Source organism: Silene latifolia, chromosome X (assembly GCF_048544455.1).
Source record: "Silene latifolia isolate original U9 population chromosome X, ASM4854445v1, whole genome shotgun sequence".
NCBI lineage: Eukaryota > Viridiplantae > Streptophyta > Magnoliopsida > Caryophyllales > Caryophyllaceae > Silene > Silene latifolia.
In genome coordinates, this window is record NC_133537.1 from 259,430,716 (window position 1) to 259,502,804 (window position 72,089).

At 38.0% G+C, this 72,089-nt stretch overlaps 2 protein-coding genes and 1 non-coding gene across 8 annotated transcripts; 1 reads left to right on the forward strand and 2 right to left on the reverse strand.

The window, feature by feature from the left end:
- Positions 1 to 15,225: 15,225 nt before the first annotated feature.
- Positions 15,226 to 16,270, reverse strand: LOC141620004 (uncharacterized). Its single transcript, XM_074436990.1, has 4 exons — positions 16,041 to 16,270; positions 15,808 to 15,939; positions 15,479 to 15,575; positions 15,226 to 15,398 (listed from the first exon to the last, which is right to left on the reverse strand). The coding sequence occupies exons 1-4, from the start codon at positions 16,188 to 16,190 to the stop codon at positions 15,226 to 15,228; spliced, it is 552 nt and encodes a 183-aa protein (XP_074293091.1). The 5' UTR covers positions 16,191 to 16,270.
- A 7,609-nt stretch (positions 16,271 to 23,879) lies between these two features.
- LOC141623933 (uncharacterized) lies at positions 23,880 to 36,923 on the reverse strand. 6 transcript variants are annotated; one of them, XM_074440089.1, is made up of 9 exons: positions 36,718 to 36,923; positions 36,592 to 36,638; positions 26,440 to 26,669; positions 25,791 to 26,098; positions 25,619 to 25,696; positions 25,340 to 25,474; positions 24,629 to 24,754; positions 24,432 to 24,535; positions 23,880 to 24,081 (listed from the first exon to the last, which is right to left on the reverse strand). In XM_074440089.1, exons 6-9 carry the CDS (start codon positions 25,396 to 25,398, stop codon positions 23,987 to 23,989), a joined length of 384 nt encoding a protein of 127 aa, XP_074296190.1. In that variant the 5' UTR covers positions 25,399 to 25,474; positions 25,619 to 25,696; positions 25,791 to 26,098; positions 26,440 to 26,669; positions 36,592 to 36,638; positions 36,718 to 36,923; the 3' UTR covers positions 23,880 to 23,986. The 6 variants fall into 6 exon arrangements, 5 of the variants coding, with proteins under 5 accessions (XP_074296190.1, XP_074296194.1, XP_074296193.1 ...); XM_074440093.1 differs by having other exon boundaries at positions 23,880 to 24,086; XM_074440092.1 differs by having other exon boundaries at positions 24,654 to 24,758.
- A 15,078-nt stretch (positions 36,924 to 52,001) lies between these two features.
- On the forward strand, positions 52,002 to 52,108 carry LOC141624574 (small nucleolar RNA R71). The gene has a single exon (XR_012534379.1). It is a non-coding gene; the product is annotated as a small nucleolar RNA R71 (small nucleolar RNA).
- The last annotated feature ends 19,981 nt before the right edge of the window (positions 52,109 to 72,089 follow it).

Sequence of the window (72,089 nt, forward strand, 5' to 3'; positions counted from 1 at the left end):
ACTGAAGTTATACAAATAAGGACTAAAGTTATAAAAAAAACTGACTAAAGTTATACGAATATGGACTAAAGTAATACAAATAAAGACTAAAGTTACACAAAAATGGACTAAAGTTATACAAAAATGGACCAAAGATATACAAATACATTAGGAATGTGTTGAACTTCTACTCAATGAATGTATAACTCTAGTAACGATATGAATAACTTCTACTCAACGAATGTATAACTCCAGTAGAAGTGTGTATAATTTCAATGACTTTAGTCAATTTTTGTATATCTTTAGTCCATTTTTGTATAACCTTAGCCCATTTTTGTATAACTTTACTCCTTATTTAAATAACTTTAGCCCATTTTTGTATAACTTTAGTCCATTTTTGTATAACTTTAGTCCATTTTCGATGAATTAATTGGAATTTATATAAGTTCCTTTTGTATGACTTTAGTCTATATTTGTATAACTTTAGTCCATTTTTGTATAACTTTAGTCATTTTTGGTATAACTTTAGTCCATTTTTGTATAACTTTAGTCCATTTTTGTATAACTTTAGTCCATATTTGTATAACTTTAGCCCATTTTTAAATAACTTTAGTCAGTTTTTGTATAATTTTAGTCCTTATTTATATAACTTTAGTCAGTTTTTTTATAACTTTAGTCCTTATTTGTATAACTTTTATCCTTATTTGTATAACTTTAGTACTTATTTGTATAACTTCAGTCCAAATTTGTGTAATTTTAGTCCAAAATTGTATAACTTTATTCCATAAGAGTATAACTTCAGTCATTTTTTGTATAACTTTAGTCCAAATTTGTATAACTTTAGTTCAAAATTGTATAACTTTAGAACTATAAATTCAAATTTGAAACAACACATAAGAAGATGATATTAAAAAAGCCAATAAGTCAAAAAAGTACAATAAAAAAACTTCAATAACAATAATAAAAAATTAACCAATAATTAAAAAAAAAACAAATAACAAAAAAAAACCAAAACCAAACCAACAAAACAAACTTGAATGGTTGTATAACTTCAATTTATACAATGTATAACTTTAGATGTTAATAGTGTAACTTTAATGTAAAAAGTATGTAACTTTAGTCGTAAATAGTATAACTTTAATGTTTTAAGGGTATAACTTTAGTCGTAAATAGTATAACTTTAATGTTTTAAGGGTATAACTTTAATAGACAAGATGTATAACTTTAGTTCAAAATTTGTGTAACTTCAATATATACAATGTATAACTTTTAGACATTAACAGTATAACTCTATTTTGATTATTGTATAACTTTAGCCCAAAATATGAAACTTAAAAAAAAACTTGAAAAATAACAAATAACCAAATACCAATAATAAAAACCAAATAACAATAATAACAATAATAAAACAAAAAACCAAATAACAATCACAAAAAAACAACACCCTCAAATCCTAAAGCAAATCTAAAATCTAAAAAAAAAACAAAAAAACAATACCAAACGAAAATTAAAAAGACGGTTTTTTAAACAAACCACCGTCCTCACCACACTCCACCTCCACCATAAAATAAACAAGACCAAATCTTTAAAAAAAAAAACAAAAAAAAACAAAAAAAAAAAACAAAACGAAAACATGTACTCAGTAGAAAGAACTCAAATATGAATGTTGCACAACGACATTCATATTGCACAACGACACAACATCCCGTCATTTAACAAAATAAAATGACATCCTATCATTTAACAATATATAAAAAAAAATCAAAGCTGAAAAAATAAAATCTAAAAATAAAGAACTCAAATATGAATGTTGCACAACGACACAACATCCCGTCATTTAACAAAATCAAATCAAATCAACGACACAATAAAATTAAATAAATCAAATCTGAAATTAATAAAAATAAAGAACTCAAATCCGCCAAACCCGGAGCACTTAGTTTTTCGAAAATGAGGTTCGCTGTTGGTGGTGATGTGGTTGGCTTTTTGAAAGAGGGACGACTTTTTTTATTGTAGATCTAGGTATTTTAAAGGAGGAAGGAAGGATGACGGCTGGTGGTTGTCGAAGTGGTGGAGAGGAGGTTGTTGTTATTAATGTGTGGGGTCAGCGACGGGAAGAGCGCAATGAGGTTCGCTGGTGGTGGCGGTTCAATGGAGGGAGACGAAGGATCTGGTGGTGTTGGGTGGTGTTGGTTCTCGGTGGTGGTGGTGGGTCTGGTGGTCTGGTGAGGTGGAGGTGGCGGCAGGGTGGTGTATGGCGGCCGAGAAGGAAGGAGGGAAAGGGAGGCAGTGTCGGGATGAGGGTGGTTTTTTGGTTTTTTATTTGTTGGGAATTTTAGGGAAAATGGGTTTTTTGTTTTGGGATTTTTTGTTGGGAATTTCAGAGAAAATGGGATTTAGTGAGAGAGTGGAAGGGTGGGATAATGAGAGGAGAGATTAGGAGAGGGTAAAGTTTAATGAGTTGGAATGATTAAGGGAGGTAATTAGAGGAGATTAATTTGTGACCTTTCATTTAGATGCAATCTCATCCATCCATCTCATACATCTAATGGTCCATATGAGGACTTAGGGACTCATTATATATGAGGACTTACGAGAACTCGCTCTATATATATATATATATATATATATATATATATATATATATATATATATATATATATATATATATATATATATATATACACACACATACATATATATATAAATATATATATATATATATATATATGTATGTATATATATATATTTATATATATATGTATGTATATATATATATTTATATATATATGTATTTATATATATATGTATATGTATATATATATGTATGTATATATATATGTATATATATATATATTTATGTATATATATATGTATGTATATATGTATGTATATATATATATGTATGTATGTATTCGGGGTCCTATGAGAACCATCAAGATAATGAGAACTGTGAGAACCACTCACAACCCTTAGATCAAACTTATAATTGACGGTGAGATGAACAGTAAAACAAACTTTCTTATTTTGTTAACGACGCACCTCCAAACTCTCAATTGTCATTCATTTTACGAAATTGACTTTCTCTCTCATCTTTTTTTTTGTGTCTTCGACTATCACATCATTCGACGCATTGTAGCTCCTTCTTTCTCTACGTTCGATCATCACAAAAACTCCAATCAAACTCTTCGACGATCATAATCGGATCCTGGTAATTCGACGAGGTAAACTTTCGATATTTATGATTAATTTCTACGAAATTAGGGTTTATGTCTTTTTCTCTTTGTAGTTCTTTTATTTGTCGATTAAATTAGATGAATTTAGGGCTTGATCAATGTGTTAAATGATGAATTATGTTTGTGAAATTAGGGATTTCGTGAATTAGATTGGGGAAATTGAGAAATTAGGGTTGGGGAAGCTGAGAAATTACATAAATTTGTTGAAATAATGAAATTAGGGATTGCATTTTCCAGATGTTTCCGTAATTAAACAATAATCAAACCCTAATTTGTCATCTCATTTATTAATTTCATTTTTAACCTGCGAAAATGCTTCATTTTGCTTCGTCGATCATAGAACTTGTCATTAGGCTTCCATTACTGCCTCTTTTGTTTTGTTTCCATGTTGATGATAACTTGTTTGAAGTTATATTCCCGACGATGCAATAGGAACTGATTATTCTGTCCATGTTAAATACGTGGTATGTCTTTAGGCCGTTTCACAATAAGCTTGTTAAATGGTTGATTTAGGTCTAGTTTTTGCTTAAATTATTTACTTGGCATTGTCTTTTGTTTATCAGAAGAAGTTGGTGATTTCAAAGCTTTCTGATAAGATTCCAAGACTGAATGGTACATGGTCTTAATAACCAAAGTGTAAGTTCTGAATTCAACTTTGGATGTCGAGCGTGATACTGGAATGTACCTAATGCGTCATATGGAGACGTACAGTGGGGTTAAGCCATGCTATATTAGGAAGCTGCTACGGGACGTAAGTCTCTATTAGTTAAGTCTATGTTTTAGTTAGTGTTTTTATTTAAGTCTCATGACACTAGCCATGAAGATGCATGGATTTGCCTTGTAGTTTCACGAGTTAGGGTTATATGTGCATCAAACTGCCATTGAGATTCATGAATTAGGCTTGTATGTGCATTAAATATGTAGGGCTCTAATCTTGATTTCACTTAATTGTTATTATGCAGAGATCTGCTATGAAACGTTACATTGTGAGGGTTTGCAAACAAATTTTGACTTAGAAAGACAACTCTTTAAATGATCAAGTCACGTCTGGAGCAAAAGCTTACAAGAATGGCATTCGGTAATCAGAAAACTTCAACCAACAATGCTACATCATTAGTATATGACGATTCCTAGTTTTTTTTTTTTTTTAAATCTGCCATGTTTATTTCATTTGGTTGGACTCATTCTAGTGTCAATCATATAGATGATTCATTGTTGCAATCAATTCTTACTCAGATCGAAAACGTTAGTTATTAGTATACTACATTATATATTCCCGATTTGCAATAACGTGGTCGGCATCTCATGGAATTGGTTTGACATTTGATTAATTCTTGATTCAACCTCAAACTAGCATTATTTCTGTGGATGATTCTGAAATATTCGCAGACCTAATTAATCGTCATATTTTGCGTGGCTTTCATTCCTTTTTGCGTGGAAAAATCACATTGGTTATCATGTGTTTCTGATTTTAAACAAAAGATGAACTTTGTACTTGACTCAAACCGCCAAGGTGCCCGACGTAAGACTCAATCAGCTAAATTTTAAACAAGTATGACTTTATACCTTACTCCCTCTTTCGGTTTACTTGGTGATAGATATGATTTATAGGTTGGAATGTTGTTGTGGTAAAAAAAAGTTTTTCTTTTAAAGTTTTCGTATAGTGTTGATGAGGATGTTTATGAGTCAGAAACCAAATTTAGAAGTGATATGATAGAGGTCTAAGCAGCCAGTTAAAAATTTAAGTGCAAATTAACTCTGATGAGTTGATGGATGCTTAGATTAACATTTCAATAGAGAATTAATTTGCTTCGATTTTCGCTCATTGTTATGAACTATGATTGGAATATAAAATTGCTGAATATTAGTGCGATATGAGTATTCTTTTTGTTAGTTTGTGTACTATTTGGACGTCACAGGTTGGATATTTGAGTTTTGTGTTTTCTGCCTTACAAAATGCTATCCTTCTTCTGCAAGTTTAGGTGTATTAGGTATATTTAAATGTTGCAACAATCACATGAAGTAGCCTTATAGATTCATGAAAAAGCAATATATGTGCATCAAACAACCGTGTACATGCATGAAATAAGTGTGTTATATGGGCATGCAATAAGATTCTATGTGCATGGAATAAGGTTACATGTGCATTAAAAGGTTCTCCAGTTGCATCTAATTAATGTTGTTTAAGGACATTAATTTTAAGTTAAACCCGTTCCCATCATAAGGAAAAGGGTTTAGGGTCCGCGGATCCGCCTAATCCAACCCTCAACCCTTTCCCTTATTTTTCAGACATGTGGAAGATTGTTTAATGCACATACTCTGCTTTGTCATGCATGTACACGATTGTGTTAATAAAAATATGTTGCCGCGTATCCTAAAACGGGACGAGAAAGGAATTTTGTTTTCATGAATGTGCAAGAGTAAACTGATTTTCTTACTCAAATTGTTTGGGTCAACAGCATCAGTTGTTGCAGCTTTCGATTTTGCTGAAAAATAATCTTTGACTGACCGACCTCGTTGTAGTAGAACTTTTTTCCTTGCTGCAACACTCTTTCGCCCCATATCTATCAATCATTTGAGGGATATTGTAAAGACAGTTGAAAGACAAACTGTTCTACAAATCACATGTTTATAATGAAGGCAGATTGCAGCATTTCACAGTTAATTATGTTGCAAAACAATGGTGAAAAGCATAATACAACTGGATGAATACAGATGAAAACTAAGTAAAATTAGGAAATGAAAGAACATAAGCTGTGAAAGTCAAACCGAAAATATAATATATATATATCTATATATATATATATATATATATATATATATATATATATATGTCAACCCAACATTCATAACAACTTCTACAATCCAAAATGCCAAAACTAATTACATAATTATTAGTAAAGCCTGATAAAAAGGAACATTTAAACCTTAACGTTCAATACCGTAAGTGGCCTAAGTACAAATACAGTACGTTGGCCAGAAAGTTGTACAAACTTCTGATAGACCTACGTCAAATCAATGACTTCAACATAAGAGAACCTTCGACGAGCTAGTCAGGGTGTTGCTATTGCTTTCGCTTCTTCATGTGACAAAGGTGGCATATCCCGCAACATCTCATCAACTTGCTTAATTTGACTGTCATTAAGTGGATTGAGATGGGTGTTCTGAAAAACATTTCTTCGTTGGTGAACATGCATGACGAATTTGGCTGCCATATTACCCGTCATAAAACACTTGCATCTTTTGGAAATTAGTCTACCACGACTACGCGCTATCCTCACGCCATTAATGTCATTAAATTGCAAAGTTTGCAGGTAAGCTATCAGAACACCAGGTGAATACGGGAAGAAAAGAAAGAGTAAGTCAGAGAGTCAGTTTTCTCTTTGACATAATGTTGGATAAAAAGTTCTTGTTCTACTTCCTCGCGATTGACTACCCAACCTTTGCACCAATTTTCCATTTTTTAATGTTTCTGTATGCAGAATTGAAAAGAAGGAATACTTTTTAATGGAGAAAATATGCAAAAATTTACTTGACTTAGTATAATAGTTACTAACGTTAGTAGCTTTACTCACAGCGCATATGCTACTTAGTGTGCATTGTTTGAGCTTGAGATTGAAACAATTTCAGTAGAAAATCAGCAACAAACATCAACAACATGGGGAATCAGGGTTTGATTATTACGTAATTAGGTTAATTAGCGAAAATGTGAACAACCAGACTACAAATCTAAGAATCTGCCATATAAGGACAATGAATTAGCGTAATTAGCAAAATTTTTGGAAGTTCAGTCCCTAATTTCATGATTTCAACTAATGTACTTAGTTTCTTAACTTCCCCAACCCTCATTTCCAAGTTTCCCCCAATTTAATTCACCAAAACCCTAATTTAACAAACATAATTCATTATTCCGACTGTAACACATTAATGAAGGCGTAAATTCAACAAATATGGTCGACAAATTTAAAAATTACAAAGACAGAAACACTGAAACTCTAATTTCACAAAATCAGTCCCTAATTTCATGATTTCAACTAATGTACCTAATTTGACAAACATAATTCATAATTCCGACTATAAAAAATTAATGAAGGGTTAAGTTCAACTAATTTAGTCGACATAAAAATTGCAAAGACAGAAACACAGAAACCCTAATTTCGCAAAATCAGTCCCTAATTTCATGATTTCAAATAATGTACCTAATTTGACAAACATAATTCATAATTCCGACTATAACAAATTAATGAAAGCTTAAGTTCAACTAATTTAGTCGACATAAAAATTGCAAAGACAGAAACACAGAAACCCTAATTTCGCTAAAAATTAATCATGAATATCGGAAGTTTACCTCGTTGAATTACCAGGATCTGTTGCTGGAAAAAGCGTCGAAGATTTTGATCGGCGAGGAAATTGATCGGACTATTTTTAAAAAGGGGAATTTGTACAATGGAAGTGATGAAGGATCTAGAACGATATTTTCGAAGAGAGAGAAAGGGAGATGAGTGAAAAGGGGAATTTGTACAATGGAAATGGGACGGGTTTGGGTAATAGCGTGTGTTACAAAGTTGGGTTCAATTATAAGTGGTTCTCATGGTTCTCATTATCTTGTTGGTTCTCATAGGATCCCAGATCTATAATATATATATATATATATATATATATATATATATATATATATATATATATATATATATATATATATATATATATATATATATATATATATATATATATATATATATATATATATAGAGAAAGGATCATGTAAGTCCACCTTTTTTGGTTGAGTCCATAAGTTCTAATCTAAGCCTTTGGATGGAAAAAAAGAAGGGTTGAGATTAGATCAAAATGAAGGAATGAAGGGTTGAGATTAGATTAAAATATGTGGCTGAGAATGAATTGAATATAAACCCTATTTCCTCTCATTTTTCTCATTTCACGCTGCTCTCACAACACACTAACCCTAATTTTCTCTCTTCTTCTTCTCTCTCTAAACAAACCCTAAATCAACCACCATCACCACCTCTTCTCCTCTTGTCGCCCCCGCCGCACCACGCACCTCCGCCGCGCCTCCTTTCCTCCACCTCCTTTCGTGCCGCACCACGCCGCCACACCTTCCTCCTCCGCCTCTATCCCCTTCTCTTTTCTCATTTTTTTCTAGATCTAAGAGTTTGGTGTTGTTGGTTGTTGCATTTTGGTGGTGGTGGTGGATGTGGGAAATGTTGTCGGTGGGTCTGCCGCCTCCCTTTCTCTCTCTTTTTTTTTTTATAAATCGGATATGAGAAAATTAGGAGTTGGGGTTGGTTGTTGCATGTATGTGGGAGATACGGCTGGTGGTGCTTGCGGTGGTTCGCCGCCTTCCTCTCCATCTTTCTTTTTTTTTTTTTAAAAAAAAAAAAATTGAATCGAGAAAATAAGTGGTTAGTATTGGTTGCCGTGTTTTTTTTTACTAGTGGTGGGACCGTGGTGGTGGTGCAGTCGTGGATGGGGGTAGGAGGTGGTTGATAAAAGTAAGTTTTATTAGTATAAAGTTTCAATTCTGGGGACTAAAGTTACAAATTCAAGGACTAGAGTTACACTCGTAGGACAATAAAATTACATCTCTATTGACTAAACGTTTCACCTCCAGACTAAAGTTACAATCTTGAAAAACAAAAGTTACACCTGAAAGGACTAAAATTACAAAATTAATGTATATTAATTTAAATTTTTACATACAAACTAATATATAACTAAAGTTACGACTCCAACGACTACAGTTACACTTAAAAGGGGTAAAGTTACACTCGTAAAAGTATATAAATTCAAATTTATGCATAGAAACCATCATAGGACTAAAGTTACAATTAAAACGACTAAAGTTACACTTATAAGACAGTGAAGTTACACTCCTAAAATTACATAAATTCAAATTTATTTATTTAAAATTACATTTTTTTACCATAAATTAAAATTTTTGAAAAAAAAAAGCTTGAAAAGGTTGAAGTTACACTATAAAAGTTAAAATTACATTAAAAAGTCATTAAAAAGTCACTAAATGAATACAGTTACACTCATAATGCAGTAGAGTTACACTCAGAAAATGTGTGGCTGAGAATAGGACTTAGGGACTCAACCAAAATGAAGGACTTACCTGAACCTATCTCTATATATAGATATATATATATTATATATATATACATATATACATACATATATATATACATATATACATACATATATATATATACATATATACATACATATATATATACATATATACATACATATATATATACATATATGTATATATATGTATATGTATATATATATATATATATATATATATATATATATATATATATATAGAAATAGGATCCTGTGCGAACCTAAAGTTCGGTGCGAACTTACGAACTCAATAATAACCTTCAATTAAAAGCAGATCTATGGTCTCCACTCACACCAACTACCACTTCCACGAGTACTCTCACACACTACCCACCCCTACTAAGTTTGCTTTACTAACTTCTACTGCTGGTTAATAAAGTGACGCCGGTGCCGGAGCTCCGACAAGCTATCTGCCCGACACTCCGACAAGCGTGTCGCCGGAGTTCGACCTCTTTTTCTTTCCTGTTTCTATGTTCTCTTAAACCAGAAGACGTCATCGGTGACATCACTGGTTAACACGAACAATGGTGGTGACTTTGCTAAGCTGGTAGTTCATTGAGTTATTTTGGTGGTTTAAATCTCAATTATTCTATATATTCTTTAAATATTTGTTATTGTAATCTTAGGTCTATTAAAAACAAAGTATAGTTGTGCAAGATAAGATAAGGAAGAGGAGGTCGGATAAGTGCTGAGGTGTGGCTGTACTGTAGTTGTGGTTGTCGGATAGTCGTGACCGCCGCTGATAACTTGTGGCTTTGTGGCTGTGTATGTAGATGAGAACAATGGTGATGAAGGGGCGATGTTGTATCAGCCACGTTAGTTGCAATGGCATGTCGATTGTGGTGGTGGTGGTGATGTGGTGAGTTAATTGGTCGGTGCTATCAAAAGTTGCTGCCATTGGGGTTGCAGCAACAGCGGCTGTCACCACCGAGCAACTGCGTCAAAGGTGGCTACAAATATGATATTGGAAACTTTTGGCCAAGCGTGAACGTTTTTCAGCTTCTTGTCAAGCTTGTTTTTCTGAATCTGCAATTTCTCAAGCATTGATGCTTGTTGTCTATAAACAGACTGAAATATATGGAAAAACTCATCAGTGAACGGATCTCCGGCTTCCTTGAAAATCTTAAGCTCTTCCAATGTTTTCAAATACTCCGTCTCCCCTGCACTTTTCTCGCCTTCAAATTGCTGCAACGCGACCATTATAAGTAACTGGCCATCTCGAACCCTTTTGAGACATTTCTCCAAGGCAAAGACAGTAAATCAAGAGTTTGTAAACCTGTTCTCAAAGTATTCTTCAACAAGGTCGAATAAATCAGGGGTTTTCCAAATATCTTGCTTGCATTCCAGGATTACTTTGACAACTTCATGGTTCATGTCTAACAAACAAGTCACTTCCTTCAAGGAATCAAACGAAAGGGAGTGAACCTCAACTCCGACTGCTAACGAGTTTATCACGTGAGACCGGTTATGTACTGCAGATTGTCGATTTCAATGGTGTTGGTGGTGGTGGGCGCCAATAGTGGTAACATTTGTTTATTTTTTAAGATGTTTGTTTACAGCACATGATTGTTCATTGTTCTATTGCTCCGTTTAGATTCGCGTATGACACTTATCTTATAGTGAAAGTGTATTGTTCTTCAGTCTGTTATGGTATTCTTTGTGCATTGTACTTGCTTTCCGTTATCTGTAAGCATTCATTTTTTCGAGTTGTGCTGACATTGTTATCAATCATTTTTATTGCGAATATTAATAGCGGAACCCAAAAATGTGCCGACAAAAGCACATCCGAAATTAACCCGAAACGAAATGTATAATGTGCCTAAGATGGACCGATCTAGACCCGACCCAATTGACCCTTTTATCTTGCTAGATAAACTCCTTTACCTTGTTAGATACACTCATTTACCTTGTTAGATACACATATTTAACAAGCTAGATACACTCCTTTACCTTGTTAGATACACATCTTTGACAAACTAGATAGACTCATTTACCTTATTAGATACACGTATTTGACAAGCTATATACACTCTTTTACCTTATTAGATACACAACTTTGTCAAGCTAAATACACTCATTTACCTTACTAGATACACTTCTTTACCTTGTTAGATACACTCCTTTATCAAACTAGATACACTTCTTTACTTTGCTAAATACACTCATGTACCTTGCTATATACGCATCTTAGGCAAGCTAGATACACTCATTTACCTTACTAGATACACTTCTTTACCTTGTTAGATACGCATCTTAGGCAAGCTAGATACACTCCTTTATCAAACTAGATACGCTTCTTTACTTTGCTAAATACACTCGTGTACCTTACTAGATACGCATCTTAGGCAAGCTAGATACACTCATTTAAATTAAAGGAGTGTATCTAGCAAGTTAAAGGTATGTATCTAGTAATTTAAAAGAGCGAATCCAGCACCCTAAAGGTATGTATCTAGTAACTTAAAGGAGTGTATCTAGCAAGTTAAAGGTAAGTATCTAGTAATTTAAATTAATGTATCGAGCAAACTAAAGGTATGCATCTAGTAACTTAAAGGAGTATTTAGCAAGTTAAAGATATGTATCTAGTAATTTAAAGAAATGTATCTAACAAGTTAAATATATGTATCCCACAAATGATATGAGGTACAATTTGTCAACGTGGCGTATTGCTAGGTAATTATATACTAAACCATTTTCAGAAGAAAAAACTAATGGAAGATTGTGGTTTAAAGGGAGGGTGGTCATCAACATAAAGAGGGTGTCTTGCTAATGTTGATGTTATGTTGGAAGGATTTTCCAAGGTTTTTAGTGTGGTGAGGGAGGTTGTGCCTACCCGCCAAACGTCAAGGTTTTTGTATTTACAAACATGATAATTGTATCCAAATCAAAACACTTTCAATATAGAAAGGATTTTATAGACAAGAAGAGTTGTTCATACTTTCATTCTTTCTCCCTCCCTCTCATCCTTTGTTTTTTCTCCAAACAAAGGATTACAACTATAAATGCATAATTAAACAAGCCTTTTTGGGGAACTTGAAGACATCCCGCCACTTGAACTAGCTTTGCTCTCGCCACTAGTACACAAATGGCTTTTGGCTACGGTTAAAAAAGGCTTTAGGCTACGGTCTCTCGACCGTAGTAAATCGGGGCGTTGCCTTAGATCAAGTACTTACGGCTACGGTTAGAAACCGTAGCCTAAAGTGACTTTTGGCTTCGGTTATATCTGGGAACCGTAGCCTAAAGTGACTTTTGGCTACGGTTATTAAGGTTAAACCGTAGCCATAAGTTGATAAAAGGCTACGGACCTTTTTAACAACCGTTGTCGTTTCTCAATTAAAATTTAAAAAAAAAAATTATTTCCAATATATTTTTTCTGGTGAATGTAAACTTTTTATAAAGATAATAATTAATTACAATGTTTAACTTACAATTGCCATTACAAATCAACATTAATATTCAAAGTTAAACAAAATAAATAATCATATTCTACTCGGACAGCTGAAGCCCCCGATATTCTCCATGATTCAAGTAGAGCATCATTAGACTTGATTTTATACATCATATGTTTCCGAGCCTGCCAAATTTGATCAAGAAGACTTGATATTATGTCCATATGCAAAGCTTTCTGCTCGCCCATAAACATACTAGTAGTTAAATGCGTAAGGAAATTAAAACAACCAGTTTAAAAAAAGACGTTAAAATAAGGATATAATGCAAAAGCGATTGTCCAATTTCAAAGTCAGAGAAGTGTAAGTTCTGCTAGAACACACATAATCAGAAATGCATCATATTTCCTCTCACCAAACCCCTAATCCATGCAGCTTAATGACCAGGAATCGTTAACTATCAAAGACGAGTATATGTTAATATAAATACATCTCAATTCAGCAGCACATTATGATCTTATCATCTTAAAGCTTATTCAGTAATTAAATCAAGAAGTATAGGTACAAGTTTTGTACTACTAAACTACAAGTAAACATTATGGTTCGCATTTTATGAAGATTTAACGGAAAGAAACATTTAGACGATGAAGGCTTAAGTATACTAGAAAGGCAAGAAGCTTACTGTCGTATTTCTCTTGATTGCTTCTATCAGGCTCGTCAAATTTGAACCATAGTATCTTTCCAAGGCTGTGTCAATGATTGCATCATCCCACACCTAAACATTCACAACATAAGAAAAACAACACGACTATTTAACACGCATTTTAAACACTTTTAACCCTACAGAACACTTGGTTTATCTAGAAACAGAATCTGGTGCATTATACAGCTAATGCTACCTTATGTATGATTAATGTACACTTAGGCTTGAAACCTGGCACCATCGAACATCCCCTATCACACCAGATAAAGAATAAATAAGAGCCCTTCAAGAGCCTAAGAATTATGTCATTGACTAATGAATGTTTCAGAAAAGGAAAAATTTCATATCAAAATTATATAAAATGCCAAAATTTATGGTAGCGGTAGGTTCATATGCTTGAAAACAATACTTATGGAACCATAAGAAGGCCATGCCATAGATAGAAACAATTCAAATATACGTGCCGCAGTCACTTGCTACAAATGACCTATATCCCAACAAAATTTATAAACCTTATGACAGACTGAATTCGCTCTCAAAGTGCACAGAACTAATATGCATTCAAAATCAACGACTGTGATGTATAAAAAATCGTACAAGCAAGCTATATTTTCATCTCGAGATAAGGCAATACTTGACCAAGCCTAAAGTATGTTATATCATAGATATCGAAAGCCATGTTAAGTTCATTAACATGGTGTAGCAAATATTGGCCCGATTAACTCACTCACTATCAAGTGTTTATTATCGTCATCTATTTGCTACGTCTAGCAAATGTTAGCTTGTTGATTAACTCATTCACTATCAAGTGTTTATTATCGCCATCTATTTCTAAGTCTAGCATCATAACTTGGTCCCTAATGCTCATTGACCAAGACAAGTTCGAAATGAACCAAATTCCACAATCATGAAGACCCTAACACGGCCAGTAATTCAGAGGATAATATTGACGGTACCTAGTTCTGAAGTGCACGAGATCCATGGATATGCTGGAGGATACTCTTTCAGTAGCTCAATAACCCAATTTTGATAATTAGTTACCATCATCGGAATGGTTGGTTCTACAAAAAAAATCCACCGCAACAAGAAAGTGTTCATATTAGCAAATCTCGCAAGAATCATAAGTCACGGAAAAGGACAGAATCTCGCAATAATATAATCTCTTAATGTAACGTCTAATTCTACGAGATCTACTATATGAAAGTATAAAACTATTGTAGCATTGGCAAATTCATATTAAGCCAAGCTATGAAAATACAAACTTTAGCTACACGATCCCTATTCTTATTGATCCTTGATAGAATCAGAGTAACTTAATAACTTATGAATGTTTCTCAACCCAAAACCACTTTAGCTAGAATTCCAAAGCCATCACTTGCAAGTTTGTATTGAAATTGACTTAAAAAATGAATAAAATCAGCCACTTAAAAACATTTATATTTTGAAACTTGTCAATCAGTAAGGCATGAAATGCATCAAACAAGCACGGATACACAACATACACCCCAGAATCTTCAAAAAGACATACATAAAATGTGAGGAAATATAACAACTGTAATAACACTCCACTTTTAGAAATTTAAATTGGCTTATAAACTATACAAATATTATTTACTAAGGGTCAAATACCCAAATCATGTACTCTGTACCAGTAAGGTAATTTAAACCGTAGCCTTTTTCTTTGACCCACAGTTATGGCTTCGGCTGTTTATCAACAACCGTAGCTGTCTATAAAAGGCTACGGTTAATAATAGGAACCATAGCCTTTTCTTCTAGCCTATTCTACTTTTTCTACTAGTGCGCTCCCCTCGTTCCCACATGTCTTCTTTCCGCATGCCAGGAATTTTTTAAAAGTTCGATCTTCCTCAGAGAGATGAATGTCATCTTGTTTGATTCCCTTAGATAACTGTGCATCAAGTTCCATCAACAAAGCAGATACTAGGAGTAAATCTGAAAGCCAGAGAGAATGTCAGGTTGCTATAGGAAACAATCATACCATGTATTTCTAACAAATTAGGTTTAGAACGTACATGATCCCATCCAAGACATCCCCGTCGCAAATAATGACCCGAAAAGCTGCCCAAGTGTAGCACCAGCGCCAATAAACCCAAACAATCTTGAACCTGACTGAACGCAAATGACAGTTACAGGTGCACAGAAATTCACACATGTTACACTGAGAAGGTAGGCAGACAATAACAAACCTCGCCATCCATAACATCAACAACTCTTGCCCATGTTGAAGATATGGTTATCAGGTTCATCAAATCAATCTAAAGAGGTACGGTGACATCAAATTAGAAGCTTTAATTTCAAAACAGAGAACCGAGGTACACTTAAAACAAGGATATTATCATACCCACAGGAACAGTCCAATTCTAACTGAGATGTAGTACCACGAGTGGCCATCCCAACCTGATTGGGCGAGATTAGTGTCATTCTCATCAGGATTTTGATCATGTTCTGAAGAAGAAGGTGCATCGACTGAATTCTGGGAGACAAGAAGGGATTAAAACAGCTAAAGCATTACAAGAGAAATAAATTGTGATTATAATTGGATATTGACTGACCACCAATATTTAGTGATCCTACCTTCAGATTGGAGGCTCCTGAAGAATGCCATAACACGAAAAATACAACAAGTGACAAGGCAAAGAATCTGTGTATCAGCACCAACGCCTGAAAATGTAAAACCAACCTATACATGAATACATTGCTGTCAACCTTGGAACTTAAGTACATATGCAAACATAGATAAAGCAAAAATCCCGCTGTGATTTACCATGATCATACACAAAGAAGCAATGTTCCTTAATAAAATAAGCATGAAAACTTACACGACGAAAACTTGCACATACCGCAACTCACGCTAATATGTCAAGCTCCGCGTTTTAAGCTACTAACCCTAGCATATTACACATACATATCATAACAAAACTTTGTGCAATATACCATCAGATTCTAAATAAAAATTGGTAAGTGCCTCAAACACAACAGAGATGAAAACTATCAGAAACTCCATATGTGTTCGATCCTGGAGGACCATTGACGGGGCTTATCATTGATTATGTGGTAACATGTTTGCAACACGGATGGTATTATGTTATGTACTTATGTGTCGTTTCAAAAAATCTCTATTATGATCCTCCAGGACAAGGATCATGTGAAGGGCCAAGTTTTGATACGCATTAAAAATATGAGGAAGGCATATTTAATTATACCACTTTATATTTTGTTTGCCCTTCTCCTACAGCTATATAATCCCGATACTTAGCTTAGTTCCTACTTAGAACTAGCTTATGAATGGATGAATCATAGATACACTTCTTTAAGTTATTAGATGCATACCTTTAGTTTGCTAGATACACTACTTTAAGTTAATAGATACAGACATTTAGCTAGCTAGATACACTTATTTAAATTAGTAGATAGATACATGTAGCTTTCTAATACATAATAAGGGAAAGAGCTTAGGGTTGGGTTCGGGCCGCCTAATCCAACCCTAAACCCTTACGCGTCCTACTTTTGGATAGATACACTCTTAAGTTACTACATACATACCTTTAATTTGCTAGATACATTGATTTAAGTTACTAGATGCATACCTTTAGTTAGTTAGATACACTCCAATAAGTTATGAGATACATACCCGTAGCTTGTTAGATACACTCCAATGTCTAAGAACAAACAAACAGAGAATGATGAAACAAGCCCCGTGAAGGTAATATGGTCAAGAAGCTTCTCTTTTACAATATCAAGTAAAGGTGAAATAACACAACATGGCTTGTTGCAATTTCAATTGAATCTAATTGTTGCAATTTCAGGGAAAATCAATTATACCTTTTGTAATCTAAAAATGCAAGGAAAACTCAAAATTTTCTGGCTAATCAGACAGAAGACAAATCATCAAGCAAACAAATACTAATTACACAGTAAAAATGTAAACTCATAACCAATTAACAGCTGAATGTATGGTAATTTTAAGTTTAAACAAGAAATGGGGAAAAAATCGGGAGTACCTGGGAATTTGACTTGTCGGTGGTAACTCATTTTGATTTCTTCGAATTTGATGGATCTATTTCCTAAATAATGCACATCAAGTGGAGTTCAGAACCCTAATTCATCATCAAGAGCATGAAGGACGATTTGATCATACTATTGCCGACGATTTCCCGTCACGAATTTAATTTCTCCGGCGTGCAGGTCTTGTTCTTCCGACGAGATGAACCAATGATGTGAAGCATGAAGGAGACAAACGAAATAAGACGGGTTCGGCTATGTTGAAGGTCGGCATCGCTGGTAGATTAGGCGGTTGCAGTGGGGTTTTCTGTGTTTTCGGCTGTGATTGATGGTTCGGCGTCGCGATCGTGGAATAGTAGCTCGTGTCGGTGTGAGAGAGAGAGAGGATATGAATAATTGAATGTCTGGGAGCATAGAGTGGGGGAATAATTTACAATTGAAATGTCAAGCGCGTGTTTTATTGATTTTGGGTAGTTCGTACGGTTCGCACCGTACTTTAGTTCGCACCTGACCCGACCCTATATATATATATATATATATATATATATATATATATATATATATATATATATATATATATAGAAGAGATCAACTAAGTCCATTACATCTTATGAGTCCATAAGTCCTTCTAAAGGCCCTTGGATGAAGAGAATGGAAGGCTAGGATTAGATCTCAATGGATGGCTACAAATTAATCTCTTCACCTTTTCTCTAACTAGTTGGTTGCACGGCGCGCATCGCGCGCCGTCCCCCAAGTTATTTTAATAGTTTACGTTTTCAAATGCGTAGTAGCGAATTTTGATTTGGTTTGGTTTCTATACATTTTGAGTGACGATGACAATGAAATTCTTGTCGCTATAACTTTTTCTTGTTCGAATTGATTGCAAACAAGATTACATTCGTAAATATTTCGTCTCTAAATTTGTTGGGAACATGAATATATGATCTGGTTTGGTTGTCTGTACATTTTGAGTGTCGATCACAATGAAATTCTTGTTAATATGTTATTTTGATGGTTGAATCAATTGTAAACAATTATAACCATTTATAATAATTTGTATTTAACTTTGCTGGGAGCATGAATATCCGAATATAACTACACGTTTTGCTTAGATGGTTAATTGTTAAAGAACACAATTACATGGAATACATAAGACATTAGTATTATAATGTACTTTGCGAAGTAACATAAACATCACATCTCCTCCCCTTCCTCCTCATACTAATCGCTCTTCTCCCCTTAGCCCTCCTTACTCCTCCTCTTCCTTCTCCTTTCCCCCCAACCTTCATCACCGTCTACTCTGTCATTCTCTTTATCTCCCTCTTTTCTCTTCAACGTCGTCGCATCCTAAACCACCTTCTCTTCTTCAACCTCCTAGTCCTCATTTCCTTTCCTCTTTCTCCTTCCCTATACATTCTATGTTTCCCTATCCTCCTCTTATGTATTCTTTATTTCCCCTTCTCCTTCACTTGCTCTCATATTACTTCACCCATTTTTCCAAGTACTCGTCCTCCATATCTTTCACTTTCTCCTCCCTCTTCCTTCCTATTTCCCTTTTCTCTTATCGTCCGCATCCTTTCATTTTCTCCTCCCTACCTCCTCTTCTTTACCCTTACTCTCTTTCTCGACCTTCATCCCTTTCCCCTTCCTCCTCCCTTATACCTTCCATTTTCCTTCCTCCTCCACTTGCTCTCATATTATTACTCCAATTTTTCCTCGTACTACTCCTCCTCCTCCCTTCATCTTATCGTTCACATTATTCCATTTCCCTCTCCTTGCCTCCTATTACTTCCCTTTGTCCTCTTTGTCGACCTGCATCCCTCTTCCCATTTGTATTCTGTGACTTCCCCTTTTCCTTCTACTATTTGTCCTACTCCCCTTATCTCTTCCCCCTTCTCCTTATCTTCCCCTTCCCCTCCTTCTCATTCCCTTTTCATTTTATTGTTCCCATCCTTCTACTCCCCTTTCCCCCCTACCTTATCTTATTTCCCATCATTCTCTTTATCGACTTCTACCCTTTTTCCCATCCTTATCCACATCATCCTTCTTCCTTTTCTCTTCCTACTGCTTGTCCTCATCCTCTTACCCCCATATTGCCCCCTCCCCATCCTCTTTATTGTCCCGTGTTCTCCTATTTCCCTCTTATCATTTACCTTGTTTTTTTCCTATTCATGGCTTTCTCCCATTTTTATTTCTTTATCTACCTGCCTCCTCTTGTGTCTCCTCCAGTTCCCTTATGCATCTTTCAAGAAACTGATATCGTAATTATGATTGTCTCTATCAATACATTAACAAAAAGAAAGTTCAATAAATTTCGTAAAATCTATTTTTTTTAGTCGAGTTTTCTTATAATTTTTTATTTTTTATTTTTCATTATAATAATTTCTCTTCCAACTACTACCATTCCACCTCTCCTTTCTCTACTCCTTCTCTCCCCCTCTTCTTTATCCTCCAATTTTTCTCTCTATTTCCTTTAACGCCGTCGCATACTCAACCACCTCATCCTCATCCTCCCTTTTTCAGCTTCATGGTCCTCCTCCTTCCTCCTCCCCTAACCATTTCATATATGCCTTCGCCCTCTTACATATCCAACATTTCCTCGACTTTCTCTCATATTACTCCTCCTTCCATTTGTCCTTGAATTATTTATTCTTATCTTCCTTTCTCCTCTTCATCCATTCCTATTTCCCTGGCAAAAAGGCTTTCAGTAAAGTTTTAGTTTCATTCCTCCTCTTATCGTTCACATCCTTCTATTTCCCTCGCCCTATCCCTACCTCTTCTAATTGTGTCCCTTAATTCTCTTTCCCAACGTCAACCCTTTCCCTAGCTCTTTACCAACCTTTATCCTTTTATTACAAGCGGTCTAAAAATAACAAATTAGTGAAATATAAATCCAGATTTAAGAACTTATATATAACAATGGAGTACTGAAAGTCATCAATGGTAGATTATAGCATAATAACATAGTTATGGAGTAGCTAATATATGTAGTGTAGTATCTTTAGTCAAAAAGATAATTTTACCTTACGGTATAATAACACCCTAACATAGTTATCGCCACTATTTTTCGTACAATGTGGTAACGATGTAACAGAAATAGTTATGGCTATTGTTTTTCATAATCGAGCTCTTGTCTCAACAACCGATAAGAATTATTTAGTACCTAGATCATCGTAGCAAACAAAATGATAATATGGCCATATAAACAAGAACTTATGATAATGTGGCCGTATAAACAAGATCATAAAAAATTATCAAAAATTATCTGTATACTCGATTGATAAGAAAAATAGTTTCTATCTTAACCAAGCTACGTTATGTAGCACACATTTAGGCTTATATGTTTGTAGATGCAACAATTAAGAATAAACTTTTTTTCCTCGTACTATTCGCCTTTTTTTCCTCTGACCAGTTCGTTCTCCTCCCTCTCTTTCCCCATACCTCTCCCTCTCTCTTATCCTCCTCTTTCTCTCCATTTCCTCTCCTGCAATACCCTAATTTATTCTTAATTGTTGACATTTCACAAAAGAATATACCGATGAATTCAATATTATCACTAATCCTGATATGAGATGTCACACAATAATATTTATGTAAGATCATGCACATAATGTGGGTTGTTATTATTTACTTAACATTTTGGATTGTTGTTATTTTTTCATATATTAAGCATAAGGCAATCTTTTAGAAAAGTTAATAGACTATTATTTTTTTTTTTTTGAGGAAAATAGACTATTATTAATGTAACTCATTCTCTTAATCAAGTCTAATTATAAAATCTCCCAAGAGTCTAAACCAACTCCAAAGTAATCTGACTAACTTGAGCGAAGCTAATAATGACACAACGAAAGCAGCTACGCCAAATGTAATAGAGTTCAAGACTACAGAAACCAAAATATCCCATATGTTTTAGCCAATAAAACCTTCGTTATTACTGTTTTCCTTCTAAAGCTCCTCTTTTCTTAAGCGCTATAAAGCCACCTCAATAGTTTATATATAAAGCTACAAAAGTAGTGATTAACATTATGTACTACATAATGTCCCCAACCATGGACTCATTTCTATTTATCTAACCCACAATCAATCAAAGGCAATCCCTGTGATCTTACATTTTTGAAATGGTTAAAATAAATATAACCTTTGGGACATAGAATTGGGACTTTGTCAACATCTTTCTTACCAAATATTTCAAGGAAGAGTTGTTTCTTTCAAGTTCCAAGTCATCAAAACTACCTTCGAAGAATAAAAGTTAGAACTTGAAAAGTGGTATTTATGCCTTCCCTACTTGATACTCCAGCCTAATGCCTCTTGAGATTTGGTGACTAAAGAGGAGACATGAACAGATCACCTCCACTTCATATAGGCCATAATCATGTCCGTGCTTTCCCGAAAGGGAACTCCCTCCCATTCTGTTCAAACGATCTTCGTATTGAAAATATATAGGTAAGTACAATAAACATTCTTTGGCTAGATTTCTCCAACTATTACAACTCAACCTATATAAAGCATTGTACTTACCCTTGTCTCCTCCTAAAAATATAAGTGACTATTATTAAGCTTTTACGCCGAGGTGAATGCAATTAACTATAGCCAGTAGAGGATTTTCCTAGGATAATTAGGCTTAACCAAATTCGGTGCTCAAATGGTTTAGTAGGTTAGGCATAAAATGCCGATTTATTTCAGACGAAAGATAATAAGTGTCAATCAGGTACTATTAGAAGGCACTATCAACCCTAAAATTTATCAAAACATTAGCATATACGTGTGTCAAATATGGTTGTACAAGCAGATCGTTAACCCAAAATCTTATCCTTGTTTCACCCCCAAAAAAATTAGCATATACGTGTGTCAATTATGTTGATACACCCATAATTCTAATCCTTGTTTGACCCAAAAAAAAAACAAAAAATTCCAAACCTTGAGAACGTGACATTATGTCTTGTAAATGTCACAAGTCAAAAATGCATATTCCCTCCATCATAGTCATTAACTTACAACAACAACAACAACAACAACAACAACATCAGAGCCTTAATCCCAAAATGATTTGGGGTCTGCTGACATGAATCATCCTTTCGAACCGTCCATGGGTGAACGCACGCCTCAAAATGCGAATAAAAAAGGGAAGATGAAAAATAAAAAGGAAGAACGAAAATGTAATGGAAAGTTAAGGTAAACTTAGGGGTTTTAAAATCGAATTCCGGCTTTCTTTTATAAAAACTTAAAATTTAAATCGAGAGAAAAGATTAAAATGATTTTTAAAAACCGAAATAGAATTAAGGATCCAGAATGAACCATGTAAAATCTATAAGAAAGTGGTTGGTAAAAAAGTGTAATAAAGGAGAGAAGAATAAATAATTTAATTGCTTTAAATTAAATAAAAAAACACTAAATATGTCAAAAAAACATCAAATACTAAAAATCCACATGTATCCTTTCCCTCCATTGTGCCCTCTCTGTCAACATACTCTCCTCAAGCCCCAGAACTCTCATATCGTGCTCTATCACTCTCAACCATGTCTGTCTCAGTCTTCCTCTACCTCTAGGGACCTTTTCTGTTCTCCAAGTCTCCAGCCTCCTAACTGGTGCGTCCATAGGTCTCCTTCTCACATGGCCAAACCATCTTAATCGGTTTTCCATCATCTTGTCCTCTATTGGTGCCACTTTTACCTTTTCCCTGATCACCTAATTCCTTAACCGATCTTTTCTTGTATGTCCGCACATCCACCTCAACATGCGCATCTCCGCCACACTCATCTTTTGAATATGACAATGCTTCACGGCCCAACACTCGGAGCCGTAAAGTAAGGCAGGCCTAATTGTCGTAAAGTCATTAACTTACCTTTGATTAAATAAAAAAAGCCACATAAAGCATTAAAATGATAAACATAGGACACAGGGACTACGAAACTACAAAGAGTAACTGACACTGTGATTAACATCCACAAATTCGTGAAAGTAAAATACAATACTCTTTTAACATATTAACAGAACACCTAGCAGAATAGAGACTAATTATATATAAACCACCAAGTCAAATTAATACCATTGTGAGTCAAACGCAACAATAATGAGCCAAACATCAATCTAACAGGAGCGGAATTTGTGCCCCATATGGAAATCACTATCATGTTAATTAACCGGTGTTTAAGAAAAAAACGAACCCATAAATTGCAATGCAAATTGTCATAGTAGTATAATGGAAGAGATCGAACTCCCATGAGGATGAGAACGGAAAAGTGTGGGAACGTCAAGTATACATATTTTTGGAGTACACTGACATTTTTTTCATGATGTGCAAATTCATCTTCTGCTAGCATATCCCAGTCATGCCAATTTAAATATAATATCATCTAAATGGGACAAAGACGCCATCCAACTCCAACATCCAATAAGAACATAAAACGATACTAATCTTAAGTTTTTATAACCCTCACCTATTTTGAATATATGATTATACATGTAATATGAGAGACTAATTCACTCACTAAACATAAGCAAGTTATAGCAAAACGAACCTAATATAGATGCAATTTAATCATCCACAAGTTTGATGTGGTGTTCAAGAGACCACTAAGCTCGAATTGCTCCGCCAACTCCTGTGTTATGTTTCCTTCTCTAGCCACAAAAGAAGACAAAATGTGTAAGATTTAGAGCTGGTAAATGGTACTCCATGAGAAGTTGTAAAATAGGACCACGGAAAATTATTCTTGCAATGAAAAAGCATCCTTATTGTGAATCTACAACTTAATCCAAAATTCACCAGAATTTTGAAGCAAAATAAAGATAACCATGAGGCAAGCACATTTTCGCAGGTTTAAATTAAATTACTGTATAATGATGGTAGCTTACAACATGTATAGATGCTAAGTATCCGTAAGTTTCAATGAGCCTAGTGACCACATATTGTTTTCCCTAATCCGCAAGTTCAAATTGTCTAGAATAAACTTCTGTAATACATACCAGTGCAGTTAGAATATGTGAATCTCTTCATCGCAATGAGTCCAAATACTGATGTCTTGCCCTTCTTCTTAGTAACTATCAAACACAAAGCGACCAATATACCTCTTCTTGCATATGTAGAAATACAAGGCATCATCCAGGTTAGCGATCAGTAGACATACTAACAGTCAAAGTAAAAACTAAAAAGGCAAGATTACTTTGTCAGTCTCACTGAGTTGATACCTAAGCTTTTGGAAAGAGCTCCATCTATCATGGCTTTCTCTACGACATTCACATTCATCTGCATACTGATTAGCCTGAGCTCCGGCACAATACTTGGAAGGCTGCCTACAAAACCTTCAAACATCAATTACGTATACATTTAATACCTAATAATAGAATAACCTAAACTAAAACTGAAAAATAAGTGAGAAAATGAAAAATAACTGGCTTGAAAAAACAATCACGTAATCACTGGACCGCCGAATCAAAACAAATCAAACTGAAAATCAGAAATCAAAAATCGAAAATCTGAAGAGACAAAGGCCAAAACAAAACTCGAAAACCAGACCAATGAACAACTCTTAATAATTGTCTCATCTTTTTTCTCAAACTTTTACTCCCTAACCAGTTTTTATCTTCCTGTATATCCCAACAATTTATCCCAAAATACAACTTGACAACAAAAAGGCTTATAAGAGTAAACTGGCAACATAAAGGCTTATAAGTCCATGGTATTAAATAAAGGTCGACGACACTGCATTAAAAGGCTTATGTGAAATTTGAGTACCAAAACTTTCCACCTAAGTGGTTTTTTTCACAGGTATCAACAAAAGAAACCAAGACTCTGAAACCCAAAAAAGTATTGAACATTTAAGAAAGAACAGCGGCAGGAATCAAACTAAGACTACATGACAGAGCTAACTTACCATAAGGGCAGCAGAACGACAAAATGCTGCTCCGTTGGCATTTGTATTAGCATACTCATTATATTCAGCTTCCAATAAACTGTCTTTCAGCTTTCACCATTCAAATCTAATGGTGTACCAGAAACTGTCCACTGACTGTTGTCACTAACAAACAAGATATTGAGAATTAGGATATTAAAACAAGCTAATATTGCTAATTTAATCTACAACAATGTAAAATATGGAAGACATTGAGCGAAATTGTAACAGATGACAACATAAGAGATACACACAGATCACCTGATATATAGGGGTCATGCCATTTTGCGGAAATTGGCAGGGCTCTCTTCCAAATGACTCCATGTTTACACTAAAAGGCTGCAGAAACAACATTAAAAACATTAACAGTAAGCATACAAATAACAGTAGAAGTGAACCCTGGCCAAAAATAAATATATACCAAGAAGCAAACCTTGCCTAGAAACAAGGATTCATTATTCACTATTTCGGTTTGGCAACTAGCAGCTATGATTGAGATAGATTAAGAGACACGGCCGAAGATGTCCGAGTTGGATAAGAAGCTTGGGCATTGATGGCACAAACACCATGTGGTAAGTTGGTGTTCCTTCTTATGTACATGTAGCCGTCCATGCCCCAGTCGGAACCCCATGAGTTCTTTACTATCCAGTAATCTTTGTCGCCTTCAGAGTTGTAGCCGACAATTAGTACTGAATGGTCAATGTCATCTGGATTGCTTGAGTATTCACCATCATATATTCCCTAAGACAAACATGTTAAATGTTCGTTCAATACGCTAGTAATAGCTCCGGGGTTAAACATGAAACAAAGTAGGATCCAACAACGGAACAAGACATGAAAACGGAAGACTGAGCTAATTACTGGTTATCTTAAGGGCCGATTGTCGAAGCTCGAAGCATTTTCAGGAAAAATGAGATCCTGATAAATTACTGATAAACAATGAGTACATATACTTATAGGGGAGACGATATAAGCAACCGTAAAGTTCAAAAATCCATCGAAAATTCAAGTTATGACTGAAGGCATATCGTACTACAAGTATATAAGTCTATAAGCCATGAGGGCAATGACTGATTACTCACCCCAGTATAAAGTTGAAAGTCAATATATGATCCATGGACACCAGCTCTAACAGGCTGGTTAACAATCGCACAAAGTAGAGCATTCTCCGATTGTTCAAGATTTTGAAATGCATACTCATTGTAACCATTATCACATCCCTTGTTGGACTTATCACAGTCTTCTAGTGCTTGCTCTGAGACGCTTACAAGTTCTCTGTTGTTGATCGCAGTTATTCCTTTGATGTCCCTGACTGAAGAGAATGCATAAGAATCAAATGCATCAATAAGTAGTTAGTGGTAAAAGGCCGGTCTCCAATAAATAACCAAGAAACCGTCTCATTTGAGAATTTAACAGAACTGCCAGATATTTAGCATGATGCAGAAGGAATGATGAGAATAACTACGGCACATTGGTTATTATCCAAATAATTAAAGTCGTTGTACTTGACCCTGTGGGTGAATATCCGTATACTACCCTTTAAATTTAGGACTATAACGTAAATTTAACATGCGAATATCGTCATAAAACATGAAAACAATGGAAACGATAATAAACAAGAAATAACCTCGGGTCCTTATTGTGCGGCGTAAAGAACAGGAATCAAACGAGTTTCCCTCCTAATTGTTGCACCCAAGACTTGTCCGAGATATGCCCTTGTGCTAGATAGTGTTCTCCGATTGCCTTGCAATATTGGGAGAACTGATGTGAGTTTGTTTGAGATGAGAGATCTCGGTTTCGATAGAGGAGAATGCTCTTTCAAAACCCTAATTTTTGTCTAATGAACGATTAGGTTAGACAAGAGGAGAAGCTCTCCTTTTGTCTATGTTTGGCTCGGCCAAACCGAGTCCATGGGGAGGAAATGGGCTTTTCCATTTCCTCTTCATTTTAACTCGTAGTCCGTACCCAATGACTAAATGTATATGACGCGGTTTTTATAAATCGTCATCGGTTATCGGCTATTAAAACATCAACTAATTATACGGGTTAGTTGAAATATTAATACATGTCCGACAAAGACGATATTGTATAATTATATTCAATATACATTTAATTAAATATAAAACGCTTATATTTAATTTTACGAATTAATTGGTTAATTCGCCTTAGTCCATGATATTTAATCCGTATTAAATATAATATCTCAACATCACATATTTTGACTAACTACTAGTCAAATAACTCGGACTAACTGGTTAGTCAATCTTGGCATCTACATGACAGTATTTTCATACCGTCACATCTCTCGAACGTATCCTATAGGTGTGACTTTTAGGGACCAGTTGATCACCGCCATCTGTATGACAATAACGTCAAACTTATCTAGCAAGCCAACCGTTATTGATAAACGTGGATCAACTGATAATAATACCAAAAGTATGCCCTTTGATCCTTTTAGAGGTTTATAAGTCCTTGCACTAACTGTTAAGGACACCAACCCCAACAAGCTCCCACTTGTCCGTACAAGTGCATGTGCAATGACGTTATCCGCACTAACTGGAGGACACAAGCTCCAACAAACTCCCACTTGTCCGTACAAGTGTATGTGCGATAACCGATTCTCATATTCATTTAAAATTTCTCCCACTCAATGTAAAACAATTTGCAGATCTGGATCCACAAAGGTCGTATTTTACAATCGATCTGTATCTAGAGTGGTTTCCCCGACTAGAGAGTAACTTAACTGATAAAACGAATCCGTATCCGAGCATGGCCATGCATTTCGATTCTGACTCCTCGAGTGGCCCCGAGAAATATCGAGTACCGATAAAGGCTGAATATTTCCTTCAACTCGAACTCCTTCCGATCTAAGCACGCATGAAATGACCAGAAAAAATCTACTTGGCCCCCTGTTACGGATGACCGTGAGAAAGAAACCAAAGTCACCCAAAATCGGCCTTAGTCTCAAGAGACAGTCGATAGTCAAAAGAATCGACTCTTAGGATCACCATGGAGGTCCTATCCACGACCGGCACCGAATGTTATAAAACATTTAGGACTCCACGTCGATGTCACAATTGTGTCCTACGAAATATCCGTATAAATCGCCTCGTGATTGGTCGGTCAACCGGTTGACTTATGGCTCGTTGAACCCACCATCAACCAACGTCACAAAATAATTGCCGAGTTATCAGCTCATGTGGGCAATTAAGGACTGAAAAGATATAATGTTCGTTCAGTTCACTTTGTGGTGTTCAAAATTTGTCGTACAAATCCACATGAAAAACAAAATATATATAAAATATCAAAACGATGATGTCGTATAGAGTACAAGAGAGGATGAATCTGATCCATAAAAGAGTACTACAACTTAGGAACACGTTTAATTCCCATGGAATTAACATGCCCTTCATGCTTATCTTGTCGTAATGCTTTAGTGAGAGGATCTGCTATGTTATCATCGGTAGCAATCTTTTCTATCACTACTGTCTTTTGCTCCACGTAATCCCGGATTAGATGAGCTTTCCGTTGTACATGTCTAGACTTGTTGCTAGACTTTGGCTCCTTAGCTTGGAAGATGGCACCACTATTGTCGCAATAGATGGTGATCGGGTCATTCGAACTAGGCACTACAGATAGCCCATGTAAGAATTGACGCATCCATATCGCTTCCTTTGTAGCTTCAGACGCGGCATAGTACTCGGACTCGGTCGTAGAATCTTGAATAGATTTGTTTCGAACTCTTCCGGTGATCAAAGCACCATTAAGAGTAAAAACGAATCCAGATCGAGATTTCGAGTCATCTCGATCCGTTTGGAAGCTAGCATCTCACAGAATCGGTTGCGCATAGCTTTTGATCGCCTCCATAAGTCAATGCCCAATCTTTAGTCCTCCGGAGGTACTTAAGAATGTTCTTGACAGCCAACCAATGTGGTTCACCTGGTTCTTTGTTGGAATCGACTTGTCATACTCAATGCATATGCCACGCCTGGACGTGTGCATATCATGGCATACATGATTGATCCTATAGCCGAAGCATAAGGAATCCGTGTCATGCGCTCTTTCTCTTCCGGTGTCTCCGGTGCCTGAGACTTGCTCAAATGCACCCTCGGAGCCATAGGAAGAAACCCCTTCTTGGAGTTAGTCATGCTGAATCTCTCTAGGACTTTGTCTATGTAAGACTCTGACCGAGAGATAACATCCGACGTGATCTATCTCGATAGATACGGATGCCCAGAATTCTTTGCGCCTCTCCCGGATCTTTCATCTGGAAATGGTTTTTCAACCATACTTTCACCGAAGTTAAGAGAGGTATGTCATTCCCAATCGGGAGTATGTCGTCAACATACAATATTAGGAAGACAATCTTGCTCCCACTCGACTTGATATATAGACATGGTTCCTCGACCGATCGAGTGAATCCATTTTCTTTTATCACTTGGTCGAAGCGATGATTCCAACTCCTTGATGCTTGCTTAAGTCCATAAATGGAACGCTTAAGCTTGCACACTTTCTTAGGATGTCTTTGGATCGATGAACCCTTCGGGTTGTACCATGTACAACTCTTCCTCCAAAAAGCCGTTTAAGAAGGCGGTTTTCACGTCCATTTGCCAAATTTCATAGTCATGAAAAGCGGCAATCGCTAAGATAATCCGAATGGAACGCGGCATGACTACGGGTGCAAAAATCTCATCGTAGTGCAAACCTGGCACTTGGGTGAAACCTTTAGCAACTAGTCGTGCTTTGTAGATATCTTGTTGACCTTCCCCAGAATGCTTTATCTTGTAAAGCCATTTGCATTGAAGGGGACGAACCTTAGCGGGTAAGTCAACAAGATCCCACACGTTGTTCTCATACATGGAGTCCATCTCGGATTGCATGGCCTCAAGCCATAGTTTCGAGTCGAATCGGTCACGGCACCTTTATAGGTTGCGGGTTCACTACTCGTAAGGAGTAGAACGTCATCTATGTCATGTTCCTCGACCATACCAATGTATCTGTCCGGAGGAATAGAGACTCTTCCCGACCTCCTAGGTTCCTCGGGAATATTTATCAGCCGGGATTGAAGGAATAGGTTCCTCCAATGGTTGCTCGGTGTTTGGTTCTGGAATCTCCGACAGGTCGAAGGTTCTATCACTCTTTGCATTCTCGAGAAATTCCTTCTCTAAGAATGTCGCACTAGCCGCAACAAAAACACGTTGTTCGGTTGGCGAATAGAAGTAATGACCACGTGATCCTTTAGGATAACCTATAAAGTATGTCTTGACCGATCGCGGGCCGAGCTTATCTTCAGGTCTCCACTTGACATAAGCCTCGCAGCCCCAAACCCGTATAAAGGACAAGTTAGGGACCGTTCCCTTCCATAGTTCATATGGAGTCTTGTCAACAGATTTAGACGGACTTGATTAAGTATTAGAGCGGCCGACAATAGAGCATAACCCCATAATGAATCAGGTAATATCGTGTGACTCATCATGGATCGAACCATATCAAGTAGTGTTCGATTTCTCCGTTCGGACACACCATTCAATTGAGGTGTTCCAGGTGGAGTTAACTGTAGGGCAATCCCACAGTCCTTTAGGTGTTGATCAAACTCGTGAGAAAGATACTCGCCACCACGATCCGAACGCAGTGTTTTTATCTTTCTATTTAATAGGTTCTGTACCCTATTCTGGTATTCCTTGAATTTCTCAAAGGATTCACTTTTGTGCTTCATTAAGTAGACATATCCATATCTACTTAAATCGTCCGTGAAAGTGATGAAATACCTATAGCCTTCTCGTGCGGTGATTGACATAGGGCCACATACATCCGTGTGTATGAGTCCTAATAGGTCAGCAGCGCGCATTCCAACACCTTTGAAGGAAATACGAGTCATCTTACCGATGAGACATGATTCACACGTGCCAAATGATTGAAAATCAAAGGCCGAGATAGCTCCACGTTTAATGAGCTGTTTTACGCGTTTCTCATTAATGTGTCCCATACGGCAGTGCCATAGATACGTTTGATCTTTGTCACCAACCTTTAACTTTTTATTCATTACGTGTAATATTTCAGTGGTCTGATCTAAAACATAAATTCCATTCATGGAGATCGCCCGCCATAAATCATATTGTGTAAAGAGAAAATGCAAGAATTATTCTCAATTACAAATGAAAATCCGAGTTTGTCAAGTGCGTAAACCGAAATAATGTTTTTCAAAGACTAGGAACATAATAGCAATCATATAATGATAACTCAAATCCGCTAGGAAGCTGGATCACATATGTTCCCCTCGAGACGGCAGCCACTCTTGCTCCATTCCCGACACGCAGGTCAACCTCACCCTTTGCGAGAGGTTCGAGATTTCGGAGGCCCTGCACATGATTACACAGATGAGAACCACAACCAGTATCAAGTACCCAAGTTCCGTAACTTGCGTGGTTAATCTCAATCATATGAATAAAAGTAGAAGAAGAAGACATACCAACAGGTTTAACACGACCTGCTTTTATGTCCTCATGGTAAACAGGACATGTGCGTCTCCAGTGCCGGACTTGTGGCGTTGATGGCATTCCATGTTATCCATTTTGCTCTTTGTCGCGCCTGATGAGGTGCTCGACTCACCAGGCCCACTCTTACCTGAACCCGACTTCTTGAACTTCGCCTTACCTACTGCTAGGTTTGCCGGAGCTTTGCCCTTACCCTTCCCTTTATTTGACACAACGAGAACATCCTGTTTCATGCTCCCACTGGACTTCATGTCCTTCTCGGTCTGTACGAGAAGGGAGTGCAGTTCATGGGGAGTTTTCTTCAAATCATTCATATAGTAATTCGCTCTAAATTGCGAATAACCATCGTGGAGTGAGTGAAGTATGCGGTCGATAACAATGTTCTCGCTGATGTTACAGTTAAAGGTCTCCAGTTTCTCGACATTCTCAATCATGCCGAGAATGTGTGGGCTAACCGGTTGGCTTTCGAGTCTCGCATCAAAGAAGCGAGTGGTATGCTCATAGGTCACGATTCTCGGTGCTTTCGAGAATTCCTTGGTGAGCGTGGTGAAAATCTTGTTTGCACCATGGGCTATGAAGCGTTTCTGCAAATTGGGTTCCATTGCAAAAATGAGTACGTTTTTAATCGCACCCGCTTCCATACAGAAATCATTAAACTTGGTGATTTCAGCAGCTCTAGCCGTGGGACCTGGGTTTGCCGGGATGGGCTCCAAGAGATATTTGAGCTTCCGTCGCCAGCGGCAAGATTCCGTAATGCCGCCTCCCCAGTCCGCGAAGTTGGATCCATCATTCTTGATCGAGTAGACCGATTCATCCGATTCATGAAGATCCTAAGCCAGGACTCACGGTCCAATGTGGCACTTGGCATTGGGTTATCGTAGAACCAGACCATTTGTAGTTTAGCGGTTTAAAAACGTGATCTACACCGAAAAAGAAAGAAAAACAAAACGAAATAAGCAACTCATCGAGGTGATTTAAGTCTATTTTAAAATTCATTTTAAACATGTAGACTCTCCCACTTGCATAATTGATCTCCCTCAAGAATGATACAAGTGATCCCAAGACTCAATTTCGTAAACCGATAAGCCAATGTTTAGCTAATTCTTAGGAAGAACTCTTGGTCGATAGATTTCCGTAAATCCTATCTATAGTCCACCATGATCACAGGATCGTACGAGTGACCATAGTGTTGAGATAAAATAGGTCAATCGGTTCCAACTTACCCGACGTAGAAGGGGTCATAGTATGCCTACCGACGAAGAAGGGACTCATTGGAGTTTGACCTATAAAGACCGTTCTCAATTTTAGTTTATACGAGGAAGATCCCATCAACAAAATTATAATTCATTTTAAGTGAACGAATAACTAGCATCTGCGTGAATGAATTAATTTGGGTGATGGCTTAACATGATCGTGTGACATACGAATGTCAAAGAAAACTAACTCGTGACCTCTATATGTGTCAGTTTTCATGCAATTATTAGGTGGTTTGGTTTTTAGGCGGAATATGATGCATACTATCGTTACAATAAAATAAATAATTGAATGCGAGACGTAAATAAAATTTCCTAGTGTGGCCTATCCTAATAAAAAGAACAAAATACAACTTTGGAATCCACCGTTGGACCCAAGAAGCTTGTCTTGTTGTTCCATCTTGATCCATGTAGCGGGAGTGAGCATCTGGTCTCCGTCTTTGGTCTTCTCAAAAATTACAATTTAAAATTACAAAATATAAACCTAATTACATTCTAATAAAAACTGTAATTACAAGTGAAAAATCCAAAACGGAGATACGAGATCTCAAAATACAACCAAGACCGTGTTCCATCATTACGGTAACACGTTCTACTAAGGCCACACTAAGTTACAACCGTTTGCAAATTAAAATAAATACGTAGTAAAAAGGCATTCACGGCATTCATAAATTAACGATAAATAAAAATGCATCAACTAAAAACAAATTCTTTCGGGACATAATTCCGTAATTATGTTAAATTTGTCCAAACCACCTTTTAATGATTAAAATTCATGTGATAAAACCGCTTCTATCATTTAATTTTAATCCAATACAGTCCGTTACTTTAAATACACGATAAAATAACTTAATGGTACGTGTGTGAACCGTTTCACAATCATAGCGAGTGTACTATATCCGTATAAAGTACATATTGAAGCCAAAAGAAAATTTAAATCAAAAGAAACAAATTTTCAAAGCTGTTAAAAACGAAATCCTTCGATCCAGGGACATAAGTGCTCGATCGAGGGACCAAAGGGCTCGATCGACTGAACTGCAAGTCGATCGAGAGGTATGCTAACCAGGAGGTGCTCGATCGACAACACTGGTGGTCGATCGAGGACTTATATCAGCAATCGCTTTCGATCGAGTACGAGGACTTCTCGATCGAGCGGTGGGGTTTTAAAGCAAGTCGATCGAGTACTGACAAGGACTCGATCGAGTAAAAACGTGTCGAAAAACCCACTCGATCGATTAAAAACTTGGTCGATCGAGTGCAAAAGACTCTGAAAACCTAAAACCCTCGTGAAACAGTTTTGGTGAAACAAAACAAAACCAATTTCGATCAAAACACATCAAAACCAATTTACAATTTCGACAAAACATGACATATTGTTATAATTTCCGTATAAAACAACAATATGCATCAAAACAAAAGGAAAACAAGATGATAAAACCGTGTAAACATGTCACGGTTTCAACAAAAAATTTCAGCCGTGTAAACAGGACACGGTTTTCGAGACAAACACAACTGCTTTCAAAACTGTTTTATGAAAAACACATGGAAAAATTTACGTGGCCTCGCTCTGATACCACTTGTGGGTGAATATCCGTATACTACCCTTTAAATTTAGGACTATAACGTAAATTTAACATGCGAGTATCGTCATAAAACATGAAAACAATGGAAACGATAATAAACAAGAAATAACCTCGGGTCCTTATTGTGCGGCGTAAAGAACAGGAATCAAACGAGTTTCCCTCCTAATTGTTGCACCCAAGACTTGTCCGAGATATGCCCTTGTGCTAGATAGTGTTCTCCGATTGCCTTGCAATATTGGGAGAACTGATGTGAGTTTGTTTGAGATGAGAGATCTCGGTTTCGATAGAGGAGAATGCTCTTTCAAAACCCTAATTTTTGTCTAATGAACGATTAGGTTAGACAAGAGGAGAAGCTCTCCTTTTGTCTATGTTTGGCTCGGCCAAGCCGAGTCCATGGGGAGGAAATGGGCTTTTCCATTTCCTCTTCATTTTAACTCGTAGTCCGTACCCAATGACTAAATGTATATGACGCGGTTTTTATAAATCGTCATCGGTTATCGGCTATTAAAACATCAACTAATTATACGGGTTAGTTGAAATATTAATACATGTCCGACAAAGACGATATTGTATAATTATATTCAATATACATTTAATTAAATATAAAACGCTTATATTTAATTTTACGAATTAACTGGTTAATTCGCCTTAGTCCATGATATTTAATCCGTATTAAATATAATATCTCAACATCACATATTTTGACTAACTACTAGTCAAATAACTCGGACTAACTGGTTAGTCAATCTTGGCATCTACATGACAGTATTTTCATACCGTCACATCTCTCGAACGTATCCTATAGGTGTGACTTTTAGGGACCAGTTGATCACCGCCATCTGTATGACAATAACGTCAAACTTATCTAGCAAGCCAACCGTTATTGATAAACGTGGATCAACTGATAATAATACCAAAAGTATGCCCTTTGATCCTTTTAGAGGTTTATAAGTCCTTGCACTAACTGTTAAGGACACCAACCCCAACAGACCCAATTGCAGAATTTCCCATATGGACTTGCCGGAGAAGGGATCAAGATCAAATATGTAGTACAAGTTGGGATAAAAGAGAAACTCGGTGGTGATTACTTAATTCATCCGATCCTTGGAGCAGGACAACGGACTATCAGTATGCCATGCTCAGAGGAACGTGATCAGACTTTGATGCTTGACTCAGTCACAAGATTAGCGTGGTGTCTTAGGAGTACTAATACAGGACGACATGAAGGACGTATCACCAATAATAAAAACACACATTGATAGTCCGAGAAAACCTATAGAACCACTTCAGCACAGACTGTTAAACGTGTACTATCAAGGCATTAGGCGCTATGATTTTTGGTCGTGTTGATCTGTAATGATTACAACATATTGCCGATTTATAAAGATTTTGAAGACTATCAACTACCAGTTATCGTAAAACAGAATTTTCCTCATGAGTGACCATGCCCAAAACAAATATTATACTCCCTTCGTCCCAATCATTTGTTTACCTTTAACTAAAATATCAAATGAGACAGAGGGATCACTTTCCAACTTTGTGAATTGCTCGACTACTAATTATTCAACGCTATTCAACGGCGAGTGCCAAGTGGGTTAGTTAGCCAAACAGAAATGTATGTCTACGATCTCCCCTATGAGATTGCTTGGAAAAATCACATTTGTTTAGTTATCAAACTGCAATAAATAACAAACAATAATGCAATAACTTGAGATGATAATCACAGAATGTCAATTTTGTTTGAAATTATACTATTATGATCTATGAATGTATGAAGATAAACTCAAACTACCCATATCACTTAGCAAAACCCACCATCATTACTAAATAAACATGAAAACTTGAATCAATTTACAAAAGAAACACAATCAAATAAACTAAATACTGGAGAAAGAACGAATTACCATTTGCAGTCGGAAATGAGATGGGCGACTGTGATGCTCGGGGAAATCTGAATCAAATGAAGATCAATACATCAATACAAACTATTACAAAAATTGAATCATGAAGAAGGTTAAATAAAGGGGTACCTGAGACAAAACAAATGGCCATTATTAATAAAGCAAGATTCTTTGCATGTGATTTGTGGATGGAAAAAGCAGCTGGTGTCTCATCAAAAGCGATGGTGAAGGAAGGAGGATGATGAAAAAGGAGGTTTTGAGAGAGAAAATAATTGAGGTGAACGAACGGCGGGTAGGAAAATGAGGAAAATAATTGAGAGCAAATTTGTGGAGGAGACTTCTCGGTGAATTGGTGTTGAAGAGGGTATAGGCCCAATATAAAAGTGTGGAGTAGTAGACCGAAAATGAATATTGTAAAACGGCCAAACTAAAAGGTTAGCAAAAGAAGAAGGGGAAGTGTAAAACAGGTCAGACTTAAGAGTGCAAAACAGGCAAGCCCAAAAAAATGTATCGCAATAACCCGCATGCATCGACCCACAACAACCCGCCAGAAAGCAATTAAAAAAACAATAAAATTTCAACTATTCATTCTACTATTCCTTAGAATAGTAACTCCCCTTATCCTCTTTTATATAAGGGGAGGATTAGCTCATCAATTCTATTAACATACCTCACTAATCATTCATCATCTCATTATCACAACTTCTTCTCATCTCTCTACATCTCAATTCTCTTTCCTCTCTAAAAAACCCAAAAAAATCAAAAACCCCAAAAAAATCAAAAACCCAAAAAAATCATTCATTCATCTCTTCCTCATTCACCACCACCCACCACCACCCTACCCGACACCACCCCACCACCCGCCGCCGCGGCCTCCGCCACCGCCCCGACGATTTTTTTTTTTGTTCTTTTTTTTCTTTTTTTTTTTCGTGTTAGTTTTTATGTATTGAGTTGTTTTTTTCCATTCGTTATTTTTGTTATCTTGTATTTTATTTATTTATTTTTCATTCGTTATTTTTTACTTATTTTCTCAATTCTCGCTTTTTTATAAAAAAAAAAACTCAGATTTGAAATAACACAAACAATAACACTCCCAAAAAAAAAATATAAAAAGTGTAACCTTAATTGTAAATTGTATAACTTTAATGTTTTACGAGTATAACTTTAGTCGTAAATTGTATAACTTTAATGTTTTAGCGGTACAACTTTTGTATAACTTTTGGGTGGAGTTGTTTTTTTTTCTATTTGTTAGTATTAATCTTATACATATTAAAGTTATTATAATGCATATTTTAACATTTCAAATATCGTCTTTTTTTTTTTTACAAATGTCGTTTCTTTAAAATTCGTCTTGTTTTTTTTATTTTTACAAATGTCGTTTTTTTAAAGTTATTATAAATTTTTCAGTTATGGGCAAAAGTTATACTTTTATGGACTAAAGTTATACAAAAATGGACTAAAGTTATACAAAAATTGCCTAAAGTTATACTGTTATGGACTAAAGTTATAAAAAAATAGACTAAAGTTATACAAAATTTGCCTAAAGTTATACAAATATGGACTGAAGTTATACAAATAAGGACTAAAGTTATAAAAAAAACTGACTAAAGTTATACGAATATGGACTAAAGTTATACAAATAAAGACTAAAGTTACACAAAAATGGACTAAAGTTATACAAAAATGGACCAAAGATATACAAATACATTAGGAATGTGTTGAACTTCTACTCAATGAATGTATAACTCTAGTAACGATATGAATAACTTCTACTCAACGAATGTATAACTCCAGTAGAAGTGTGTATAATTTCAATGACTTTAGTCAATTTTTGTATATCTTTAGTCCATTTTTGTATAACCTTAGCCCATTTTTGTATACATATATATACATACATATATATATATATGTATATATATATATATGTATGTATATATATGTATGTATATGTATATATATATGTATATATATATACATATACATATATATATATATATATACATATATATATAATATATATATAATATATATATATATATATATATATATATATATGTATGTATTTGGGGTCCTATGAGAACCATCAAGATAATGAGAACCACTCACAACCCTTAGATCAAACTTATAATTGACGGTGAGATGAACAGTAAAACAAACTTTCTTATTTTGTTAACGACGCACCTCCAAACTCTCAATTGTCATTCATTTTACGAAATTGACTTTCTCTCTCATCTTTTTTTCTGTGTCTTCGACTATCACATCATTCGACGCATTGTAGCTCCTTATTTCTCTACGTTCGATCATCACAAAAATTCCAATCAAACTCTTCGACGATCATAATCGGATCCTGGTAATTCGACGAGGTAAACTTTCGATATTGATGATTAATTTCTACGAAATTAGGGTTTATGTCTTTTTCTCTTTGTAGTTCTTTTATTTGTCGATTAAATTAGATGAATTTAGGGCTTGATCAATGTGTTAAATGATGAATTATGTTTGTGAAATTAGGGATTTCGTGAATTAGATTGGGGAAATTGAGAAATTAGGGTTGGGGAAGCTGAGAAATTACATAAATTTGTTGAAATAATGAAATTAGGGATTGCATTTTCCAGATGTTTCCGTAATTAAACAATAATCAAACCCTAATTTGTCATCTCATTTATTAATTTCATTTTTAACCTGCGAAAATGCTTCATTTTGCTTCGTCGATCATAGAACTTGTCATTAGGCTTCCATTACTGCCTCTTTTGTTTTGTTTCCATGTTGATGATAACTTGTTTGAAGTTATATTCCCGACGGATGCAATAGGAACCGATTATTCGTCCATGTTAAATACGTGGTATGTCTTTAGGCCGTTTCACAATAAGCTTGTTAAATGGTTGATTTAGGTCTAGTTTTTGCTTAAATTATTTACTTGGCATTGTCTTTTGTTTATCAGAAGAAGTTGGTGATTTCAAAGCTTTTCGATAAGATTCCAAGACTGAATGGTACATGGTCTTAATAACCAAAGTGTAAGTTCTGAATTCAACTTTGGATGTCGAGCGTGATACTGGAATGTACCTAATGCGTCATATGGAGACGTACAGTGGGGTTAAGCCATGCTATATTAGGAAGCTGCTACGGGACGTAAGTCTCTATTAGTTAAGTCTATGTTTTAGTTAGTGTTTTTATTTAAGTCTCATGACACTAGCCATGAAGATGCATGGATTTGCCTTGTAGTTTCACGAGTTAGGGTTATATGTGCATCAAACTGCCATTGAGATTCATGAATTAGGCTTGTATGTGCATTAAATATGTAGGGCTCTAATCTTGATTTCACTTAATTGTTATTATGCAGAGATCTGCTATGAAACGTTACATTGTGAGGGTTTGCAAACAAATTTTGACTTAGAAAGACAACTCTTTAAATGATCAAGTCACGTCTGGAGCAAAAGCTTACAAGAATGGCATTCGGTAATCAGAAAACTTCAACCAACAATGCTACATCATTAGTATATGACGATTCCTAGTTTTTTTTTTTTTTTAAATCTGCCATGTTTATTTCATTTGGTTGGACTCATTCTAGTGTCAATCATATAGATGATTCATTGTTGCAATCAATTCTTACTCAGATCGAAAACGTTCCGTTATTAGTATACTACATTATATATTCCTGATTTGCAATAACGTGGTCGGCATCTCATGGAATTGGTTTGACATTTGATTAATTCTTCAGTTCAACCTCAAACTAGCATTATTTCCTGTGACTGATTCCTGAAATATTCGCAGCCTAATTAACTGTCATATTTTGCAGGCTTTCATTCCTTTTTGCGTGGAAAAATCACATTGGTTATCATGTGTTTCTGATTTTAAACAAAAGATGAACTTTGTACTTGACTCAAACCTGCCAAGGTGCCCTGACGTAAGACTCAACTGGCTAGCTGAAACAGTATGACTTTATACCTTACTCCCTCTTTCAGTTTACTTGGTGATAGATATGATTTATAGGTTGGAATGTTGTTGTGGTAAAAAAAAGTTTTTCTTTTAAAGTTTTCGTATAGTGTTGATGAGGATGTTTATGAGTCAGAAACCAAATTTAGAAGTGATATGATAGAGGTCTAAGCAGCCAGTTAAAAATTTAAGTGCAAATTAACTCTGATGAGTTGATGGATGCTTAGATTAACATTTCAATAGAGAATTAATTTGCTTCCAGTTTCTGCTCATTGTTATGAACTATGATTGGAATATAAAATTGCTGAATATTAGTGCGATATGAGTATTCTTTTTGTTAGTTTGTGTACTATTTGGACGTCACAGGTTGGATATTTGAGTTTTGTGTTTTCTGCCTTACAAAATGCTATCCTTCTTTTGCAAGTTTAGGTGTATTAGGTATATTTAAATGTTGCAACAATCACATGAAGTAGCCTTATAGATTCATGAAAAAGCAATATATGTGCATCAAACAACCGTGTACATGCATGAAATAAGTGTGTTATATGGGCATGCAATAAGATTCTATGTGCATGGAATAAGGTTACATGTGCATTAAAAGGTTCTCCAGTTGCATCTAATTAATGTTGTTTAAGGACATTAATTTTAAGTTAAACCCGTTCCCATCATAAGGAAAAGGGTTTAGGGTCCGGGAAGCTGCCTAATCCAACCCTAAACCATTTCTCGTCCTAATTTTTAGGACATAATTCCCCTAGTTTTAATCTCGTCCCCTAAAAAGGGTTCACTCTTCCCCTTTCCTAAATTTTAGGATACCCGTCCTGTGTACATGCATGAAATTAGGTTCTATGTGCATGAAATAAGTGCTAAATGGGTATGAAATAAAATTATATGTGCATGAAGTAAGATTCTATGTGCATGAAATAAGATCCTATGTGCATTAAAAAGTTCTTCAGTTGCATCAGTTGGTTATATTATGATACTAATTATTGTTGGTTAAGGACGTTAATTTTATATGGGTGTAGATACCCAGTATCTGCTGAGACTCCAACAAACACCCGATGATTATCGGACTATAACATGTTTTGGAATCGCGGCGTTTGATCGACTGTTTGTGTACAACTTTACGTCGGAAAACTTAAAACGATTTCGAAATTTTTAAAACATTTCAAAAATACCTGGAGTGTTTAATGCACGACGACGGGGTCGCAATGACACTAACTAGAGTCAAAATCGACACCGGACCAAAAACCGACTCAAAAATTCAAATCCCGACTCCAACAACGAGTCAAACCGAGTCAACCACCAAAAACAAAACATTTCAAACCTTCTACCTTAAGTTTTCCCGGATTTATGTTTGGTCAAGTACCAAACATATGACTACAAAACCTAGGATAGAACAAATCATGATTGCGTTTGTGTGAAAGCGACACCTCACCTCGAAGACCCGCGACGTGGCTCGCGCCTCTTTGAGCAGCCCAGGTGGCCACGTCGCTCAAAACTCACACAACCACTCATTTCCCTATAAATACCCCTCAAATGCCCCAAATTTGAGACTTACGCGAGTGTCCGCCCCCTCTTTTCTCCCTTAAAATTCTCGACTCGACTTCTTAAGTCACAATCCGACGCGTATTTACGACCTACCGATCGTAAATACAAGCCTTACACATTGTTTGGTACCGTCATCGTGCATTAAATCACTTAACCGACCACTACACCGTCACTAATCTTAAAACACTCTTTTTTACTTACCAAAACGGTTTTAAACCGAGTCTTTTCCGACCAAACGAGTTGTTACACTTACGTCGGTCACTCGCCATAACCAAACATGTAAGTATGAGGGTGTAAAAATCCTTCTTTTATCATGTTTTCATTTGTTTCACGACTATAACATGCTATAATGTGCATAACATGAACCAAAACATGGGATAAACGAGCCAAAACTGATTTTTGGCCTGAGAAAGAAGCCCCTTGGTTCGCCGGCTTGCCCGCGCCTAAATGGGGTGTCCAGGTCAGAGATCAACCGTGTTTGTTCTCGTCATTTCCCTTTAATTCATTTTCATATTTGTAATCGGTTTTTACCATTTCAAATATTTCCAAACCCTTTTTTATTTTATTTCATTTGTTTTAACCCTAAAACATTTTTCACCCTTGGTTCCTCATACCATGACGGTTAAATCCGTGTTTCGGTGATAATATTTGGTTAATGACATTTAAAAGGTATTTTAAAGCCTTTTTATTTCATTTTTTGGGAGGTATTTTAAAGCCTCTCATCATTTCTTCCCATTTTCGAAACAAATATATTAGTCACCAACACAAAGTCATCCTTGGTTCTATATACCATGCCGGATTTTAACCCGGGTACGATTGATGCGATCCCGCTAAGTGTTCACAAATTAAGATGTGGTCGTTGGGTCACGGTAGAATCAAAACACAATTTATAGCTTCACAAACAACTCTACAATTAGTAAAGAGGCAAGTAAAGGTCGGATCCCAAGGGACGGGTATTGAAATGAGATTTCTATTGCAACTAGCGGTGTCTAAGGGGTGTCACAAATTGGGTTGATGTAGAAGGTCACTAAACTAAAATAGCAATGAAAATAAACAAGCAAGATGAATTAAAGGGGTGTAAATAATTGATTAAAGGCGAAGAAAGACACAAGGTAGAAGGCGAAGAAAGTCACAAATTGGGTTGATGTAGAAGGTCACTAAACTAAAATAGCAATGAAAATAAACAAGCAAGACGAATTAAAGGGGTGTAAATAATTGTAAAATATCAAACAACTCGAAAACAATTAGAACAAACCTTGAGGAATTTTAATTCCCCAAGGCGAAGAAAGACACAACTAATAACAATAAAAAGGAAATCTAAATCAAACAAACACCGTCCCCGGCAACGGCGCCATTTTTGATCGGTCCGTTTCGTGTTCACAATTAAAGGTGTGGTCGTTGGGTCACGTCCGAATCAAAATACAATTTATAACTTCACAAACATTTCTACAATTAGTAAAGAGGCAAGTAAAGGTCGGATCCCAAGGGACGGGTATTGAAATGAGATTTCTATTGAAACTAGTGGTGTCTTAGGGGTGTCACAAATTGGGTTGATGTAGAAGGTCACTAACTAAAATAGCAATGAAAATAAACTAGCAAGATGAATTAAAAGGGGTGTAAACAATTGATTAAAAAGCACTAGGGTGTCATGGGATCATAGGGGAATCATGGGATATGATCATACAAACATGTTCTCAAATTATAAGCAAGCAATTATTGTTGTGATGGATTGAGTTGGGTTATATCTTACAATCCTAGGAAAGTTTGGGTCCCGGAGCCGAATCGATTAGATTGTACAACACCTACAAGTCGACTTAATCTTCCCAACTCAACAACATGCATGGTCTAATGAGACTCGAGTTGGGTTATGTCTTACAAGTCTCATTGAAAAGATAGAAGATGATAGTAAATGTAAGGATTCATAGGCTTAGCATTTCATCAAATATAACATGTGCATGAGTTGAGATCAAAACAAGCAAGCAAATAAAACATGAAAGCATATTAATTTAAGCATGAATCATTCCCCATGTTGATTTCCCCTAATCACCCATTAACCCTAGCTAAGAGACTACTCACTCATTATCATGTTGATCATGCTAGCAAGGTTGTCAATCATACCAACAATATGAAACATGATGAATAAATGAAAGTAATTAACAATAATTAAAAAGGGATTAAGAGATTATACCTACTAATGATTCCAATAATAAAGCAAAGATAAAAGAAGTACTTGAATGCTTGATTGAGAGGTTGTCAATCTCCCAACAATAACCCAAATAATCTTCAATTACCCAAAATAAAGGATGAACAAGAGAGAGATTAAAGAACTAAAACTTGGATTAAAACTTGATTAATACTTGATTACAATATTAAAGAGAGATTTGATTGATATTAACTACACTAATTATTGATAAGAAGAACATGCTCCCCTAATTAGACTAATGGGGTATTTATAGTGGAAATTAGGGAGGATGCATTAGGGTTAACTAAGGGCTAAACTAGTAATTACACTTTTTAGATTGAGCAAGGAGGAGCCGGTATTTTCCGAGAGAAGGGCTTCTTTCTTCGTAGCTTGGAGAAGACAATCCGTCTTTGTCTTTGGAATCCGGGGCGGAATAAGGTCGGGACGGGCGGATTCAGCGTTGGAACCGAGCGGATTCAGGGAATCCGGACGGATTGTGGAGGGGGAATCCGAGCGAATTAAGGCAAAGCCGCTCGGATTGTCTTCTTTGCGGGACTGACGGATTGGTGACAATCCGCTCGGATTGTCGATCAACAACAAATCTTCTTCTTTTCTTCCCTTTTCTTCATAAATTCCTTGGGGATTTCCTTGGGGACTCAAGGATCCTTTCTCAACTTTGCTCTTCTACTATAATATGTACAAAGGCCTTCTAATCTTGTCTCTCCTTGATGCTTGGTCATTGAATTCGATCAATTTAGTCTCGTTTTGCCATGAAAATGCAAGATTCTTACTCCTTTCCTACCAAGGGATCAAAATCTCAAAGAATATGCAAAACAAAGAACTAAAGATAAGAAATGACCCAAATAGGCACTAAAAAGCATGGGAACAAGGCTAATTCGGGGGCTAAATATGCGCCAATTATGGTCACATCAAATATCCCCAAACCGAACCTTTGCTCGTCCCGAGTAAAGAGGTGACAAAGACTAGGACCAATACTAACCTATCCTAATAATATAGCCGATATGAGACAATTAGCGGGTCTCACTCCGCCCCTTCAACTCACAACAAGACAACCATGAGGTAGGATGCCTTCTTGCAAGGCAAGGTGGGTCTTGCCAAAATGGCGACACATCCAAACATTAAGCACACAAAAATCACATAATGGATGCATCTACAAAAAGAATAGCCACTTCCTCATCAAGTGGCGGAGGCACTAAAGAGGAACAAATTTAAGAGCATGTAATCCTTCACAAATACTAGTTCAACAAATTACTAAGTCTAAGAGGATGGCACTAAATCACCTCCAAATGGTGTTAAACTAGACTACTTTCGTCCTCAATTTCCAAATGCTTTCGTCAAGAGCGATCGGATGGTGGTGGAATGATGATCCCTATGATGCTAGTAGCATATGACATGACAAGTCTCGAATTCTCTACAAAAGTAAAGGTCATGGATCGTCCCAAACTCGACCAAGTGGCTTGACAAAAGGCTTTTTGGGAATGAAATGCTCAAATCTTTATTCACAATGGGTGGATATGACTAGTATTCAAAATTGTCCTCATTTCACTTTCACATTTCAAAAATTTTAAGATGGGGTTTGTCCCTTCCGGGCTAGTGTCCTTTGCTTTCGCCAATCGCTTATTTGGCAACCGGTTAACCTCTAGACAATAGCTTTTCGGGGTGATAGTCACTCTGTCTCTGGGCGGCCGAATTCACAACCGTATGGGGGCCCAATTCAATGGATCCCGCACCAAAGCACATCGAAGTGGTACGCCTCCATCAAAACAACTTAAATTTCAACAATTCATAACATTTGAGGTTTCCTTGGCATTACATTACTTCCACATGACAAAATTTCTTTGAAATGAGCACTTCAAGCTTATTGATAGAAAATATTTTTGGGTTGCCTTACCACAAGGTCAAGCAAGGTCACCTAGACAAGTTAACCAAGTCTATATCGCATCACGGGGTTGGATAGGTGACTCACATGCAAACCCTTGACTAAGCCTTGGGTCATGGGTCAAAAGACACTAGTATGACACTATCTAGGGTGTTTTACAACCATTCTAGTAGGCAAAGTCTTAAGTTGAACAAGTATTTGTAATGGCTTAGGTGCTCTTGTCAAAGTTCCTAAATAGGCATTTTTCAAAACATTTCTAACATGCAAATACATGCCATGATGCAACTAATATAAACATCCTAATGCAAGTGATTCTATCAACTAATATGTCATATAAACTAAATGCAAGTCCTAAGTTCACATTGTTATACCGCATCAATCAAAATAAAGCCACATAGTCATTAACATAAAGAGGAAAAAGGAGATTGGAAAGATCATACCATGCGGTCTTCAATATCCTCATGTCTCGGATGTGGCGTAGTCAATCAATGTGAACAAGGATAGAACAAACACAATATATACAAGACAATATATACAAGACTTCAAAAGGAAATAAACATGTTTTTGGGTTTTGAATTTTCAAATTTTTATGATTTTTTTGATTTTTCAATTTTTTTTTTGGGGGGTTTTTGAATAAGAGTTAAATGTTAGAATTCCCATCCCCACACTAATATGGGCATTGTCCTCAATGGCCAAAATGATGGAAATTATGCAAAGATGATGCATGATTTCTATACTAAATGCAATCTATACTAAGCTACACTACATGATGCATGGTTTTTGTTATGACGGAGAGGATAATTTAGATTACCTCCCGTTGTGTATGCATTAACTTCCCCAAACCGAGTGAGACACTATTGCTAATGTCCAAGGATGGGTGTAGTTCATGCACACACTATGCTATGCATGAAACTAATTTGTCATTTTGGATTTTGAAAATGGGAACAATAGAATGAGAACACCTCAATGGTACCGAGGTGTGAGTCCTCTAATGGGGCTAGGACTACTCCAACAAAGATCAAAATTAAATAAAATACAAAGAGAGAAATAGACAAACCATGAGAGGGTAGGAGTCTCCAAGGCTTGCTAATCTTCCATCATGCTATCACCATCACTTCCCTCATTAGAAGTGGTCACATTGCCACTTCCCTTGTCATTTGCTTCTTCACTTTCTTCCTCATCTTCCTCATCATCATCTTCACCATCCTTTTCTTCTTCACTTGCTTCTTCCTCAATATTATCATCAACTTCTTCATCATTTCCAACAACCTCATTGTCACCCAAAACGACCCTAGATGCACCCGGAAATAGGACTTCTCTATCCGCCCAACTAGGCAAAGGACAAGATGGATCAAGTAGTCCTTTCCTAGCTAAATGTAAGAGGGGTGGATATTGAGCCAAGTAGGCATTTTTCCGATCTTCATAGGCTTGCTTGTGCATTGCTTGCATGAGAAGAGTCACATAGTCTTTCCCAACTTCAACTCCTTCCGGCTTGAACTCTTCATACTTAAAGGGGTAAGGTGGTATGACAATGGAAGAGGAGGTCATTTCAAGATCACCCTTTTGTTGTTGAATGATATACTCGGCCTCTTTGGAAAGGGGAAGTAGATAATTGGTCCGGTGGACGCTTAGACGACAAATCTTCGAAGGCAAGGTGAACGATCTAGCTTCACTAGTGAGCCATCCATACTTAGTGTCAAGGGGGTTATGGGCAACCCACTTGAACTTGTGAATCATAGTATGTATATCAACAAGATGGCCACCCTCCTTTGCTTTGTACTTGTTATCCTTATTGAAGTTAGGATCAAAGTGCTTGGCTAGGATAGTGACTAGGCCGCCATTGACAATAACGGTCGTGCCCTTCTTCCCACAATCAATGTTGAGCCATCTATCTACCAAGAGCCTCAAAGAATTGTAAGGCTTGGTGTGTACTCTTCCGATATTCAAAGCCGATTCAAGGAGAATAAAATCAAGTCTTGTGAAATGGTTGGTATCTTTCCTAGCAATTATGGTGTTACCCACGACCTTGTGCCATACTCTTATGCCCGGATGGTGGACCAAAAGAGCACGACTCGCATGAAAATCCTCAAATTTCTTCCCGGAGATTGCCTCCCAAAGAGGTTCGGGGTCATACTTTCCATAACTCTTAAAATAAATCGGTTCATCACTAAGACCCAAAATTTCACCCAATTCCCTAAAGGTAATGCGTCTACTAACATTAGCTAGACGAAACTCGAGATTCTCCCTATTCTCAACTTTGGTGACTTTCAAAGAACTTAAAAATTCCAAGGTAAGGGAGGGGTATGTCAATTCCCTTGTTTCAAACAATTTCTTCAACCCCATGGCATTGAAAAAGGCTCTAGTTTGCTCAAGAACACCCAATTTTTCTAAGGTATCTTCACATATGAATTTGGTGGATTGTAAAGACTTCATAGCAAACTTGACAAAGGTATTTCTATGGGTATCGGAAATAAAAGTTACCTCCGGATAATGCAAAAGTTGATCAATTACCGGAGTAGAAGGTGTTGTTGCTCCCATAGAAGGTTGTTGTTGTTGTTGCACTTCCAAGTTTGGTGTTGCTACCACCATAGCCAATGCTTTCTTTGTTTGAAGAGCCTTTTGCCTTTGTGAGAGTGCCTTAGCCTTTGTTGCCTTTGTTGCCTTTGTTGCTCCCTTAGTCCTTGCCATTGATGAACTAACCAAGAAAAGAATGAAAAATCTTCAATTTGTAGTATGCCCAAATCGATTTGAAGGTGAAAGGCTTTGCCTTTAAGAAATCAAAAATCGACTCAAAGGTTGAAGATTTTGTGCTTGGTTTTGATTTTTGTTGAAGAAGGAGTGATTGATTTGTTGTTGGAAGGATGGTTTGATTTGTATTTGGTGAATGTTGTTGAGGGTTTTTGTTTTTGTGATGGAGAGGATGAGGGTTTGATGTTGTGGGTAGTGTTTATGAATGAATGAATGAATGAATGAATGAAGGTGGGAGGGGTTTTAAAGAGACCGAAATTTTCGAATCTGCAGGGGCAATCCGTGCGGATTCTGCCCAATCCGTGTGGATTCTACTCTTTCTGGACTTTGCAAAACTCGCCTAAAGACGGGCGGATTGGTGACAATCCGCTCGGATTTGCTGAACACGGGACGGGCGGATTTGCTTAAAGACGGACGGATTTGATCCGAAAATTTTGCTTGTTTTCCTCACCGCAAAGACGGACGTCTTTCTTTCAGATCAGGCGGATTCTACAAGATGGGCGGATTCTTCACAGGACGCCGGATTTGATCCACGATCAAGAAATTTTCAAAATTCAGCTCGATTCAGATTCGGGACGGGCGTCTTTTCTGCAATACGCTCGGATTACTGAAGACGGGCGGATTCTCTGGAATCCGCTCGGATTCTTCCCCTGTGTACACGGATTCAGTTCCATCCGTGCATAATGCATTTCCCATACCATTCTTCCATTCTTTCTTCAAGTCTTGTGTTCGTCATTGTGGGGGCACTACTAAGGCATGGATAGCCTAGGCAATTGCCATCCCCACACTAAGCTAAAAGCACTACACATCAATTGAAATCGTTAGTCCCTCCCTCACTTCTCTCAAACATGACAATTATTTTGATCAAAGTAAATAAAAATCCAAAGATGACAAAAAATGCAATACAAGAATTGAAATGTAAGTTAGGGAGTTAGAAATATTTACAAGTGGTGGTTTAGGGAGGACTCCACCAAACTCTCATTCTTGATGAGATGTCAAGGGGGCATGTCCAAGGTGTTGTTGATGTTGCTCAACACCTTGAAAAAGTAATCGACGTCTTGTTCATTATCATGGTAGAGGTTCTCAATAGACCTTGGCCCTTGTTGGTCTTGATCGATGGCATTACCAATGTAGGGATTAAAGATCCCTTCAAATTCGTCGTCCCAAAGACCACAAACTTCATTAAGTTGATCATTGAAAATCTCTTGCTTAGATGGAGACAACTCTCCCAATTTCTTCTCTTGGCCAATGAGGCCATCCTCTTCTTCCTTGGTTGATTTTGATGAGCTTTGCAAGCTCTCCTTGTCACAATTCACTTGCTCTTTGAATGAAGCATCTTCAATTTTCTTCTTCCATTGGAGTTCCGATTTCTTCCTTTCATCCTTTCGGCTATAATGATCAATCATGAAACATGGTTCATGCAAACGAGAAGCTCTCATAGTCTTGTCAAGATTAAAAGTTATGCTTTCATCTCCCACTTCTAGAGTGAGCTCACCATGTTTCACATCAATCACCGCACCCGCGGTGTATAGGAAAGGTCTTCCTAGGATGATTGGAATATTAGAATCTTCCTCCATATCAACAATGACAAAGTCCACCGGGATGAAAAACTTCCCAATTCGCACGGGGACATCTTCCCATATCCCTAACGGTGTCTTCGTCGATCTATCGGCCATTTGGAGTGTGATATTGGTGCATTTAAGCTCTCCCATCCCCAACCTTTTACTCACCGAGTACGGCATGACACTCACACTAGCCCCTAGATCACATAAGGCTTTGTTGATCGTTGTGTCGCCAATGGTACACGGTATTGAGAAGCTTCCCGGATCCTTTAACTTTGGAGGTGAACTCCCTTGAAGTATTGCACTACTCACCTTAGTGAAGGCGATAGTCTCAAGCTTCTGGATCGACTTCTTCTTTGTGAGGATATCTTTCATGTATTTCGCATAGGCCGGCACGTGATTGATTAATTCCGTGAAAGGAATTGAGACTTCCAAATTCTTCACAATTTCCATGAATTTTCCAAGTTGATCATCAAATTTGGGCTTGGCTTGACGACTTGGAAAAGGGAGTCTAATCACAATGGGCTCCTTCTCCTTGGCCTTGTCTTCATTTTTCTTTGAACTTTCTTCTTTTGACGATTCTCCATCTTTGGAGTTTTGCACAATTTCTTCCTTTTCTTCCACAACTTCATCCTCAACTTGCTTCTTCGGTGCTTCATACCTTGTACCACTTCTCAAGTGAATGGCACTAACCGTTTCATGTCTAGGGGGATTACTTTGAGGTGGTAATTGCCCCTTTTGTCTTTGTGAGCTTGAAGATGCTAGTTGAGTCAATTGTGTTTCCAACATCTTGGTGTGAGCTAGAATGTTGTTGATGGTGGTTTCCTTTGCTTGGCTATCTTTTTGCATTTGAGTGAAAAATTCTTGTTGATTCTTTTGCATTTGGAGGACCGCTTTTTGGACATCAAAACCTTGGTCATTTTGGTGATTGTATGGATTTTGATTTTGGTAACATTGGTTTTGATTGTAAAAGGGTCTTTGATTTTGGTTTCTCATGGGTGGTGGAGTGTATGTTGTTTGAGGGTTTTGAACATTTTGGCTTTTGTATGAGAGATTTGGATGGAATTTGGTGTTTTCATTGTAAAAGTTGGAATAAGGGGTACCACTCTTGTATGCTTGGAAAGCATTCACTTGTTCATTTGTTCCCCTACATTCACCTTGGTCATGTCCCAAAGTTCCACAATTCTCACATATCCCACTTGGGATTGATGAGGATGCCGTCATGGCATTAACATGATGCTTTGATGATTTTGAGTTTTCCTCAAGTCTAGCCATAGCTTGTTCAAACTTCAAGTTGATTGTGTCAATGTGAGCACTAAGTTGAGCACCCAATTGAGTAACGGAGTCCACTTCATGCTTTCCTCCTCTAGTAGCCTTGCGAGGTCTACTATATTGTGAGTTATGGACCGCCATTTCCTCAATCTTGTTCCATGTTTGATTGTCATCAACTTCGGTGAACATTCCATTTGATCCCATATTGAGAATGTTCCTAGAATATTCATATAAACCATTCCAAAATTGTTGCACCAAAAATCATTCGCTAAGTCCATGGTGAGTACATGAGCGACAAATTCCCTTGAACCGCTCCCAAGCTTCATACAAAGACTCTTCATCCCTTTGCTTAAAACCCGTAATTTGAGCTCTTAGCATGTTAGTCTTTTCCGGTGGGTAGAATTTTTTGTAGAAAGCTAGAGCTAACTTCTTCCAAGAATCTATTCCAAGGGTGGCCTTATCAAGGCCCTTCAACCATTGCTTCGCGGTGCCGATTAAGGAAAAAGGAAATAAGACCCATCTAATTTGGTCTTGAGTCACGCCCGTTTGAGAGATAGCATCACAATAGTCGCAAAAGGTTTCCATATGAGAATGAGGGTCCTCACTAGGCATCCCCCCAAATTGGCTCCTCTCAACTAATTGGATGAAGGCGGACTTGGCAATAAAATTTCCAGTTAGATGTTGTGGTGTAGGACTACCATTTGGTAGATTCTCCTCGGTGGGTACGGAGTGTGACGAGAATTTTGGCATTGTAGGTGGATTTTGTGGGGTATTGTGTAATGGGTTCTCTTCTCCTTCTATTGAGAAAGGATTGACAAACTCACTAGTGGGTTGAACAACTTCACTAATACCTCTTAAATTCCTCCTAACAAGTATCCTATTGTTCGTCAAGGTTCTTTCGATTTCACGGTCAAAAGGTAACAAATCACCTTGTAACCTTCTAGACATGCAAAATATCAAACAACTCAAAAACAATTAGAACAAACCTTGAGGAGTTTTACTTCCTCAAGGCGAAGAAAGACACAACTAATAACAATAAAAAGAAATCTAAATCAAGTAAACACCGTCCCCGGCAACGGCGCCATTTTTGATGCGATCCCGCTAAGTGTTCACAAATTAAGATGTGGTCGTTGGGTCACGGTCGAATCAAAACACAATTTATAGCTTCACAAACAACTCTACAATTAGTAAAGAGGCAAGTAAAGGTCGGATCCCAAGGGACGGGTATTGAAATGAGATTTCTATTGCAACTAGCGGTGTCTAAGGGGTGTCACAAATTGGGTTGATGTAGAAGGTCACTAAACTAAAATAGCAATGAAAATAAACAAGCAAGATGAATTAAAGGGGTGTAAATAATTGATTAAAGGCACTAGGGTGTCATGGAATCATAGGGGAATCATGGGATATGATCATACAAACATGTTCTCAAATTATAAGCAAGCAATTATTGTTGTGATGGATTGAGTTGGGTTATATCTTACAATCCTAGGAAAGTTTGGGTCCCGGAGCCGAATCGATTAGATTGTACAACACCTACAAGTCGACTTAATCTTCCCTACTCAACAACATGCATGGTCTAATGAGACTCGAGTTAGGTTATGTCTTACAAGTCTCATTGAAAAGATAGAAGATGATAGTAAATGCAAAGATTCATAGGCTTAGCATTTCATCAAATATAACATGTGCATGAGTTGAGATCAAAACAAGCAAGCAAATAAAACATGAAAGCATATTAATTTAAGCATGAATCATTCCCCATGTTGGTTTCCTCTAATCACCCATTAACCCTAGCTAAGAGACTACTCACTCATTATCATGTTGATCATGCTAGCAAGGTTGTCAATCATACCAACAATATGAAACATGATGAATAAATGAAAGTAATTAACAATAATTAAAAAGGGATTAAGAGATTATACCTACTAATGATTCCAATAATAAAGCAAAGATAAAAGAAGTACTTGAATGCTTGATTGAGAGGTTGTCAATCTCCCAACAATAACCCAAATAATCTTCAATTACCCAAAATAAAGGATGAACAAGAGAGATATTAAAGAACTAAAACTTGGATTAAAACTTGATTAATACTTGATTACAATATTAAAGAGAGATTTGATTGATATTAACTACACTAATTATTGATAAGAAGAACATGCTCCTCTAATTAGACTAATGGGGTATTTATAGTGGAAATTAGGGAGGATGCATTAGGGTTAACTAAGGGCTAAACTAGTAATTACACTTTTTAGATTGAGCAAGGAGGAGCCGGTATTTTCCGAGAGAAGGGCTTCTTTCTTCGTAGCTTGGAGAAGACAATCCGTCTTTGTCTTTGGAATCCGGGCGGAATAAGGTCGGGACGAGCGGATTTGGCGTTGGAACCGAGCGGATTGGGGAATCCGGACGGATTGTGAGGGGAATCCGAGCGGATTAAGGCAAAGCCGCTCGGATTGTCTTCTTTGCTGGGACGGACGGATTGGTGACAATCCGCTCGGATTGTCAGTCAGCAACAAATCTTCTTCTTTTCTTCCCTTTTCTTCATAAATTCCTTGGGGATTTCCTTGGGGACTCAAGGATCCTTTCTCAACTTTGCTCTTCTACTATAATATGTACAAAGGCCTTCTAATCTTGTCTCTCCTTGATGCTTGGTCATTGAATTCGATCAATTTAGTCTCGTTTTGCCATGAAAATGCAAGATTCTTACTCCTTTCCTACCAAGGGATCAAAATCTCAAAGAATATGCAAAACAAAGAATTAAAGATAAGAAATGACCCAAATAGGCACTAAAAAGCATGGGAACAAGGCTAATTCGGGGGCTAAATATGCGCCAATTATGGTCACATCAACGATGATGAGTATCGACTAATTATATTCAAATGAACTTAAAACAATTAGTTCATAATCATTTTTAAAACTATTCATGTCAAGCTTGTCAAGTCGAACTCGACATCGAATATCATCGAAACAATGATGATTATTCGAGTCTAGTTCTTCAAATCAACAAATGCGGTCTAAACGACCCTTTCAAACCAAATCGGGTTCAAACACCCATTTTTCAACACGTTTTGTAACGTTTTCAAAAGGTCAGAATACGGCATATAACCGTAGGCTGACCCGCGCCTCAAGCAGGCCTTTTCTTTGTCATTTTCAGAACCAAGGGAGGCCCATTTACACCGCCAGCTGGCTCGCGCCTCATGTAGCCGTCTGGTACAGGGCCTGTTCCCTTTCCAGCATTAGTCTAGGATGATCCTGACTTCGGTTAGCCCGGATATAGGACGGATCAGATGACTATTTGTTCATTCAAAATCGCATTTGCAAAATGGCTTACTAAGACAAATGGATCACGTTATGCACCCTAAACCTAATACGGTAAATGGATGTTTAATTTCCGTCTTGCACGCAAATCAATCATTAATCCAACTCGACATCTTATACTTTATACTTGGATTAAATCAACCGACTTAGAAAGCTCTCACATGTTAGGTTTAACCGTTTTATCAACTTTTGCATTCAACCAACCAAGATCGATCAGTAGAGGCCGCTACCGCAGGCGGGATTGGGTGTCTGATTAAAGGGCTTCCCAATACGTACCTTCACCTCTTACTCAGAAACTTTAGATAGTGGACGACCTTATCCAGGGCATACGAGAGTCATTCTAGAGATAGGATGCTAAAGAGGGACGATTTCCTTATCTTTAGTATCTATGTCAAACGCTGCTTTGTGCTTCGATTTGACCGAGGTATAAAGTGGATTTAGAACGGGTTCCAAGCATCCCACAAATGCTTGGTGGTGACTCCGAACATCTCTAATCATTTCGAGATCCTTACCGAGACGAAACCGACCGACATAAAACGATCCGGTCGAAAGTTTTTTTACGCCGCCGAGCGTGGCTTTCAAAAGACCGCTGCATGTCTACAGATTGGCCTGGCGTGCAGGTGGCCCGCGACTACGGACCGGTAGGTGGCCCCCAAATCCACAGACCGAGACATGGCCCACGTCCACAGTTTGGCGACTCTACTGGGGAAAACTAGGACACTTACGTCTTTGTGATCCCTAGATGGTGAGACTCGAACGAGGTCTTGGTTGGAATGCATTAATTGATATTACGGTCACAGTCGGGTTCCTTGTCCGGTCCCACAACCTAACCCTTTTCGACCAATTGGCTCGTCTCGTCGGCGTGAGTTTTCTCATCCCCGCGTTTTGAATCCCGATTGAGTCAAGCATACCATTGACGTTACACATTTCTGTTTCGTCAAAGAGCTTTCATAACTTTCGAGCACGAGTCTAGGGCACCCTCCTTACACATTTTGTTTGGATTGGTATCCCTCTCGCAAATCAGGGTTTGATTGATTGGGGTGTAACCCACCCTTCTAAGCCAAAACCCGTGTCAGCATAATGCATAATATAATGAAATGTGAGTGCTTATGTGCTATTTGATCATAAGTCCTTCCGTGTCATTTTCAAACTTTCAAAAACACCTTTTTTCGCCGTTATAATGGTCGTTTCAAACCTCGGTCTTTCGCCGACCGTTGCACGCATTTCTAGGCCGTCGTAATGACGATTTTCAAACCCGGTTTTTATAACCATTTCAACACGCCTTTCTAGGCCGTCGTAATGACGATTTTCAAACCCGATTTTTATAACCATTTCAACACGCCTTTCTAGGCCGTCGTAATGGCAATTTTCAAATCCGGTTTTTATAAACATTTTAACACGCCTTTTGATACAGTCGTTTTAGTACCAAAAATAAATATCTAAGTACTACTAACAGAAGTTAGCGGTAAGTAGGGTCGATCTCCACAGGAAGGCGGTCACTATCTACTTGTCTATTCGGTCTGTCTAATGCCACTAATGGGGGTTTTGATTTGATTTAACTAAGCTACTGAGACTAAGGCAAGAGAAATTAACAAGGAAGAGAGAGGGAACTAGGATTTCGGGTCATCAATGAACGTCAGTCAATCGCAGTTAAGGTCACAGATCAGTCGATGTGTCGGTCTAAGGGGCAACGAATATCTCCTTTCGGTCTCAATTCGTCCTAAAATGCTATTAGCTTAACTTTCGCCCTCACTAAAGCATCCCATTGTTCACTCCGGGTCTCACCCCTTCCAACCTTTTGGTCTAGGTCAAGGCTTACCAAAATTAAAAGGCTAATTGCATCGATTCAACTAGCAGGATACAATTATAGCAGTGATTAACAACAAAGACTAAAACAACAACGACCAATCTATAAACTAATTAGCAATTAACATTCATCCATTGAATCGCCTAATCCTAGCAGAGAAATTAGCTAGACATAATAAAAGTAAGAACAAAAGCAAAGAGGAAAGAAATAAACATTAAATAAAATGAGAGAAAAGGGAAAAGAGAATGTTATAGTGGAAGAGATCCAGAAAATAGAGAGAAAATAATATCCAGTAGTAAAACAGTTGACAAGAGAGAGAAGAGTGTTCTAAATGACATCTCCCCTTCCTATTTATAAGAAAAATAGGATTTTATTTAACCTAATGACGGATTAAAGCTAAGCCCGAGCCCATAAGAGAAACCACTCGATCGAGTAGTTTAAAACAACTCGATCGAGTAAAATAAAGCTCAAACCACTCGATCGAATAGAAAATCTACTCGATCGAGTAAATCCTAAAATACAACTACTCGATCGAGTAGAAAAAGGACTCGATCGAACATCATTGTACTCGATCGAGTACTTTCCAGCGCACAATTTCCTCCTTTGCGCACTGAACTTCAAACGGCTGCCATTTCTTCGTTACTTGGGCAAACAAGGCGATTACGGTGGCGTTGGAAAGCTAAGAGGACAAGCTTTCATATACAATTTGAATCACCTGAATATAAGTTGTAGAACTCGATATATGGCTCTTCAAAATAGGCACTAGCAATTTGAAGTTCTTCCTTTGCTAGCCTAGCTATCTTTCTTCTTTGCGCATCTCAAGACAACTACATTCCCGCTCCAAATTCACTCTTCCTCCAAATGCATGCTAAACGGACGGTAAAAGGCTCGATTTCACTACTTTCTGGTCTATTCCTGCATATAGAACAAAAGAAACCAAAGTAGCATATTCGGGGCATTTCGTAGCATAAAAATACGATAATAGCATAGATATACGTGCATAAAAAGGCCTAAAAGGACTATATAAAATGCACGTATCAAATCTCCCCAAACCAAACCTTTACTCGTCCTCGAGTAAACTAAATGCAAACTAATGGAACGGAAAAAGAAAGCTCAGAGCAAGCTATAACTTGTCTACTTAAACCAGTTTAATGCAAACTAAAATCAACAAGTTACAGCTACAATGGTCATTACGCAAACGAAATATAAGATGTCCATAAATAAAGCTGACCTATCGACCCTGCAAGACCAACAAAATCGGGCTCTCACGTGGTCACTCTTCTCTCATGAAGCAAAGGGTGAAAGTATATGTATAAGAGAGAAAGAGAAAACAGTCACTCACCTAAACTGCGACCTACATAACATGCATACAACAAAGATGATAGACAATTCAAGTACTACACATACATTCCAACCAACAATGTCCGTCACAGCTGAGGGCTTACAAATGATATGGGAAAGTGAGGTTCAGGTGAGAAAAGGCAAAACAAATTATGGAAATGTGAAGGTAAAGCATCAAGCTAGTTCCTAAACAGGACCATATAAGACCATCCGAATCTCAACTGACTAAGAAATAAACACAAGTGCCCTTCTTTGGCACAAAACTCACTACCCAATACACAATCTCCTCAAAAAGGTGTAGATAAAACAGAGGAGTAAGACCGTCACAAGATAGAGATAAACACAGTCGGTCTCTTTTATTCATACAACTCAATTCAATTTTTTTCTTTTTTCTTTCTTTTCTTCTTTCTGTTTCACGTGAACTTCAACTTTTTTCAATTTTTTCTTTTTTTTCTTTTCATTCACGTTTTTCTCATTTTTTTTTCTTTTTCAATTTCTTTTTTTCTTCCTTTCTTCAATTTCCACCAACTCCAATCATATACACACGGGCCAAACTGCAGACGGAAAAATATACCACAAAAGACATGCTAAACTAGCTTGACTAGGCAGGCTCAGTTTGGGATGTAGCTAGTGGGTCAAAAAGGCAAGTTTTGGCTTAAATGGAGCTAAATGGGTGAAAAATATAAGAAAAAGGAAATTTGCAAGCACCTTCCTGCATGTGACACCGACCACAAACCCGAATGTATGCAATTGACAAGAAATCGAATTTCATAAATGTGCAAAAGTAATAGACATGTTATGCAAGGAGTACTACTCTCAATTCCTATGTAAACCGGTCATGAATGTCACCAGTTATAAGGCTCTAAAACTCAGAATTTATAGAGTAGGTTACCAATTTATCAGGTCAAGTCTAAATAGTCAGCTAAATTTTTGACATTAACTCGTAGATATGCGCGGGACTAAACTAATAACTGTCAATTAGATGCAAGGCTCAAGTAAAAAAGACAAGTTAAAGTGCAATTTCATCACGGAAATCTACCATTCCGACTCAACCTTTATGCAAAAATAAACGTGAATTTTTTTTTTTTTGTTTTTTTTTTTTTGGAAACAATGCATATGAAATATGAAAATTAAACGTGATAACAGGAGTGCAATAAAAGCTGAATGCAGACACAGATATGGATGCATAACCTCCCCAAATCAAACCGTACAATGCCCTCATTGTACCCAAAAAATACGGAAAGGAAATGCAAACTAAAAAGGAGAGAGTGGAGATGTAACACCTCCATACTCCGAGTGCCTTACCAGGACCACTCAGGTATGAAGACATCACCATCTCGGTTGCCCGAGGTATGATAATCAAATAGACAAAACAGAAACAACATTTATTATAAGTAATTTAATGAATAAGTACAATCCTCGAAACCAAACTGAAAGTACAATACATTATTCCAAAGTATCATTCTCAATCGAAATGTAAATAAAACTAAACTACATGCGGAAGACTCTATCGTCATGTCGTGGCCATCCCATCTATCCCAGTATCATCTCTATACCTGTTCAATATCTGCTCACCATCCCCGAATGGATCACCGCAGTTTTACAAAACAACACCGGGTCAAGATACTAATCACACAATCAATATAGATAACAACAATAAGACAAACAGCATACCGAATTTGAATGTCACACACACACACATACACCACCAACTCCCATCATCTCAATATCGATCGTCCACTGGACCACCGCGATGGGGGACCGCAGCCCGTTCCCACCTAAGCCCCGCTCATCGTACGAGCGATAACCCTGTCCATTAATGTGCACATCCCCTTTCGTGGCGGGTTCCACGAAGGGCGAAACTAGGGCGTGAGATCACTCCCGCAAGTGACCCCACTCAGCCGAGAACGCATCTCGAGAACCATCAACAACACAACCACAAGCACAATTACAAACACAATCATCATATCAAGCAACTAACTACAGCACATCACCAATATCCCATTATGGGACTAATACTGAGTAGGAAATCCTACCTGGAAAGCACAACACGCAGACGGTATCTACAAATTGTCTCAAAACGCCTCTTCTATGAATTCTCCTCCTAACATATAACATATAAAGACTACCAATTACTTACTATTCATAAAACCCCAAATCCCAAATTAGGGTTTGACCAAACCTAGCAAAACATTATATAAATTATATTAAAAGCTTACCCTCGACGCAAGGAATCCAACGACACGAACTACGACACGAATCGACCGTCGAACTCCGGGAATTGTTAAGGATGCGATTAGGAAGATGATCGATCGCTTTCTCTCTTAAACAGGTTTTAGGTTTTGGTAAAAGTGAATTAAAACAACGACGATTAAGTTTAAATACCCTAATCGCATAATTAACAAAACCCGCGAAAAACTCCTCGTAAACCGGACACTCGATCGAGTACCCAAGGTACTCGATCGAGTATTTCTACTCGATCGAGTGCCCCACTACTCGATCGAGTGCCCAACAGTCGAAACTATTCTATTCTCGCAACATACCCTTACTCGACGGAGTAAGGGCTAATCGACAGAGTACCCCCAAGACCATAAATACGGAGTATTACGGTCTTCCCTCCTTAAAAGGAACTTCGTCCCCGAAGTTCAAACCACTACTAAACAAAGGTACTCCCATAAGCTTCCCGACTCAAAGGTCAAAATAAACACAACGTAAAACATGCTACTAACCCAACTTATCCCGACAAACATACCGACACAACATATAAAAGGGGTGTAAAAACTCTTAAAAACTCTCGCGATCATCTCCTACCCCTCTAAAAGAAACAAGGTTACGTCCCCGTAACCATACATACCTGATCAAAAAGGAAAGGGTAACGCTCTTTCATTATATCCTCTGCCTCCCATGTAGCTTCCTCAGTCTCGTGGTTAGACCAAAGGATCTTGAGCAAAACTGTCTCACCACTCCTGGTCTTCCTAACCTTTCGGTCCAGGATCCGCTTAGGCATCTCAAGGTACGATAAAGACTCATCCAGCTCTAAGCTCTCTGCCTCCAACACATGTGACGGGTCACTCACATACTTCCGCAGTTGCGATACATGAAACACATTATGCACTCTCTCCAAGGCGCCAGGTAAAGCCAAACGATAAGCCACTTCCCCAACTCGCTCTAAGATCTCATAAGGCCCTATAAACTTCTGGCTTAGCTTGCCTTTCTTCCCAAATCTCATAACTCCTCGCATAGGAGACACTTTGGGAAGAACCTTGTCCCCAACTCGAAACTCTATGTCCCGACGATGTAGATCTGCATAACTCTTCGTCGATCCCGAGCCGCTCTCATCCGTTCCCGATCATCTTAACTGTTCCACCATCTCATGTACCATCTCTGGTCCTAAAACCACCTTTGCCTCAAAGACTATCGTCCCAACAGATCGGACTCCTACATCTCCTCCCATGCAAAGCCTCAAACGGTGCCATACCAATACTGGTGTGATAGCCGTTGTTGTAAGAAAACTCTATTAAGTCCAACCTCTCGCTCCCGGCTACCACCAAAATCCATCACACAAGCCCGCAACATATCCTCAAGAGTCTTGATTGTTCTCTCGTCGCCCATCTGTCGCAGGATGAAATGTCTGTACTCATCTTCAAAGCTGTTCCCAACGATTCCCGCAACTCCTTCCAAAACCTTGATATAAACCTCGCATCTCTGTCAGACACTATGTCCTTAGGGACTCCATGTAACTTAAGCACGTTCTTTCGATAGGCCATAGCCAATTGTGCCTTAGTCCATGTATCTTTCATTGGAACAAAGTGAGCTGACTTGGTCAGACGATCCACTATCACCCAAATCATGTTGTTACCTTGTTGACTCTTCGGCAAACCCACAATGAAATCCATGGAAATGGATTCCCACTTCCACTCAGGCACCTCCAAAGACTGAACCTTACCTTGTGGTCTTCTCTGTTCCCCTTTAACTCTCTGGCATGTCAAACAACGGGACACAAACTCATCTGTCTCTTTCTTCATCCAGTGCCACCAAAACGTTTTCTTCAAATCTTTGTAAAGCTTGTCTCCACCCGGATGAACTGAATATGGTGTGCAATGCGCTTCTGTCATGATTGTCTTTTTCAACTCCTCGTCATTAGGAACACACCACCTACCATCAAACCTCAAGCTACCATCTGTATGAATGAAAAATCGGGACACTGTCCCTTTCTCTACTCCAGCTCTCCACTCCACTATTTTAGGATCCAAAGCCTGTTTACCTCGAATATCATCATAAAACTCCATGTGTCTTTGTCATATCACCCATAGCATCTCCTTTCTCGCATCATATGAATCCCAAAGCTCGCTACCTCATCCTCGGCCTCATCAAAGATAGAGTGTACACAAGGAATGTACACTCTTTCTACTCAAAGCATCAGCAACAACATTGGCCTTCCCTTCATGGTAGATGATTTCCATGTCGTAATCACCAATCAGCTCCATCCACCTCCTCTGTCTCATGTTCAACTCCTTCTGCGTGAAGATGTACTTGAGACTCTTGTGATCAGAAAATACCTTAAAGATTGCTCCATAAAGGTAGTGCCTCCAAATCTTGAGAGCAAACACCACTACACCCAACTCCAGGTCATGAGTAGGGTAGTTCTCCTCATAAGGCTTCAACTGCCTAGAAGCATAGGCAATTACCTTACCATTCTGCATCAACACACATCCCAACCCATTCTTCGAGGCATCTGTATAGACCTCGAAATTCTCGCTCCCTTCAGGCAATGCCAAGACAGGAGCTGTGGTCAAACGCTCCTTTAAGGTTTGGAACGCCGTCTCACAACTCTCATCCCAACGAAACCTGTTCTCTTTCCTCATCAATGCTGTCATCGGTCTAGCTATCTTGGAGAAATCCTTCACGAACCGCCTGTAGTATCCAGCTAAACCCAAGAAACTCCTCACCTCAGCAACATTCTTTGGTGCTTCCCACTTTGTCACTGCCTCAATCTTCGCCGGATCCACAGCTACCCCATCTTTAGAGATTACATGCCCCAGAAAAGCAACTTTTCTAACCAGGAACTCACACTTGGACAGCTTAGCATACAACTCATGATCTCTCAAAGTCTGCAACACGATCCTCGGATGCTCCTCATGCTCCTCCTTAGTCTTAGAGTAGACTAAGATGTCATCGATAAACACCACCACAAATGGTCCAAGAACTGTCTTAAGATCCTATTCATCAAATCCATAAACACTGCCGGTGCATTAGACAACCCAAATGGCATCACCACATACTCATAATGGCCATACCTCGACGTGAAAGTCTGTCTTGGTATGTCCACATCTCTAATCTTCACCGATGGTACCCCGACCTCGAATCGATCTTAGAAAAGACCGTTGCACCACTCAACCGATCAAACAGGTCATCTATCCTTGGCAAAGGATACTTGTTCTTTATCGTCACACGGTTCGGCTCCCCGGTAGTCTATGCATGACCTCAAACTCCCATCTTTCTTCTTCACGAACAGTAATCGGTGCTCCCAAGGCGATACACTTGGTCTAATGTACCCCTTCTCTATCAAATCATCCAACTGTCTCCTAAGTTCCTCCATCTCCTTAGGACCCATACGGTACGGTGCCTTAGAGATTGGCCCCGTCCCTGGCTTCAACTCAACGGTGAAATCTATCTCCCTCTTCGGTGGCAACCCGGAATCTCCTCGGAAAGACATCTCGCAAACTCTCCCACCACCGGTATCTCATCAACTGCCGGGCTCTCTATCCGGTCATCTCTCACATGGCACAAAATCAGAGGACATCCCTTCCTCAGATACGACTTCAAAGTGACAGCTGCAATCAACTTAACTTTGGGTTTGACTAGAAACCCACGGTAAGACACACTTACACCCTTAGGACCTCTTAGGGACACTTTCTTTTGATGACAGTCTATCTTAGCTTTATACTTTCCTAACCAATCCATCCCAACTATCATCTCAAAACCATTAAAAGGAAACTCTAGCAAGTCTACAGGGAAATCGACTTGCCCAACTATCAAAGATACATCTCTAAACAACCTCCCACACGATACAGACTCACCTGAAGGTATGAAAACTTGCTCCCTAACAGACTCATATACTCTCAACCCCAATCGTTTTACATGACTCAAGACACAAACGATTGAGAAGCCCCCGAATCAAACAAAACAAACGTAGGAATACCATTAACAAGGAATGTACGGGTGATAACGTGCGCATCCTCCTCACCGCCTTCTTGTCCATCATGAACAACTTGCCACATGGTCTTCGCCCACCTCCCCGGACAAGATTAGATTTTGATGCGGTCGGCTTAGCACCCGACCCTTGATTGTTGTTGTTGTTCATCGGTGTCTTCTGATAAGAATTACCGTTGCGGTTGCCTCCACTCGATAGCTCGACCTCCCGGTTTGGCCATGATCCACTGGTCTGTTGCTTGCAAAGCTCGCAGAGTCTCGAAAGGATCCGGTGCGCTCGTGCACTCATGTCTCTTGTGGCCTACGCCCCCACAACCAAAGCAGTCACTCCCGGTGTTGCTCACACTCCCACGACCTCGCCCAAAGGAAGTTCCAAAGACTAAACCCGGACCCGAAGAAAATCCCTTAGATTGATTGTGGTTGCCTTTCTTGAAATTAGATTGGCCACCACCCTCGCTCTCGGACTTCCTCTTCTCTCCACCCGACCTCTCCTGAGCCATCTCCACTAGCCTCTCGGCTCTCCGACCCCTCTCATATGCTTCCTTCACATCGTAAGGACTCCCACGGGTAACTTATCCATAATTTTCGTGGTTAGCCCTCTCTCAAACCTCAAGGCCAGATTCTCCTCACTCAAACCCATGTCCTCAGCATATCCGGATTTCTCATTGAACTGCCTGTAGTACTCGACCACAGACATCTCATCGGTCATCTTAAACTTGTCGAACTCCTCCCTCAACTTACTCCTCACATGTTCTAGTACGAACTCCTTCTCTCATTGACCCTACGAAACTCCTCCCAAGGTATAGCAGGTAACCCCTGGTTGGTATATATCTCCTTGGCACTCACTTTTCTTGAATCCCACCATTTGCCAGTGCCTCCCTCGGATAGAATGCAGCTGATCCACTCTCATCTCATCGGGACAGCGAACTAAATCCAGTATGTTCTCCATCTCCTCACCAACTATCAAGATGGTTAGGCTCCTCAACTCCCCTTGTACTACTCCTTCGGGTTAAACCTCGCAATATAGAGGCGACTTTAGCATGGTCAACCTCCTTCTCCATACTCTTATCCTTGTCCTCATTCACTCTCTTCAGGGTCTCGTGAGAGCGTCCCGGTGTTCCAACATCTTAACGATGTCATCCGTAGTCATAAGTTACGCTCTAGCGTACAAGGCATTTCTTTTGGGCGGCATCTTGAAGCTATATAAGAAAGGGATAAACATAAACACGCGTACTAAACCTCAAAACACGAAAACACGTTTGCCGGAACCTACTCGATCGAGTATCCAAACCCACTCGATCGAGTAACGGGCTACTCGATCGAGTGCCCCCATGTACTCGATCGAGTACCCAAACTCCGAGAACCAAAAGACCTTCGATCTCTAACCCACTCGATCGAGTATCCGGGCTACTCGATCGAGTGACCCTACTCGATCGAGTACCCCTAGTTACTCGATCGAGTGCCCCAAAACTCGATTCGGACTCAAAATCGCAAAAACCTACCCGATCGAGTCGGCCTCACTCGATCAAGCACCCCAATACGTAAGAGTTACCCGCATATTACGTCGTATACTAACATGCTAACTTTATAAAATCACATGCTATCAGAATACATATGCTACGCATCTATTATACTATCAACAAGATCAATTCATCATGCTATTAAAGCCACATTGTAAATCATTCAACATGCTATCATCTCACTAACATGTTCAACATATCATTTCCTTTCACTTGCTCAACTTCCTATTTCAACACCAAACAATCAACACACTTCATCACTTTGTTGCACACGTTAATCAAACATACAGATGACTCGACAAACACTTTCCCCATGTGACCGGTTCAAAGTTGTAGGGCGACCCCGCGACTTTAGGACGTCTCCCAAGCCTTTGCACTAGCTCCTACAACTTTTACCCGGGTTCATTTTAATTGACTCCCTATGTTCATTAAGTTCATTGGTCACGAGGTTTCGGGATCGTCGCTACGATACCATTTGTAACACCCCATACTCCGAGTGCCTTACCAGGACCACTCGGGTATGAAGACATCACCATCTCGGTTGCCCGAGGTATGATAATCAAATAGACAAAACAGAAACAACATTTATTATAAGTAATTTAATGAATAAGTACAATCCTCGAAACCAAATTGAAAGTACAATACATTATTCCAAAAAACTGTCTTTCTCAATCGAAATGTAAATAAAACTAAACTACAATGGAAGACTCTATCGTCATGTCGTGGCCATCCCATCTATCCCAGTATCATCTCTATACCTGTTCAATATCTGCTCACCATCCCGAATGGATCACCGCAGGTTTACAAAACAACACCGGGTCAGTACTAATCACACAATCAATATAGATAACAACAATAAGACAAACAGACAAACCGAATCACACACACACATACACCACCAACTCCCATCATCTCAATATCGATCGTCCTTTGGACCCGCCCTGCCCGATGGGGGACCGCACTGCCGTTCCCACCTAAGCCCCGCTCATCGTACGAGCGATAACCCTGTCCATTAATGTGCACATCCCCTTTCGTGGCGGGTTCCACGAAGGGCGAAACTAGGGCGTGAGATCACTCCCGCAAGTGACCCCACTCAACCGAGAACGCATCTCGAGAACCATCAACAACACAACCACAAGCACAATTACAAACACAATCATCATATCAAGCAACTAACTACAAAGACATCACCAATATCCCATTATGGGACTAATACCGAGTAGGAAATCCTACCTGGAAAGCACAACACGCAGACGGTATCTACAAATTGTCTCAAAACGCCTCTTCTATGAATTCTCCTCCTAACATATAACATATAAAGACTACCAATTACTTACTATTCATAAAACCCCAAATCCCAAATTAGGGTTTGACCAAACCTAGCAAAACATTATATAAATTATATTAAAAGCTTACCCTCGACGCAAGGAATCCAACGACACGAACTACGACACGAAATCGACCGTCGAACTCCGGAATTGTTAATGATGCGATTAGGAAGATGATCGCTTTCTCTCTTAAACAGGTTTTAGGTTTTGGTAAAAGTGAATTAAAACAACGACGATTAAGTTTAAATACCCTAATCGCATAATTAACAAAACCCGCGAAAAACTCCCCGTAAACCGGACACTCGATCGAGTACCCAAGGTACTCGATCGAGTACCCCCCTACTCGATCGAGTGTGACTACTCGATCGAGTGCCCAACAGGTCAGAAACTATTCTATTCTGCAACATACCCTTACTCGACAGAGTAAGGGCTACTCGATAGAGTACCCCCAAGACCATAAATACGGAGTATTACAGGAGATGCGGAAAATTTACAAGATAACGCGAAGAAGGGACCTCCCCAAACCAGCCAACAACATGGGAGGTCACAAACAGCTTCATAGTGGTGTCATAGGAAGCGAATCAAAGCAAGAAAACTCGATCGAGAGAACCGATTATTAAACAAAATAAAAACTGAAATGTTTGAAAAACAACTAAAAATAAAATCTCCGGGTTGCCTCCCGGGTAGCTCTAGTTTCAGACAGGTCCCAGCTCGACCTTCTTTTCTTCGAGCCTCTATTTAATTAGCCTTGTCAAAACAGCTCAAAGCGCGTAGCAACCGATCAAACAGCTGTGCATGTGCTACACAAAAATGTAAGTAGCACCACAGTGGAATAAAGAAATAGGAAATAAAAATGTACGACCGTTTAAGTCTAACAAATTTTCTATGACAGCTCCTAAATTTGTCCACAAAATAAAGGAGCTCAGGAGCAATTAATAATGATTTAGGGTTCCATTTCAGATTAACAAGTTTATAACGATAAGTCCGGTGAAAAACTATTAAACTACTCGTCCAACTAGGAGGGGGTATAGTATTAAAATACAAAGCATGAGTCAAATGAGGCAATGTACTATTTAAACAAACAATAATAAAATTATCGTTTACTGCCTCGGGTTGGTTGCTCTCAATGTCGGAATCATTGACAAAAGAATATATTACCTCATCCGTGTTAGGACCAATCACTGACTCAGCTGCCTCCTCTGTGGAAACCGTCCCGTAAATCGCAGCCTCAAGCGCATCCAACTCGGCTTTGAAAAGGGGAGACTCACCATAACCTTTGTCATCATCAAAATTGTCGTCTAAAACGAACCCACATGACGAATCAATGCTCTCACTGGCCAATCTACTCGATCGAGCAGATTTATTACTCGATCGAGAACTTTCCTCTTGATATTCACTCGATCGAGCACTTGGAACAGCTCGATCGAGTACTCCCTCTAAGCAGTTGTTCGATCGAGTGGAATTTTCTGCTCGATCGAACCTTTCATCAGGTATTTCACTAGATCGACTAATAAATGTCACTCGATCGAGTGATTCTTGTTGTACAGTGCATGAATCTTCGTCTGAAGCGTCACTATATGATAGAACTTCGTAATCCGAGTCATGGAAATCATCATCAGCATCAGGCAACATGGTTTCTTCATGGGAAAAACCGCTCTCTGCGTAGATAACGCAGGCTTCCTCTAGTTGCCTAATTTTCGACTCAGCAGCTAACTGAGCTATTTTAGACTCGAGCTCATTAATTTGCGCAAAAAATTGTCTATCATGTTCTTGCCTTTTGAGTGCAAGTTCCCTCATCAAAGATATCAGCTCCGCAATCTCTTCTTTCTGCCTATCAGGGGGAGGAGCTTCTTGTCGCGGTGGCCAGACAAACGGAGGCTGTTGGTCGCCCCGTTGATAGGGTAGATGCAGCGGCACAACTACAGAGGAATGGCTAGCTCGTCCCCAAAGCCTGAACTCGTAGACCGCGTCATTTTCTACCATGCAAAAAGCTGCATTGTGCTCAACAGCACCACATCTCCCTTGATAAATCACTGCCGCGCGCCATATAATGGGACATAGGTGACGGGTCAAAGGTACTCAAGCCTTCCCTTTGACGATCTTTCACCTAGAACTGTCTAGGTAGGACCTATAGGGCCTATCAAAATAGCACTCACGGAAAAAGATGAGATCTGCTTCAAGGAATAAATTCCTTGAGGCTAAAAACAAACCAAATAAAATAAGTAAATAAATACTTGCGTCCCCGGCAACGGCGCCAAAATTTGATACGGTCGTTTCAGTACCAAAAATAAATACCTAAGTACTACTAACAGAAGTTAGCGGTAAGTAGGGTCGATCTCCACAGGGAGGCGGTCACTATCTACGTGTCTATTCGGTCTTTCTAATGTCACTAATGGGAGTTTTGATTAGATTTAACTAAGCTACTGAGACTAAGGCAAGAGAAATAAAGATAAGAGAAATTAACAAGGAAGAGAGAGGGAACTAGGATTTCGGGTCATTAATGAACGTCAGTCAATCGCAGTTAAGGTCACAGATCAGTCGATGTGTCGGTCTAAAGGGCAACGAATATCTCCTTTCGGTCTCAATTTGCTCTAAAATGCTATTAGCTTAACTTTCGCCCTCACTAAAGCATCTCATTGTTCACTGCGGGTCTCACCCCTTCCAACCTTTCGGTTTAGGTCAAGGCTTACCAAAATTAAAAGGCTAATTGCATCGATTCAACTAGCAGGATATAATTATAGCAGTGATTAACAACAAAGACTAAAACAACAACGACCAATCTATAAACTATCTAGCAATTAACATTCATCCATTGAATCGCCTAATCCTAGCAGAGAAATTAGCTAGACATAATAAAAGTAAGAACAAAAGCAACGGGGAAAGAAATAAACATTAAATAAAATGAGAGAAAAGGGAAAAGAGAATGTTACAGTGGAAGAAATCCAGAAAATAGAGAGAAAATAATATCCAGTAGTAAAACAGTTGACAAAAGAGAGAAGAGCGTTCTAAATGACGTCTCCCCTTCCTATTTATAAGAAAAATAGGATTTTATATAACCTAATGACGGATTAAAGCTAAAAGCCCGAGCCCATAAGAGAAACCACTCGATCGAGTAGTTTAAAAAACCTCGATCGAGTAAAATAAAGCTCAAACCACTCGATCGAATAGAAAATCTACTCGATCGAGTAAATCCTAAAATGAAACTACTCGATCGAGTATTAAAAGGACTCGATCGAACATAATTGTACTCGATCGAGTACTTTCCAGCGTACAATTTCCTACTTTGCGCACTGAACTTCAAACGGCTGCCATTTCTTCGTTACTTGGGCAAACAGGGCGATTCCGGTGGCGTTGGAAAGCTAAGAGGACAAGCTTTCATCTCCAATTAAAATCACCTTAATATATGTTGTAGAACTCGAGATATGGCTCTTCAAAATAGGCACTAGCAATTTGAAGTTCTTCCTTTGCTCGCCTAGCTATCTTTCTTCTTTGCGCATCTCAAGACAACTACATTCCCGCTCCAAATTCACTCTTCCTCCAAATTCATGCTAAACAGACGGTAAAAGGCTCGATTTCACTACTTTCTGGTCGATTCCTGCATATAGAACAAAACAAACCAAAGTAGCATATTCGGGGCATTTCGTAGCATAAAACTACGATAATAGCATAGAAATACCAGGGCCGGCCCAAGGGGTGTACAACCCGTGCGGGCGCACAGGGCCCCCAAATTTTGGGGCCCAAATCTACTTAAGATGTTTAGTATTTTAGTATAACGACACACGTATAAGCAGTGTAATACTAGTAGCATAATGGTAGGTATATGACATTTTCAGGAGGAGGCCCGCGTTCGACTCCTAGCAATTGTTTCTTTTTCTCAATTGCAAGGCCCACTAATAACTATTCAGCTTCTTGTCTTCATAATTTATTTTTTATTAATTAATGTGGGGCCCTGATTACTTCTTTCTAATTCAATTTGTGTTTTATGGGTAACTATTAACTATCCAGCTTCTTGCCTTCATAATTTATTTTTTATTAATTAATGTGGGGCCCTGATTACTTCTTTCTAATTCAATTTGCACAAATTCTCATTATAGACGGACACTATCCGTCTATACGTATAGACGGATACCATTTTCCCTCACAAAATATCCATTTGCCATAAAGTGGGAAGCACGTGGGGGGTGCCCCACCTTGTCCCCCCTACCCATTTTATTAGAGGTCTTTACCCGTCTGTTCGTCCCACCCGTCTATACCAAGACCTATTGTTCAATTTGTGTTTTATGGGTAATGTTTTTCATTTCATATCATCGTAATAGCTCGTCTTGCTTAAAACCGTCTTGAGTTAAGACCCCTTACAACCTTCTTTTATTTTCACCTTTATTTTAATTGGGAGTGAGAGCAATCTTAAGTTAAGACGGTATTAAACAAGAATCGGGGTAAATGTTTTTAATATAGCGCTTGAAAGCAAAAGTGGCGAGAAATTCTTATTTCAATGTTTATATTTTAGTTGAGCAATTAAAAAACGACATAATTACAATTAGTCTCACTATAGACGGATAAAGACGGGTCAAATATGCTAAATATGGTGACATTTTTTTGCCCCATCATGCAACTTGTTGTTTGTCTTATGCTTAAAGATGGTGGAATATTTGGCCCGTCTATAACTAAAGACCGATATCTCTCGTCTATAATGAGAATTTGTGTTACAATTATTATCTCTATTACGTTCCAAGTCTTCCGACAATTAAACAATTTAAAGTATTTTTGTAATAATTAAGGTCCCAACTTAGATTTTTTTTTGAGTAATGATGAAAAATATATATTCTTTTAGAAAAAAA

Bases quoted from the DNA above. Each gene is read 5' to 3' on its own strand.
- LOC141620004 (XM_074436990.1), bottom strand. From the start codon at position 16,190: ATGTACTTAAGTTCCAAGGTTGACAGCAATGTATTCATGTATAGGTTG. The intron at 15,940-16,040 runs GTAGGATCACTA...CTTGTCTCCCAG, and splicing joins CAGGAGCCTCCAATCTGAAG to AATTCAGTCGATGCACCTTC. The intron at 15,576-15,807 runs GTATGATAATAT...ATTTGCGTTCAG, and splicing joins GAATTGGACTGTTCCTGTGG to TCAGGTTCAAGATTGTTTGG.
- LOC141623933 (XM_074440089.1), bottom strand. From the start codon at position 25,398: ATGAGTATGCTAATACAAATGCCAACGGAGCAGCATTTTGTCGTTCTG. The intron at 24,755-25,339 runs GTAAGTTAGCTC...TTTTGTAGGCAG, and splicing joins GTCGTTCTGCTGCCCTTATG to CCTTCCAAGTATTGTGCCGG. The intron at 24,536-24,628 runs GTAATCTTGCCT...ATATGCAAGAAG, and splicing joins AACTCAGTGAGACTGACAAA to AGGTATATTGGTCGCTTTGT.